The sequence below is a fragment of the Theropithecus gelada genome, chromosome 13 (genome assembly GCF_003255815.1).
Source record: "Theropithecus gelada isolate Dixy chromosome 13, Tgel_1.0, whole genome shotgun sequence".
NCBI classification, from domain to species: Eukaryota; Metazoa; Chordata; class Mammalia; order Primates; family Cercopithecidae; genus Theropithecus; species Theropithecus gelada.
Window position 1 is genome coordinate 60,056,633 of NC_037681.1, and position 72,089 is coordinate 60,128,721.

General features: G+C 40.8%; 1 protein-coding gene across 3 annotated transcripts; it reads left to right on the forward strand.

The window, feature by feature from the left end:
• The first annotated feature begins 7,865 nt into the window (after positions 1-7,865).
• Positions 7,866-59,985, forward strand: TMEM178A (transmembrane protein 178A). 3 transcript variants are annotated; one of them, XM_025355052.1, is made up of 4 exons: positions 7,866-8,449; positions 46,396-46,509; positions 49,335-49,472; positions 59,027-59,985. In XM_025355052.1, the coding sequence occupies exons 1-4, from the start codon at positions 8,050-8,052 to the stop codon at positions 59,266-59,268; spliced, it is 894 nt and encodes a 297-aa protein (XP_025210837.1). In that variant the 5' UTR covers positions 7,866-8,049; the 3' UTR covers positions 59,269-59,985. The 3 variants fall into 3 exon arrangements, with proteins under 3 accessions (XP_025210837.1, XP_025210838.1, XP_025210839.1); XM_025355053.1 differs by lacking the exon at positions 7,866-8,449 and adding an exon at positions 30,320-30,431; XM_025355054.1 differs by lacking the exon at positions 7,866-8,449 and adding an exon at positions 40,120-40,299.
• Positions 59,986-72,089: the final 12,104 nt, after the last annotated feature.

Genomic DNA, 72,089 nt, shown 5'->3' on the forward strand with positions numbered 1-72,089 from the left:
TCAGAGTTGTCCAGAATAGTAACCTTGTTCTCTGAGGTGGGAGCAAATGCCAATGGACTTGTGTTGAATTCACCATTTTCAGGGGTATCTGACTCAATGTTTGTCTCCTGGTCTTGACAATGGAAATCTGGAATACCGACCTAGCTCATGTGGGCAAAGTATGGATTTCTCACCACTTGTAAAAAGCTGCCTTCTGGCTTCTACCAGTTACATCTTTGCTAGTCTTGGGTCCTTTGTGAGTTTTTGCCGTTTTCTCTCTGCCCTTCTTAGAAGGAGGCCGTCTCTTTTTCTCCTTTCAACCAGAGGCTGTCCACAGCTGGCTCAATGTCCCCTTGTGCTGTCAGGTCCCCTCCCCTCCTCCTTGGTTGGGGAGGGGAAGTTTCAGGCACTCCCTTTATTCTCCAAGCATGATTTGTACCCATAAAATGTGGTAGCTATGGGCAGTCTTTTTCTATAGCGGTCTTTCTATCTAGTCCATTTTAAAGACCTTGAGAAATGGAGATACCTTATCGTACTCTGACAGCTTATTTCTGCTATTCACAAAACAGCATTAAACTCCTTTTATGGGCTCATAACAAAATAGCCTATGGAAAGAATATAATGGCCCTCGTGCTTTTGAATGCTCATCATTTCACTATTACTAAGGATGCTTTATGTTTTCAGGGGTCTGATGATAGGTCTTCACGCTTTTCATTAGGGCATAATCCTTGGGAGAGTAATGCTGTATACCACTTCCAGGACTGTGGCCTGCAAATGTGAGCAGTCACCAAATATTATTGTTGGAGCTGATAAATGAGAACAATGACAATAGCTGTCATTCATATATTGAGCTCTTTTTATAGAGCAGATTTTGCATTCTTTGTGTTGATAAGTGCTTTATATCCATTATGTGTTTGGATGCTCCTAACATTCTAAAAAAAGATATTATTATTCTTATCCCCATTTCATGGATGAGGAAATTGAGGCCTGAAGAGGCTATGTACTCCCCCATTGTGAAAATCACACTAGAATTTAAACCCAAGTCTCTCTGATGCCACATCCTAGACTCTATGTTGTACTGTTACTGTGTCATCATAGATTATTAGATTTCCCTGTCTTCCCTATGAGGACACATATTTTCTTAGTTTCCCCCCCTATTTTCCTTCTCATGCTTTCTTGTGGTAACTCCTCTTCTAATGGAAATCTAAATGCTTGTGCCTCAGAGCCTGGATCTAGACCTCTTAGTTTTTCTAGCTATACTTTCCCCTAAGCAATTTCATCAAGTCCCATGAGTTTAATTATCACTATGCATATAGCACCTATGCGTTCATATTGCCAAAATCTAAATCTCTAGTGCAGATGCTTCCCTTACTCTCAGGTTCACACATCCAATTGCCTCTCCAACTGAGACTGGCAGTACCATTCAAGCACTCACACCAGAAATGTAGCATGGCTCTTGATCGCTTCTTTCCCTCATCTGCACTCACAGTAATTTTTTAAAGTTCATTTTTATTTTTAACTTTTATTTTAGGTTTGGGGGTACATGTGCAGGTTTGTCATATAGGTAAACTCATGTCACGGGGTTTATTGTACCAATTAGTTCATTACCCAGGTACTAAGCCTAGTATCCAATAGTTACTTTTTCTGCTCCTCTCCCTCCTTTCATCCTCCCCCATCAAGTAAACCCCAGTGTCTGTTGTTCCTTTCTTTGAGTCCATGACTTCTCATCGTTTGGCTCCCACTTATAAGTGAGAACATGCAGTATTTGGTTTTCTGTTATTGCATTAGTTTGCTAAGGATAATGACCTCCAGCACCATCCATGTAATTCTATGATTTTGACCTTTACCCATTTCTCTCTGTTTCCACTGCTGCCTCCTTAGTCCAAGTTGCTAATATTTCTTGTCTGCATGATTGCAATAGCTTCCAGACTGGCTTCCCTGCCTTCATACTTGCTACCCCCAGCTTCAATCCATTTTTCACATAGCTGTCTGAGTGACGTTGCAAAACATTAATCAATGCCTCTCCCCTTCTTAAAACTCTTCCAAGTTTTTCTTTGGACTGGAGTCCAAACTCCATAGTTTGGCCTTCAAGGCCTGCATAATCTAGCATTGACTGTTTCTGCAATTTCATCTCATACTGCCCCTTCCTCATTCGCTACTCTCTAGGTCTCTTTGCAGTTCCTCAGTGACACAAAACTCTTTTCTGCCTCAGGACCCTTGCACTGGCTGTTCCCTCTGCCTGGAATGCTCCTTCTCTGGCCCATGGGTGCTCAATAATGTTCATGGAATAAATGAGAATAGATTGTTTCTCTTATTTGAATACTATAAATAACTAACATGAGGAAAAGAATGTGTCATTAACATTTTAGCCATTTGTATTTATAACATTTAAATTATATGGTCTTAATATGATAGACCTATGGAATTTCTGAAGCATGTTTATGTGTTTACATGGATGGAGTAGGGAGGATAAGCGAGTGAGAGGAAGGTATTTAGCATGTGGTAACCATGAATCATGCATCCTGTGAGATAGATTGTGATATCCCTATTTTTCAGAGTTCAGGTGGTTTGGGAAGTTAGGTCACTGGCTGAGGGTGAACAGGTAGAAAGAAGTGGGCCTGGAATTTACATGTGGTTTGACCCCAGGACCCATGTGCATTCCCCAGATCCTGGTGCCTTTGAGCAGACACAGCAGAGAGAGAAGTTTGAAGGTAAAAAAGAGGAAGGACACCTGGAAATACTGGCGTTTTTGTTCATCTGGGCAGTATCACAGGTGGTTGTGAATCAGAGACACCGGATATCTTAGTTATATCCAATTCTGCCTTATTTGTCAAACATGGCCCAAATGAGCTGAATTAGACCCCAACTTCAAAACCCAGTATCCATACACAAAGAAAAGGTGGTAAATACAGTTAGGTGTGGCAATTAATGAGCCACCATCTGCTAAAACATCACACTTTAAGTGGGACTTAACATGGTTATGGGTTTCTTTGAACTTTTTTTTTTTTTCCTTTCCCACCATATGTGCTTAAAGGCTCCAAAAAGGAAACAGCTTAATCCAGGAATGTGAAAAAGAATGGTGACATTCTGCGGTGTGTCAGTGAAATGAGAAACTTATCAGGCGCTGTCTATTTTGGGGGTTTTGTGGTATTTTATGGTTCCAGGCTTCTAGTCAGTGACAAAATGGCACTGCCAAGATGACTTACCACATGCGTGGGGTATAGCAGAGCACCATGATAGGTGCTGCTTCTAAAATTTACTTTTGGCTTTGCCCTGGACTGAGTTGACACACATACAGAAAATACTCCTTTTCCTCCAAGGCCTAACTAAGATAGCATCTTGGCTTACCCATATTCTTCCCAATGGAGAAACGAATCTCTCTGTAGTAGGTTTTCCTGTTGCATTGTTTTTGTACCTCGGTGACAGTACTAGTTTCAGGCTGTCCTCTTTGTGGCTTCATGCATTTCTATCTTCCTCTCCAACTACCCTAAAGCTCCCTGAGGGCACAGACCGTGTTTTCTTCATCTTTACAAAATCCAGTGGGGCTTTGCACAATAACTTACATTGGAGGTGCTCAATAGATGCTGTTGAATTAAAATAAAAATGTTTTAGGAGAACAATTTACAGTGATGACTTTAACATAAGACACCTCAAAAATGTGCAAAATGCACATTTTGTATATATTGTATATATTTGTAGGTTAACAATATAATTGACTATGTCCTATTATTGAATGCTGAAAAAAATCTGATATTACCAAGAGGAAACTTTCACACTCTTTATGAAACCTAGTGTGTAGTTTTGGTTAAAATGCATAGTCTAAACTGCAGAATCTAAACGTCTGAAATGAGGAAGGATGTTGCTTTTAGTCTTAGCACTGGTGCAACAGGGTGAAAATCTTTTAGAATATACATGGTTAGGATGGTTAGCTTAGCACAGGTATGTCAACAAAGCATTACCAGAGCTCTGTGTTTGAGATCTCTCTCTCTCTTTCTCACTCTCACTGTGTGTGTGTGTGTGTGTGTGTGTGTGTGTGTGTGTGCGCACAGACTTTTTTTCTTAGGAAATATTTATTTAAAGAACTTCCTGACTATAGAGGGAAATATGATGAATGCCATAGATATCATGGTAAGTGTGTTTTGAGAAGGCAAAAGTATTTTGTTTTCTAAATATTTAAACATGACCTGCACATCAGTTGTGATGTTTAAATGCCATGGGAATACCAGGAGCAACAAAGAAGGACTTTGGAATGGTAGAGTGGATAGTTCTCTATAACCCAGAAAGGAGAGGTGGAAGCCAAAAGATGACATAAAGTAACACTTGAAGAATATGCATTTAGCAACAATATCCAGGATAACTGCAGGAAGGTTGATCCTGGAGTCATGGGGGCCAAGGAGGAAGCTGTAATATAATACAGATGTGAGGGGTAGAGGCATATTAAGAGCAAGTGGTAGAAATGTAGAGGAAGGAGTGGATATAAAAGAAATTTCAAAGGAAAAATCTCTCTAACTTTGTCAATGTGATAGATAATTCTAAAATACTGTGTCTGCATGAATTGAGTGATATAACACCAGCAAAAGAGTTGAGGAGGGCAGTTGGACGACAAGGAAATATGAGACTTTAATTTTTAATATCTTGAGCCCAATAATACAGTAAAATACCCAGGTGAAAATTCTCCAGCTCTCCCTGTCATATGACGGATACTGTTTTTCTCTGAGGGATGCACTGCGGATATTGGATCTGGAGATGGCAAAGAGAAATTTAAGACAAGTAAAGAACAAGCCAAGTTTGAAAACATCGAGGTCATAGCATAGCGGAAGCTAAGATATGCCAGGTGTTCTGGCTGGATATTTGATCTCCCATCATCTTGACTCCATACTGAGCTAAATGGCCTCCTACATTGATTATATTCAGGTATAGACTTTTCCTTCCACACATCTACAGCTGTCCAGCTCATAGTCAGTCATTAGAACATGTTAACTTTACGACTTAAAAATGTACAAAAATACTTATTTTATAGTGGCCTAAGATATTGTAGCCTCCAAATGTATGAAGTAGACACTAGGCCAAAGAGGTATTCTCTGACTGCAATACGAATATCTCTGATATCCTCTTGGCAAAGTTTAACTCATCCTTTAAGAACTAACTCAAAAGTTACTGTCTGTATGTAGCCCGCCTGACTCCCCATGGCAGTAGGCTCTTCATTGTCCATGTTCCCATAACACGGTGTTCTCTTTTTTTTTTAACTACAGCATTTACCTCTCATTCTTTCTATGCATCTGTTTCTTGCCAGTAGGCTGGGAGTATCTTGAAGATGGGCACCACTTGCTCATCTTCATATTTTTCACAGCCCTAACAGAGTAGGGGGATACTGGGTGATAGTTCATTGTTGGAAGTATCCAAAAGGGGAATTTGAAAAACATAGATGGAGCAATGTGCAGGTGCTGTAGCGAAGCCTGTGTACACATCATATGCCACATCCCTGCTGGCACCATTAATGCTGTACCAGCAGAGGCAGTGCTCCCATTACATACGGCTGGCCCATATTTGTAATGTGTGACATTTTTTATGAAATACTGTCAAGGGCAATCCATCATATAGTAACCTTTGGATTATATGCTGAGACTGGTCTTAAACATAGACATAAATGAACTTCAAGAATAATGCTATTTTCTAAAAAGAGTATGATCAAAGAGTTCTAGCTAGGAAAATGATACAGAATGGTAAGTCCTTTTAAATTAAACAGAAGTGCCTTAAAAAGAGGTTTTCTTCTGTCTAGCTCCAGCTGAAGATAGGGTTATTGTGTGAAGATGATTAGGCGACTCTGGAATGTGGCTGAGTATTTATTTCTTGTAATACATGAGGTGAAGACTTGAAAAGGGGATGAGGACTTGCTAAAGGCTTGACAACCCTTGGGGCTTGCAAGGTTTTGATAACTTTATCTCAAGATGCATTTTTTAAAATAAAAGAGCACATGATGAGTGAATTTCAGATGTCAACTGTGGACCCACAGTTAAAGGCATTCTCTCTGCCTATCCATTAAGATCTAGGATTTTATACATATTATAGAGTATAAATTAAAGAAAGCTTCTAAATCTTATCATTTTTGTGTAAATCCAGGTAAGACTCCTTTGATGAGCTTAGTGTTTCCTGTGAAGAAAAAGCTTATAGGTGAGAGGAACACTAAAATTATAATTCTTTGTCTTCCCTAATTAGACTAGAGCTCACCATAGATCTTGCTGAAACTGTGAGAAAGTCCAGGCAATAATTCACGTTGTCAGGTCAGCAGAAATGGGAACGGGGGTCCGATATAACTGAAAGATTTGCTTAAGTGATCTATCTATGAACTGAACAGCTCAGAATAGGCACAGGATCTTCATTGGAAATGTACGCTCTGAAGATGCTAAACACAAACAGCAATGAAAATAAATCCCAGCAAGAGCCTTATACCACCTTTACAGATGTCATTCTAGAGGAAGGATATAAAGCATATTAATACCAATTGATGTAGGGCACTAATTAATAAGTCCAATTAAATCATGGAATAATGACATTTAGTATATAATGAATGCCTCATAATTTCTTCATCATTAATATTTCATAGCATAAGAACACAAGCATTTTCATCCCTGGGCCAATGCAGCATGGTTTTCTGTCTCCGACATGACCACAAGGGCACATTGAGTGGCACGAGTGTATTGCACCTCTGTGGTATAGACTGACTATACCGCGCAAGTGATTAACTCTTAGCACCCCAGGTCCTAGCGTTTCCTCATTTTAGAAAATGTGAATCTGCCTGTCATTCTTGGAAGTAACCTCTGTGACTGGAAGACGGCAGAACTGCCCCAGGCTCAGGTGTTGACTTTGGTGTGTGGCATTGCTTTGTTAATGACCCCGACCCCCCAGCCCAAGAGGGAAACCTACATAGGAGAAAATCATTACTTTGATTTATTACTGGGGGCTTGCTGTATGCAAAGGCAATAATCACCTCATGGAGCAGGTGCCACTGCCAGGGTTCATTGATTCCAGGCTCCTCTAGAAATTCCAGGAGGCCAGTGAGTCTGGCGGGAGATGGAGGTAGTCAATGAGAAAAGAAGTCCATCTCATAGCAGGTTGAAATGAAGTGGGAGAAAAATCTCTGGTCATCGTTCTATCGCTCCACTGACACTCGGTGTCTTTTCTTTCAGAAGAGGGGCTTGAGCAGAGAGAATGCTTAGAGGCTAAGCGACGGGCATGTGAGAGGGAAAGCGGCGACAGATAGAGCTGGCTGCCTAGGGGTCTCAGAGGCTTCATCCTGCAGGCGGCAGGACAAAGGGTCCTTCGAGCTCCAGATCAAGATTCCAAGGAGTTAAACGTTACCACGCAGCCCGACCTGGATGGGATTTGCTCCTGGGTACAAAACGGGACACTGATCAAAATCAACTTGGACAAGTGACAAGAGTGAGTCTGATGTCGGTGGATGTCTTTTAAGGTCGTTGGAGGGAAGAGGACGGGAGGGGTGTGCTGAGGGGTAGGTGGAGAGAGGCACCGAGTCCAGAGCCGGGATATAAAGGCACCAGGAGCCGGGGAGCAGAGGAGCAAATGAGTGGGGGAAAGAGCGAGAGGAAGAGTTGGAGAAAAGTCGAGGGAAAGTAGGGACAGGGTTAAGGGGAGAGAGGAGGATAAGGGCGGCGAGGAGAGATTAAAAGGGGAAGGGGGGTCGCTGGAGAGGAGGGCGGACTGTGGATCGGAGGTAGGGAGAGGGGCGAGGGGAGTGCGCGGGGTGGGGGGCGCCGGGGCGAGGAGAGGGGGCTGGGGAAGAGGAGGGGGACAAGAAAGCGAGAGCGGCGCAGGGGAGGGCTAGGAGCCCGGGGGCCGGGCCGGGGGCGGGCGGGCGGGCGGTGGGAGGCGAGATCAGGCCGGGGGAGAGGGAGCGAGCCGGGCCGGGCGCGCAGGGTGGGGAGGTCGTAGGAGGGAGGTGGGGGGCAGGTGGGGGGAAGAGGGAGGGTGCGGGCGGAGAGCCGGGGCCAAGTGCATTGTGTCTGGCGGCGGCGCGCGAGCCCACCGGCGGCTGCGGCGGGGCGGGAAGCCATGGAGCCGCGGGCTCTCGTCACGGCGCTCAGCCTCGGCCTCAGCCTGTGCTCCCTGGGGCTGCTCGTCACGGCCATCTTCACCGACCACTGGTACGAGACCGACCCCCGGCGCCACAAGGAGAGCTGCGAGCGCAGCCGCGCGGGCGCCGACCCCCCGGACCAGAAGAACCGCCTGATGCCACTGTCGCACCTGCCGCTGCGGGACTCGCCCCCGCTGGGGCGCCGGCTGCTCCCGGGCGGCCCGGGGCGCGCCGACCCCGAGTCTTGGCGCTCGCTGCTGGGGCTCGGCGGGCTGGATGCCGAGTGCGGCCGGCCCCTCTTCGCCACCTACTCGGGCCTCTGGAGGAAGTGCTACTTCCTGGGCATCGACCGGGACATCGACACCCTCATCCTGAAAGGTGAGCGGCGGGCGCTCCCCGCGTCCCCGGCGCCCGCGCGTGGAGCGCAGCCCGCGGCTTCCCAGGGGTGCGCCGGTCCCCGTGGCCCCCTCTCTGCCGCGGCCCCGCGCCCCGGCGCATTCTTGCATCCTTCCCGCCGCCTCCAGCCTTTATCTCGTCCCTTTCTTTCCCCTCTGCCTCCCCTCTTCTCGCTCTCCTTGACTCGCTTCTTTCGTCCTCACCCTGCGCGTCCTTTCAAGTCCGTGCCGCACCTCCCGCCTCTGTCTCCTTTCCTGCCTTCGCCTCCCTTTCCCCGGTTCTCTCTCTCTCCCCGTCTTCTCCGCCTTTGTACACCTGCCTGACATGTGTGTCTTTTCTTGACGCTGCTCCCCGTGAGGGGGACTAACCGTCAAAGACTCGACTTTTCTCAACCGGGCTCCTTCCTTCAAGTTGTGCTTTCCTTTTGGAAATACCGTTTGGAAGAAAAGTGGTGCCAACCTCCGAAGAGGGGGAAGGGGCTTTCCCTGTATTGTAAGGATGCTGGTGTCAGACAGAACTGATGTGGTCATCCCAGCCTGGCGGGGCTGATGGGCAGCGAAGGAGGCCCTGGAACCTTCCTCCACACCCCTGAAGTGCAGAGTGTGTGTAGATTAGACTTCAGAGACCAATCGTTGGCTGGTGGAGGCTGCCCAAGGCAGATAGGACACCTGCTTTCCAACCTTCCTGAGGACCCCATATCTCCACCCTTCTCGCTGTCCAGGCACTGAGGAGAGAAAATGCCCTCACCCTTTAAACTAGAGCTGTCCAGATCTGGGCACTCACTCTCTGCTTATCACTCTGTCTTCTGTTCGTGGTACCTTGTCAGGTTGTTTCTGTTGTTTGTTTTGTTTGGCACTGAGCTGTAGAGCATCAATTTGTTCTTCTGAAATCTGTGCAACACCTGGCTTCTGCGAATGCTATCAGATAGTTTGATTTTTTTTTTTTTTGGTAATTCCATTCATGTAAAAATATTCAGTGTGACAATTTGTGAAGCTTCCTTTAACTTTCAGAACTTGATTCATATTTTTCCCCTCTGAGATGAAAAAAAAAAAAAAATCAACATCTCTTCTCTTGGACTCATGATGTCAAAAAAGAAAAAGTCCAAAATCAGTACATTTTAATATTTAGTAGTCATTCAGGAAAACAAACGGACAAATTTGTGTTGAGTTACAGTCTGCAATGGAATGACATAGAAAAGAGGGGGTTAATAATGTGTTGGCCTTCAGAGTCTTGTTAGTTGGCGGATTCTTCATTTCTCAAACATGTCAACTTCCTCCTTCCCATGGCTAACTCAGCTGGGGACTGCCATCCAAAATCTGTCTGCGTGTGGAAGGACTCCAGCACTTTTGGGGGAATTGGATACAGTAAAATCTTCCTTTGGGAAGTGCACCATTTTCTTTTCTCTCCTAACTTGCATCCAAATCTGATTTCTCCTCATGAAGATGCTGCATAATTAATTCTGATAGTAGCATAGTACATGAACAAACTGTAAAAGCTGAATGTGGAGGCTCAGTTATGGAGTGCTCATTTAGGCAAGGCAATTTTGAAAGCTAAGCAGTGTAGTCTGTCTTTGGAAATGACAGAACTGCATTTCCTTACACTTTCTATGCTTAGAGTATTTGATTGCATGTAAATTGGATATAGAGCAATGCCTGAAACAGCAGGGCAGAGTCCAACCTACAGTAGAAGAGGGACCCCCACAGGATATTGCACCATGCCTCTGGAAATGCCCTGGCTGTTCCTGGGCAGTCCAGGGTCAAATAATCATAGAGGTGGAAGGACTTTAGAGGTCATGGAAGTTGAACATCTACTGGTTGTTCAAACTCCCTTCTACAGTCTTTCTGACAAATGGTTACCTAGCCCAGTACTTCCATAAGACATAACTCATATACTCGTTAAAAGAACTATATTTTCCCAGTCATGAATGCCTATTTTTAGATGAAAACAATCTCAGATTTATAATATTGATGGTGTTTAGCTTATCTTTTGTGTAGAACACTGAAGAGTTCTAGGTTGTGAGCAGAAGATATGGGCCTCATTGCTGGCTCTGTTGCTAAATTGCAGTGTATTCTCCAAGTATCAAGGCCTTCTTCGCCTTCAGTTTCCTTGTCTGTGGTATTATTAGGAGAGATGACTATTCTTTAGAGAATTTTCTAGTTCGCATATCTGTCATTGTTATAATTAATAACAATGTAAATTTAGCTTCTTGCAAAGTTAATGAGCTGACGCTATTAAGGAACGAGGAGTTTGGAGGAAAGAACAGGCATTGGTACGTTATAGGATCATAATTTGTTGTTTGGGAGATGTCCAGAAATGCCTTGCAACATTGCTACTAACCAACCTTGGGCTAGTTACATAATTCTTCTAGATCTCAGTTTCATCATCTGTGAAATGTATGGGTGACATGAACAGCTTTAAAATTCTGAGTCTGTGAATAATTTGAGAAAAGAAAATGTCACCAACATTTTCCTGTCTCAAAGATGATTTTGGCACCCATATTAGGCAAACATTGTCACCTTTGTTTTGGCATCTGACATTAGTGGCTGTGGTATGAATTTCTTAAATGAGCCATTTATAAAACTAGAAATTAACACTATGTCTAATTTTAAAATTTGAGCAACTAGAGTCCCAAGTTCTATTCTTTCTTCTATGCATTACCTTGTTTATGAGTCTTAGCATCGTTTAGAAATTTTAATTGTAGGAAATGAAGAAAAGTTTTTTCAGATTGGAGAGTGGGGAGGGGTGGAAAAAGGGCTCAAGAACTGCCTAGCATACTTAGTGAGCTTCTGAGAGGCAAAGATGTCAGGTCTAGGTCCACAGGACCTAGAGGGCAAAGCTGGGAGTTAAATGAGGAGTGCAGGGAAGAAAATGTAGAGCTGATAATATGGAAAACATTCTCATAATAGGAATTATTTACATTTCCTGTGACTGGAAGCAAGACGAGAGAGATATTTCTGAGAGATGTAAGGAGATAGAAACATGCAATGTGGGCAATAAGAGATTAATTTAGAAATATGCACAGACTCTACAATATTAGTCTACTTAAGATAAATCACTGGAGCTAGAAAAGCATTTCTCTCAACGGGATAAATATTTAGGAGAATCATCAAATTCTTGTTTTCACACTCTCATTATGATGCTAGTTCACTTCTATCTAGCCTAGACCCTGGAATGGTCTAGGCTTGACCTTCAGCCAGAACCTTCAGTAAGAATAGAGGTAAAGTTATTGATAAGCTCATTGAAAACCAAGACTAGAACCCTGTGCTATTCTACCAGACTGACAAATAAAACAATCCAAAATATTTGCCAGCATAGTTTAAACATAGTTGTCTTTCTAGCAGCAAATTCTCTTAACAGTACTATATTGACCAATCCACATTTCACTATCTTGTTCACTGGGATAACATGAGAACTTATCAAATGCTTTAGAGATATTACATTCATACTGTATTTCCATATTTACTATCCAATTCAGTAAATGCCCATTAGAAGCCTATTATGTACAAGGTAATGCTGGAAGATTTTGGCTAAATATGTGGGGGTTCTTTTGTGTTTAAGTTGGTCAGATGATTCTCAATTAGTCTTCCATATATGCCCTTCTTGCAGCACTGGCTAACTTTTGATGCCGAGGAAGCTTTGCTGGTCCAAGTAAGGACTGACTTGGAAAAGTATGCAAATGAAATCAGCCTTCACCCAGCAACTTGAGTGCTGGAATAGTTGAACAAAATGGACTTAAAGCTTAGGGCTTCAGGTACCTCTGTGGCACTGGGAATGTTGTGGGGTGTGGGGATGGGGGTTGAAAGAAGTCTTTAGGTGTAAAAATCTGTAAGGTAAGTGAGTGTGTCATGGATTACAAAAGGATGCCAAGAAATGACAAGTGACCTAAAGATAGTTCTTCATTAATTCATCCATTTATTCACTCAACAAATAGACATTGGAGGTTGGTTATTGTATCAGGTGTAGCAGATACAGGAGTGAATAAAATGGATAAAAATCCCTGCCTTCATAGAGTTTATTTCAAGGAGTGGAGTTTGTATTTCCTAGTGGGTTATATTATAACTACTCTTAGTAGGTCGTAGGACCAGGGTGGGAGAATACTTGGGGATGGCTGATAGCACTGATGGGTAAATGACAGAAAATACAAGGCAGAGTGATTGCATGCAGCATCCTTTGGGGGACTCCTAGCTGTTCTCTCCCAAGTGCAGTATGTTTGTTTCAACTACTGGATGAATAGGAAGACAGGACAGATGGAAGGAGACTCAGTTGGAAACATTATGCAATGCTTCTTTCAGTTCTTGAAAACACTGACTTTAATAAATAAACATTGATGTGACTTGCAAATACATTATGTAGATCTTTGGAGAAATCAATTTTGAATAGAAATCAGAGTCATAGAAATGACATTAGAAGTTCAACTGTTCACACTAGCCTTTAACTTTTAATGAAACATTTTCATTAAAAACAATTAACATTATTTTCTATTATATATACTTTGTGCGTGTCAATGAAATTCTAATATTACATATTATCTGCAATAAAACTGAAAATTAATGTTGTGTTTTGTTTTTATAAAATTAAAAATCATAGGATTTCAGAAATGTGAAGATTCTAAGTCTGTAGGCACAATGTCGACCTGTATAAATCATCTGGGTTTGAATTCTTGAAACTTGGAACAGAACATGTTCTTGTGGTTGGAGAAGCATTTTTCCTCTAATGAGATAAACAGATATCAAAGACAGTGGGACATAAATACTTCGTCATTTTGTTCTCTGTAAGAAAAGGAAAGTGAGAGATTTGGTAGGAATTCACTGGGTCTGCTTTTCACTCTGCTCATGATTTATCTGCTTCTCCTATTGCTTATTTCCTATGAAATTAATAGTCTGTACAGGACCCACCAAGTTCTACCTGACACAGAAATAGATTGATGATTTTCTTCAGCTCGTTTGTAGACCAAAGTATAATTTGTGTTAGAATAATTATCTTCCAAGAGCAAATATATCTAGGGAAGCTGAGAAACCAGCACCGTTTCTCCTCCTTGACCCAGTGGTTCACAGATTGTTCTCAGACCTTCTCTTGGGCTAAAAGATGCTGCTGGTAAAAGGGATTCTTCAGTTTTGGGGGTTCTGGGGATACGATTAAGACTTCACTTTTCTTTCCCTCTTTACTTCTCAAGGCAAGTAGTCTCTGAAATTCTTTTGAGCATCGCTCTGTGATTTATGTTTATTCATTTTTAAATTATGTGCATGGACTGTACTGACACATACATCATAAAACAGGCAAAAGCAAATTTTGAAGGGATGTGGTAATAAATAGATATAAATAGAATTTCAACTATTTTCCTGCTACTGTCCAAAGAATTTCATGTGCACCCCTGGCATGTACACACCCCACTCTCAAGACTGCTTCTCTCACTGCTCAGAGCCACGTCTCTCATCTGAGCAGAGGAGGAGGGATTTTTTCCTATCACAGCTGAAATTCATGGTGGGTATCCCAGTGTGCTGTTATATCACACACATTTATCTTGCACAGGGGAGAGAAGAAGATGCATTTTATTTCTGTATCAATTCTGACATTAGGCACAGTATTAAATGAGCCCTCTTTGATTAAACAACTGCTAGCTCATACTACACAACTCTTAATGACTAGATTTGTGGTTTTAGCTTGTTCCACAGTGTGCTGAGGCTGAACATACCCAAGTGTGATATTCAATGTTTCAACACATTCTATTGCTAACAATCATGAAGGTTATCTTGAATAGAAATTAAATTCTTGCCACTCTGCCATCAAAAGAAGACACTTGCTTCCATTCTTACTATCAGCACACAGGAATTGTCTTTTAAAAGTAACTTATGAACACAAAAGTGGATGGTACTTTAAGTGGTTTGTGATCAGAATTGCCAGAATCAATGACATTTTCATTCACTATGTTTCGTGGATAACATTTAGCAATGGCCTTGAGGGGGAAAAAGGAAGAGTTTGCTATGTCATAGAAAGTTCACATCCAATTATACCCGAGTTGCTGTGGTTTTTTTCCTTAGCTACTGATTTTTCTTCTTCAGATAGCAAAAAGAGCCCTCCAACCCCATCAGGCAGACTGCTCATAATTGTAATTGCAAATGTTCTTTTTTCATTTTTTTTGAGACAAGGTCTTGCTCTGTCTGTTACCCAGGCTAGAGCTCTGTGGCATGATCATAGCTCACTGCAGCTTTCAACTGGGCTCAAATGATCCTTTCACCTCGGGCTCCCGAGTAGCTGGGACTACGGGTGTCTGCCAGCACACCTGGCTGATTTAAACAAACAAACAAATAAACAAACAAACAAAAACTTTGTAGAGATGGGGTCTTGCTATATTTCCCAGGCTGGTCTCAAACTCCTGGCCTCAAGAGATCCTCTTGCCTTGGCCTCCCAAAGTGTTGGGATTACAGGTGTGAGTCACTGGGTTTCCCTCACCTAATAAATGTCCTTGATTGCTATAAAAGATCAGCTTTTGTTGGAGGAGCATCTGGACATTCCATTCCATTGAGAAAATGTCAATGCTAAGTGTGAAACGCTAGGGAATGGGAACATTGAAGGAATTTAGGTGGGTCACAGGGTTTCCCCAACAGTTACCAAGAATGAACTTTGCTTTCAGCTTTGTGTACATCTGTAGTGCTGTGCGTTCCAGATAATCAGATTATAATTACAGATCATATAATTGCAGATTATCATATTATAATCACAGATTATTCATGCCAAGCAAACCATGACCTCCGACTGGCCATCTCTTCATGCCCTGAGCCTTCCTTTCTTATGTTTACCTTATCATTCAGGGATATTCCACTGTCCTTTGATTCTCGATTGTGTGCACATCTGTGGTCCATTTTCTTATATTATTTCCTGGTTAAAAGAATAAAAATAAAATCAGATTTGGTCTGGTCAGCCTCTTCATTTCCCATTCCCTCCCAATAGCAATGATGGGATGGAAGAAAAAAGCTGAAACCAGTGACAGTGGAGGATTGGCAAATAATACAAATAGCAAATGTGTCTTCTTTGGAGTAAAACAGCTCAGTATTTGGGGGTAGTTCAGGTAAGATCATATCTTTAGGTTTAAACAATTTTGTTTTTTCTACAGTTACTATTTTTTTTTTTAAAACCACATCATCGATATTGTCTAAAACTTTGCAAAGCTAATTGTAAAGATTTTTATCAAAATGAATTTGTAAATAGAAAGTGAAATTTATCTTCTTAAACTAGCAAAATTTATGACAGTTTATCTTTTACTCTCTCATAGTGTTTCCCTGTGGTTAAAAGTGATTGCAGTGATTAGTCTGTTTTATTGCAAGTTTTATTCATAACTAAAAGGATGCAACAGAACTTCTTGGAGCATGAAAGAGTCCGCCTCGGCCGTCGTCATGAAGCTGACAGCCTTTGTTTGCTGCAGAGTCACGGGAAACTACATGCTGCACTCCATCTTTCTTGTAACTCCGCCAGATAGCTGATTGCAGACCCAACAGTAATGTCATGGGGACACCCATCAGGGAATGCATTAGCAAGTGAACAAAGAGGGACAATACAAACCATATTTTAGTTTCTGTTATCTTTAATTACTGAGGACACAGTGAATTATTTTCTATAACTTGCTGGATGTCCTCCAGTGTTCAGACTTTTTAATATTTTGTTCATAGGTAAAAATCAATCAACTCATTTTTACCCTAAGAACCTGAAGGATGTAATATATTCCCTTTTGGTTTCACCAAGTGATTTGACATTCTATAGATAGGGAAGAGACTCCAGAAATGTAAGTAGGAAATTCTGAGTGTACAGATAATTCCAGAAGGCTTAATTGTCTCTTTACAACAGGTCACTCAAACGCAAACCCACACCATGCTTCCATCTGCCTTGCAAATAAGTACTAACTTGCATTCTTAAGGTCTGTGACAGCAGAACTAGCAGGGTAGGGGCAGTGGTGGATGGGAGGCTATACTAGGCTTGGATCTCTTTTGTCTACATTTTAAGGGATTTTTATTTGGTGTGGGGGATGTGAACACTTGCTTCACTCAACAAATGTTAAAAATGAATTTTTTTTTTTTTTTTTTTTTTTATAGAAGGCTGCTTAATGAAAAACATGGGTGTTAAGTCCTCCAGGTCCTATGGGAATGTGCTTTCCCTAACTACACCCAGAGTAGTGAGGAAGGGCGTCTGAGTGAGTGGGAGCAGGCTGCTGGTTAACTTGAGTTTCAATGCCTTTTTTTAAGTTCTCACAATTTTGAAAGCTGCTTACAGTAATATTTACAATTAGAATTTTAAGTATGTGCATCCTGTTAAATGTTATTCAATGAGCTATCCTGGAAAAACAACAACATCAATCACGTGTCATATGATTTGAAAATTATGAAACAGATGATCACAGCCACAGTTTGACATAGCAGAAGATAAACTGTAGGGTGGGGGGAACAAAAAACTTACAATGGCCAACTGGAACAACTGAACCTATGGCAATTGGAGCTCAATATCTGTTTTATGCCACTGATACTTAAGAACCATTTATTCCAGGTGATCTAATCCTTAGCATCCAACACATTGTAGGAAAACTTCTCTTGGTGTTCAGACGATGGAAGTTTGGTTGAAGGAAGCTACAACTTACAAGTATTGGAAAAACAAAGAGATAGGCTGAATCAAAGAGTGGCGGGAAAAGCAACAGTGACTGCCAACATGAACAGTTCTTAAAAATATTGTCTTTTTCTAAGATACTTGCACATGCATATTTATGGCAGCACAATTCACAATTGCAAAATCATGGAACCAACCCAAGAGCTCATTAATCAAAGAGTGGATAAAGAAACTGTGGTATATATACATACGATAGAATATTACTCAGCCATGAAAAGGAATGAATTAAGAGCATTTGCAGTGACCTGGATGAGACTGGAGACTATTATTCTAAGTGACGTAACTCAGGAATGGAAAACCAAACATTGTATGTTCTCACTGATCTGTGGGAGCTAAGCTATGAGGACATAAAGGCTTAAGAATGATACAATAGACTTTGGGGACTTGGGAGGAAGAGTGGGAGAGGGGCGAGGGATAAAAGACTACAAATACGGTGCAGTGTTTACTGCTCGGGTGATGGGTACACCAAAATCTCACAAACCACCACTAAAGGACTTACTCATGTAACCACATACCAACTGTACCCCAATAACTTATGGAAAAACAAAATTAAAAAAATTAAAAAAATTTTTCTTTCTCTTCAAGTTTGAAACAAAAAAGACACAAAGAAACTGTTTACTATACAGCAGTAAAAGATAAAATCCAGCCAGAAGCTATCTTCTGAAGAAGCATCAAAGTCTTTGTATTCCTTTCTCTTTTTTGTTTCTCGAGGGTTACCTTTTCCTTCTGAAATTCAAGTTGATAGGAGGAAAATAAGCACGTGTAGAATAAAAAATTCATAGAATTGAAAGGAATTTCAAGCAGTGATTCTTACCTGATTTTTATACTATAATGTGGGTGATAGGTGATTTACACTTGGGCTGCAAAGTCCTGTCAATTACCCACAAAACCTGGCATACCAGCTCTAACTGCCTCCATTTCTCTCTGAAACCATATTATCAGAATGCCTGCGAGCAAGGGGGATGTTATTATCAGCATAATCTCAAATGGGTTTTAATTTGTAAGACAGAATATATTGCTTGGAAGGAGCAGGCCCTTTGATGTTTGTTTAGAAGATGTAGGGGTAGGGGCTTCATCCAGATTGTGCATTTTGAAGTGTTGGGGGTATACGGGGAGCTGCAGATGGGTGCTTCAGTCCCCCAAAGTCATCTCTAGGCACCGCCACTGATTTGGAAAATTGGCAGCTGTATAAATAACTCGTTACCTGCTAGTCCTCTGAACAGGTCCCAACACACCTGATTTGGGAAAGTTAAAAAATAATGACAGGAGAAAGCATAAAAGGGCACAGTTTTGCATGCCATACACATGTGACAGTTACTGAAATAAACAGGTCTGAGAGCCACTGAGAGGCGTGAGACAGAGTAGTTCCCTGTTTACTTAACCACTGATACGGATGATTCTGCAGTAATATTTTGATGATGCCATGGGGGAAAGTGAGTGCTGCTTGCTAATAGGCCCCAGATTGTAATTTTGGAAATTTGTGGCGTGGGTGTTTTTTAGAGCATGTTTTTATTTCTAAGTTATCACACAGTTCTTGTTTTCACGTTCTTCTGGCTGTATTTACAGGTTAAAATGCCAGACTTCTTTTTTTTTTTTTTTCTGGTCAGGTATTCTTCCATACATGTAGTCTTCTGGAGTTGTTATTTATTTCTTAAAAATGATTTTCTTTTTTAGAGACAAGGTTTCATTCTGCTGTCCAGACTGGAGTGCAGTGGTGCAATCATAGTTCACTGCAGCCCCAAACTCCTGGGCTCAAGTGATTGTCCCACCTCAGCTTCTGGAGTAGCTAGGATTACAGGCATGCTCTACCGTGCCTAGCTAATTTTCTTTTTAAATATTTTTTGTAGAAACAGGGTCTTGCTTTGTTGACCAGGTTGGTGTCAAACTCCCGGCCTCAAGCGATCCTCCCACCTCGGCCTCCCAGTGTTGGGATTATAGTTATTTCTAAACCAGGTCAGATACAGCAGTATTTCTCATTAGATATGAAACATTATAATTTGGGTTGTGGGTGTAATTTTAAAATATGTAGTTGATAAAGTGCTTGATAAACATTTATCCACTCAGTTGGGTGGGCCTTTAAGTGCCCAATAACAGAATACCCAAATAAAAATGACTTAGCCTACAAGGAAAATGTATTACCTGGTGTAACAGGAAGTCTGGAGAAAGCCTGCATGTGGCTAGTTAATTAAAGAGATTCAATGCTTTTGGGCTTAACAGACCCAAGGTAGGCAATTTTGTCTTGAGCTGTGTCTCTACCTGGTCATGACAGTTCTGTGAGTTGCTAGTTGTGAATTCTGTGAGTGATCTAGGAAACAGAAGAGGCCAGGCCCCTTTTTCTGATGTCTTCTTTTACAATAAATGTAATTTCCCAGAAGTCGTCCAGCAGTCTTCCCACAGGTCTCATTGGCCAGAATTATGTCATGTGACCATTCTTAAAGCAATCCCTGGCAAGTGGAATGGACCATGATTTTCTTAGACCAATCAAGCTGCAGTGCTGGGGCTGGAGAAGGGCCCAGTCTCCCCAGGAAGCACTTGGCTGGTTGACAGCTGAACAAAATCTGGCTTTGGTTAGCCAAGGAAGAGGGGCTCCAGCGAGGCACACAAGATAGAGCCTGAAGCAGCAGGGGTGTTCAGGTGGCAGCCCCATCCTGCCTATGGTCATTCCAAAGTAGGAGAAGACTGAGAGGAGAACTCAGATTTCCTCCCAGCTTTTCCAGATCTACTGCTTTCTCCACATACTACCCTAATAGACACATGGAAGTGCCCTGAAAGCCCTGTGTTTTTCTTTTTGAAGAGCTGTTTGAGTCTCTTTAATCTCTAGAGACTCAGAAATTGCATGATTAGTTCTAAGGAGGCTTATTTATAATTGCACTTTTAAAATGGAAGGTAAAATGTTCAAAATTGTGCATTTTAGGGAATATTAATGTACTCTAAGATCAGAAGGTGCAGTTGCTATGAATTTAATACACATTGGATTGGTGAGCTTGGTGCTTCAGTGCTTTCTAGATGCACAGCCTTTCTCCTCACTCTCCTCCCCATCCCCCCACCCTGGATGATCAGTGCCTCCCAAGAAGAGCTTCGTGGAGAGCATTTTTCTGAGCATCTCCCTTCACCCCCACTCCTCAAGCCAGGCTCATTTATAGAATCTGTTCAAGCCAGGCTATGACTTGTTTTAACTTCTTGATTTCTTGGAGGAAAACAACAACAACATATTTCATTTCTATTCTTTGACTGGCAACTGAGTGACCATCATTACAACTTCCCAGTGCATCTATAAATATAACAACTTTGAAGAAGAAAATTAGCAAATCACTCCTTGCTATTGCCAGTGTCCTGGTGTGTTGATAGTGGCACGTGTTCAAAATTAGAAAGTAATCAATTCTAATTGGAAGAAAAGCCACTTAACTCATGTCTGTATTGCGCTTTCATTATCTTTGAAATTTCTGTGAAGAATCATCTGCTTTTGAAATGATAAGCTGGAAGACCTGGGGAGGAAGCAGTTGTTTAGCAGTGTATGTTTCTGTGTTTGGAGGAGTGGGATGGAGGGAGAGTATAGGAAGATAGACCCTGGTCATCTCAGCAGGAATGTTCAAATCAAAACCCTTCCAGCAAACCTCAGGTTTCCTGTGCCAGGCTCCTCTTGGACCTCTCATTCAACACCAAGAGACCTATTTATTACAGCTTGATACTTCCTCAGAGCAGGAATTATGAAGCAAGAAAACAATCTGAACTGTTACAGATGGGCTGAGCTAGCAGGATTTTAGCACAGAAGCCTCAGAAGATGGTGTAAAGCCACAAGGTATGTGGGTGGGCATATATTTGGACCACCATATTGCATGCCAACTTGTAGGTTCGACAAGAAAAAAGAAGCAAGCAAGCAAGCAGGCAGGAGAGAAAGGAAAGGAGATAGGAAGCCCAAGAAGGAAGGCAGGAAGGAACAGATGAGCAACTATTTGGTGGATCTTCGGGGAACCGTCTCTATAGATTTTGTTTCCTTAAATATCCATTAGGTACATTTAGCTTTCTAAAATACAATCTTTTGTCTTTCCTTTAACTAAACATATCTGATGGGTTCCTCAGTAAGTTAAACATAGAAGAACCAAATAATCCAGCAATTCCACTAGTAGGTATATATCCCCAAAAGGTGAAAACAGATACTCAAGACAAAAACACTGCACATAAATGTTCACAACAGCACTATTTGCAATAGCCAAAATGTGGAAACAATCTAAATGTCCATCAACTGATGAATAGATAAGAAAATGTGGTATGTCCATACAATGGAACATTATTCAGTCATAAAAAGGAATGAAATACTGACACATGCTACAACGCTGATGGACCTTAAAAACACTATGCTCAGGGAAAGAAGCCAGACACCAAAGGCCATAAGTTGTATGATTTTATTTATGAAATATCCAGACTAGGTAAACCCACAGAGACAGAAAACAGGGAGGGGGATAATAGGAAGTGACTGCTTAATGGGTAAGTGATTTTCTTTTAGGTTTGTGAAAATGTTCTGGAAATAGATATTGGGAATGATTGCACAATGTACTAAATGTCACTAAATCGTACACTTTAGCTAAGATGTAAACAAAAAAACCCCAAATCTCTGATCATTTCCCACTGCCTACAGCTACAAGTCTGAATTTAGCAGGTCATAAAAAAGCTTTTACCATGTGGTTCCAGCTACCTTTCTGGTTATATACCCAGCTACTTCTGCATGAAATCGAGGATCAAGTCACATAAGACCATTGTCTAGTCCTTCAACACACCTGCACTTCCGTATCTCTGTGTCATTGTGAATATTCCTTCCTCTGCCTGAATACTATCCTCTCTTATACATCTGGACAGTGTCTACTCTTCCTTGAAAGCTTAGTGTTATTCTTATTTCCTCTCTGGCTTTCCTTGCCTCTGTCCTCAGCCTCTCTCTCATTCCCTGCAGAATTAATTGCTATATTAACTGGGATGCCATTGTGCTTTATGAATACTTTTATGATAGCTTTTGACATTGTAATGTATGGTTTCCTTGTTAATTTTACATCGTGCCTTAAGGCCAGGGATGGATACCATCCAGGTTAGTATTGGGCACATGGCGATCTGCCATAGAATGGTTGTTGAAATTTGCCTTAGATCGATTCAAATCACGGTCATATCTGACCCACTCTCTTCTCACCCACTTCAGTGTTTTTGCTGTTGTTGTTCAATTCAAGGACAGGAGAAGTGAGAATTATTCTCAGTTTTCAAAGACTAAGACACTAATTATTAATCCAAAGAAGATAAGGTACTTGATGTTAAAAAAAAATAGTAATAGTAGTAGATGGGTAAAATGCCAACATTTATTATATGCTTTTATTTTTGAAGTATTCAAAAAAATCAGTGTATAACTAGCAAAGAGTGTATCTTTCTGGAGATTTTCCTCATAAAATGTTCTTAATCCTTAATAGAAGGATTATATCATTATGTAGGTGTTCTTGTCTCTCTGCTTATCTCCATAGGAAGTCACTACCTTCAAGAAACTCTTCCTTTGTCTCTGTTCTTTCATAGGACCTAGCAGGGCAGTTTTCAGAAGACAGGAACTCAATATATTGGTCATGCTTTGCCAGATTCATTCTATGTATGTCCTTTTTCTGTTTTGGTTCATTAAATGTTCTTTTTCCAGTAAAACGGTTGCAACTCCAGTTACATACTTTCCTTGATCAGAAAGTAGAATAGCCGGAATGAGTTGCTGCAAGAAAGACTCTTGGTTGCTGTCCTTCATCAGGCTCTTCACTGAACCATTCTGCTGCTGTGTCAGACTTGCTACTAGGGAGGTTCCCATATGCTGAAAAAAGCCTGGAGAATCATGTGGGGTGCGAGGGTGCTCTTCAGGCTCCTCAAGCAGAGGTGGCTCTTCAAGAGACCGGTGGTTTTCCTGGCATTCTGAAGCGATCTTCCTCCTAACAAGTTTATTTTGCAGTTTACTGAGGTGACAGGAGACTGGAGATTTGGGGCATGTTCTTCACTCTGCTCTTAACTAGCTATGTGACCTTGGGCAAGTGACCTTACCTCTTCAGATCTTGATTTTCTCATATGTAAATATGGAGGTTGGATGAGTGTAATCTATTTGGTCTCTTGTAGCTTTAACCAGCTGTAATTATAAGATGCCTGGAAAACAGCAGCTTAATTAACTCAGCAAAGTGTCAGGATGGGAAAAGGTCAGTTCTCTCTAGAAGTGGGTAAGCATTAGGACAGCCCAGGTTTAAGGGCCTTTCTCTGTTTTCAAATTGTTCACTCACAGAGCTTTTCTTTGCTCTTTTGAATGTGACATGCTTTCTTAATGCTAGTTTTCTTTTTCATTTCCTGAGGGATTCAAAGGAGAAACTGGAACTTTTCTTTCGCTCCAGGAATTCTGTTCTGTTGGAGCAACATTTACCATTTGGTTAGAAGGACTCAACTGTGTAATTTATAATTTTTTTCTTAGATGATTTCATAGGGAATTGATAAGTTATACCTGGTGTCAGAAACTGGAATTAGAGTTCATAGTAGAAAATGCAAAAGGTGCATACCCTTTAGAAAATTGCTTAGTATAATTTAAATTTTGCCTTAATTGCCCATTTTAAATTTCTTCAAAGAAGTTTTGAAAAGATTTTGATGAAAGAAAAAAAAAACATGTTTTTGTTGTTGTTGTTGTTGTTGTTGCAATAGGAAAAACATTCTAGGTTTATTCCTTCTTTGTTTCATGAGAGTATTTAATACTCATAATTCATGTGAAGGCAAAAAGAAGTCTATAATTGTGCTTCATTTTATTCAAAAGTTTTAAGTAGTGCTTTTTGAATTTAATAATTCTGTGTTAAATACCTGGAAGTTGTATTTAATCGCTTTAATTTAATTTATATTATGAATCTTGATTATTCATTTCAATTTCTTCCTTTTTTCCTTGAATATTATTTCTAGGTAGCTTGCCACATATTGCAATTGGGATAATAGTTAATTTTATCCAAAGCCCTATTCAAGAAATGTGAACACGACATGACTTTCTGTGACCCCCAGTTTCCTCCTTTATACTGAGGAAAGGACATATCTAGGTAAACCTCTGCAGTGATACATGGCAATGATTATAATGGTAGACCTGCTACTCAACCTCTGATGCTTAATAGGACCTGTTTTTGCTTAAATCCTTCCACACAAAGCAGACACTGGGTAGACACGCCAAGAGATCTGTGGCATCTCCATCGGGGTCATGCTGGTCCTTATTGAGAGAGCCACAGTGTGAATTCCAGAAGACAGAATGTATATGATCTAAGGTATTGAGCATACTGCCCCATGTCTGCCCTGTCATAAGCATTCTGGTCATTTGGAAGACTTAAAAGATTAAGAGGAGAAAAATGAAAATGTGTGATATAGCTTTATAGAACTGTACTGGACAGTGATGGGAAAGAGGGGGAGAGAGACACCTCCATGAACGAGGGCCATTACATATTGGTCTTCGATTTGGTGTCTGATTTGAAAATATATTTCTTAGAATTGCTTTTTATTCTGTTGGGATTTTTGCTTGTTTGTTTCATTCTACTAACAGTCACACTAGGAAAGAGTGTTACAAAATCCCTGGGAGATTATGAACTAGAAAACTGAAATTACTCTGTAGCAGCCATATGATAAGTGCATTAGTCAAGGAATGAAAGAAAAAGCACCTTAAATTTACACAGCAACTTTCTCTCACATAACTCAGAGCAGTTTTTACAAAGAGAGAAAGGAGCTATGTTTCCTAACTAAGCGTATATGATAGGGAGAATAACATTGGAACTGCTGGTAGTTATCACTTGTCTGCAGTGGAGATGGTGTTCCTGTGCTCCAGTGGGGGAGGATTAGGAACCCTGAGAACCAGGAGCTGTAGGCCTGGCCTTGGCTCTTCCTGCTCCCTGTGGGACGTGGGCAAGTCATTTCAACTTCTGTGGACCTCAGTTTCTCATTTTAAAAGCAAAGGGTCAGACTTCATGCTTTCTAACAGTTTACCTTATTATTACATTTTATGACTTATTTGGAGCATCAGGATGTACAGAATGAGTTTTCCAAATAGCTAAAACCTACCTCTCTGTGCATCAAAACTTGTGTTTATCTAGCTGGATAAATATATTCATTCAGTGCATTATACACATGTCTGCCTTCTAAAATGGAAAGCGCTAATTTTAACTTTTGCTTAATGACTCAAGGTTATCAGTGTGAACTATGATGTAATGCTTAGGTTCCCTTAGGGAATGCAGAGGTTTGTAGAACTATTTACCTTAAAACTAAAAGATGCAGTTTACTACTTTTTTTTTTTTTTTTTAAAGATTGTGGTTGTTTTGATTTTTTAAAATGCTGATTGTCTTGCTAAATATCATATCCTTCTGCTTCTGTTGTCTGCCTCTGGCTGTCCCTTTGAATATTCCACTTTGCTGCTTCTGCTGGGCCAGGAACAGGGGGCCATAGATGAAGCAAGTAGATATTAGGTCTGAAATTAGGGCAAATATTTCCCAGGTGAGGTTTCAGGAGGTACTCCTGCTGGCGAAGACTTGGGACTTTATTGCCACTGCCTGGGGCCTTTGAGATATTTTTCTGTGTTCTAATCAGTGACCCTTAGTAAGTAGAGTATCAAGGTATATGGCATTTCCTATTTAGAGAATGATGTAAATTTTGTAACTCTCCTTCCTAGAGGAGAAAATGAGGATGAAAGCAGGGCAAGAATTACATAGCCAAGGGATCTCAAGAGGGCTCAGAAATATAAAGGGGTCACAGGGTCTGTGAAAGTGTCCAGATGACTGACAGGTGTGAGCACATCTCATCTGTGGGGCATCCCACACAATTCTCCTGTTCACAGCCTGGGCTTGCCAGCCAGTCTCTAACATGACAGCCCGTTACCACCTCCTCAAGATAAAGCAGATAGAGGGGGGATGGTAGTGGCAAAGGCTGAATTAGGACCCATGGATGCAGAACTTCTAGTTAATTGTTATTCTATTGATCTTCAGGACTACTTGCAGTAGATTAAGAAAATTTAAATTGGTTATTCATTTTCTCTGTATTTACAGGCAAATGCCGCTTTATTAGCTTGCAAAATACGGTCTCGTCCATTTCAGCATAAATCTGGACACTGACTAATTTGCACTTGTTTAATCTGCAAGGCTGGCAATTTTGGGAAGCCTCCTACCTCCTCCATCGCCCCTCCCCATAGTCTCACCTCACCCATCCAGCAAAGCTAAGAATGTTATTTTAGGCTATGGAAGCCATGTTAAAAATACCACTGGGTTTCTCTAAGCTTTTCTGAAGTTTTAAAAGAAATAAATAAAAATAAGGCCAGTCTCACATGGGGCTCTCCTTTGCTGCATTTTCTGGGCACCCACGGAAGAGAAGTAACATGCCCTGCAATCGGATCTGGTGCTGTTCTGGGATACACTTCCCTGTCCAGGATGTGGACGGGAGCTTATGCCAGGCAGGATGGAGCCTGGAGAGTCTAATATATGCAGCTGTAATTTCACCTGAGATTGGGTTTTTGTGGTTCCTAAGAGTGAGAGGGAAGTGTGGGAAAAGCCACGAACGAGGTGATTAGCAATTAGGGAAATAGGGCTGTATGCCACCTATTTTGTCACGGGAGTTAAGTATGCCACAATCGTGTACCACAAGCATTAGGTTTTCCCTTCCTTTTAACACAGTCAGTATGGATGAGGATGGGCACAGTGTGAAAGCGACTTCTGTGTTCTTCCCTTCTAATACCAGCCCCCTCCTGACTTCTAGAAAAATACTGACGTACTTGAGATCAGGCTTCTGGAATTACAGTTCCGGTAGCAGTGGATGCTGCCTTATTTATTGAAGGCTTTGGATTGACTTCTTTATTGATTTGGGCTGATAATCATGCAGTCTGTTGGGCTGTTCCTAATTATTTTGGTTATCTTAATTATTGAATTGTGTATGATCTGTTCTGTTCAAGTAACTTTTCAGCAAAAATAATTGAACCAGCTGAAGAGTGCATGCATCTACCTAGTTCTGATCTGCTTCTGCCTCTAGCCTTTTGTGTCACGTTAAATGAATCATTTTGCTTCCATGTTTTTTATTTCCTCCTCTGTGAACACAGAATGATATTTATCTTGTGGTTTAAGATTTAGGGTCGCTAAATATCAGGTGCTATCAAACTGTAAATTATTGCTATCAGTTTGATAGGGCCATTCATGCTGACTTCATGTAGTTTAAATCTCTTTTTCTGATTATGAACTTTTATATATACATGCTTATTGTGGTAAATGCAGAAAACTGTAAAGAAGGAAAAAAATCATCTGTTATCCTGCCAGTTAGTTATATAAACCTGTTAAAAGATTTGTTTTCATTCAGTCTTTATGCTGATGTGTACACAAACGTATTATTTGAGATACTGTGAAATATACTGCTTTGTATCCAGCATTAAGCCAGATAGTTTTCCAGTTTTGATCATTTTTAATATCTGCATAGTAGTTTAATGTGTGGATGCATAGCCACCTATTCCCGTATCTCCTCATATCCCTTTTTTACCCAACTGACAGAACCATCTATCTAAAATAAACTCGATCATATCACCTGCTTGCTTAAATCCTTCTGCAGCTCCCGATAACTTACTGGATGGAGCCTCGTCGCGTGGGGGAGGGAACTCTTCTCGCCTGGTCCCTGCCGACCTTTCCTCTTAGCTCTTCATTTCTCATCAGTCTCCCTCTCATGCTTTTTGCTCCAGCAATACTGAACCTTCTGTCAGTTCCTATGAACAATCCTGTCCCCTACACCTTTGCTTTTGCTCTTCCTCTGTCTAGAACAGTGCCACCCACACGTGCCCCTGGACCCGGCTGACTCTGACACAGGAAGGATTCTCCAACCTCCTCTCACTGGAGCCTTTTTCTCTTGGCAGTTTTGTACTGGCCTGTTTATATTTCCATCCCTTATATTACTACCAGACCCTCTAATCTGTTCTTCATGCAGGGGCCAGAGTAAAATGTTTTTTGCTTGTTTAAAAAAATCAATTCTGATCATGCCTTTTCCTAGTTTATAATCTCTTGTGACTTCCATTGGGGTTCCCAATAGAGAGCAAGTCTCGGCCCAGCCTTCATTCTCTCCATGGTCTAGCCGCCTCCTTCCTTTCTAGCAACTTCTTCCATGATGCCCCCTTACTCTCCGCAGCCCAGGCCTGCAGGTCTTCCTGTTCAGGAGTGAGCTGCTCTCTCACCACAAAGCCCTGTGCATGCTCTTCCTTCTGCCCTAAAGGATCATCTTGCTTATCCTGGGGATGTCAACCCTCTTTCTGTTACAGCTCAGGCACCCTGTTGTATGATTTCGGAACACTCAGTACTTCTCCTTTATGTCACAGTTGTCATTTGACGTCTCTTTGTGCTAGTCTTTCAATACTGCCCCCGTCCTTCTCTCGACTCTAAGCTCTGTGAGGGTAGGGCTTTTGTTTGTTTTCATTCATTTCATAGATAGGATTGAACTGAGGGAAAATTATAGGGTCTAATAGGTGAGGCTCTTCAGTAAATTGGGCTAGATAAGACTAATTAAGTTAGATGTGACCAAGTAAGGTAAAGGCAGGACGCATAGATTAAAGGTGATCATGCATAAGAAGTGCCTGACCTCTTGTACTACTTGGAATTCCGATGAGATAAATATTATCAGCCCCATTTTACACATTAAGACTCAGAGACTTACTTTGCTGCAGGTAGAAAGCTAGCTAATGGGTAGTAGGACCATGATTATTAAGCCAAACTCTAGGATGGGGAGGCTGTGCAGACTGAAGAACATGCCAGGCCATGTGTGAGGAAGTGACAGCCTCCTGGTCTGCAGTCTGAAGAGCTTGTGTTTGTTTGTGTGTCTCAGGAAATGGTTGGCTCACTGTCGGTCTGAAACCAGTCAGGCTGTGAAGTGGGGCATCCAGAAGCAGGGAGAGCTGAAGCTGATTTCACCCCTGCACATTCGTGCCTTGGTGATTAGTGGTCTTCTCTGAGACCTTTTGCATTGCCCTACACACGTGGGGGCAGCTACTAGCCAGGGTGCCAGTCCTCAGAGAGCACTCTACTGAGCCCAGAGCAGGAAGTCACCAGGTGCTCAGACTTTGGAAAATTCATGTACTTCTGAGCCCTGCAGGGAAACAGAGGTGGGCTTGCTACTCCTAGCCCAGGGCTCTGTAGTTACCCCTGAGGAGTGGGGAGGACTTGGGGATGCCCTAGAATAGTGGCTTTCCAGCCCCAGGCTTGGAAGACCAAACAAAGGCACAACAGAAGTGTTCTGGTAAAAGGGAATAATCCATAAAGGATATTGCTAGACAGTTTTTAAAAATGTCTTCAGAATTCTCTTAAATTAGGTTTTTCTTTTAATTACCTACTTATCCTTCAGAAACTTGGAACAGTCCCATTTCTTATCAACATATTCCTTGTCAATTATGCACAGGCACCGGCTTATGGTGCTGAGGGTGATGCTTAAGTACAAGGCAGCTGGAATGTTTTCCCCTTGGGTTGAGGGGAGTGATAGGAATGCTGATGTGCTGCAGCTCTGGGCTGCGGATGGTGGCTGGTGGCAGAGGGGAGAGTCTGAGTGCGGTAGGCAGTAACGCCTGGGGGCAGGATGGGGAGCAGGTGAGCGGGCAGAGCTGTGAATGACAGAGTGAGTGGGGGCTGGGTGCTAACCTCTGATTTTTGTGTTCCTCTAAACTCCTCCTATCCACTGGTTCTTAGCAGTGAATTCCCAAATAGCTGATTGAAGGGATGCTTAGCAAAACTGCCTAATGGCACTTTTTCTCCTCCTGCCTGGTTGGCTATGTCATCATGCTGCTTGACATAAAATTAAGGCTGGAAACGTTTTGGGGGCCTGAGATGTAAGCCTAAAATATGGCAGAGTATATTTGCACGCATGCGTGTGTGTGTGTGGGTATGTGTGTGTTTGTATTATGAGATGCAGTGAGAAGGGTAGTAAGGTACAGGTCTGGACTGTTTGCAAGTTATCTCACCCTCTCCTTGTCCTGCAGCCAGGAAGTCTGTGTGTCCTTGTCGGGATTAGATGTGATAAGGATGGGTGGTAAACAGAAAGAGGATCATACCTCCCCTTCATGCTGTCATCGGAACTGGACCAGATGTCTATTTGTATTTTAGGGTCAAGCGCCTGATAGTTATTCGGAGTGTTTGAACTATGTGGGGTGGGTGGGTACATTCAGGTAGGAGGAAGTATAAAGAATTCAGTTTAGAAGGCGCAACTGTGGGGATGGGCCCCCTTTCCCCACTCAGAGAGAGATTTCTGTCTGGAGATGTCAGTTCCACTTGGTCAAGAGGAGGTTTTCCCTTCCCATCCTCATCAGGTATTGAACCCCTAACTCCCATCCCTGATCTGGGGCTCATACATGTCTAGGGTTCTGAGGTTACAGAGAGCTGGAGTCCCTTCCCTTCATGCCCCCACTTTCCTGCACCTTTTTCTTGCTTCCTGGTCACTCCTGTGCCCCTTTTTGGGGTTTTCCTCAGCTCCAGTCAGGTGTTCAGGCACCTGAAAACCAAGCAGGGAAAGGAGCTTTTCTATGCAGAGCTTGATACAGGAGTTTCCTTGAGTCTGTTTCTGCTTCAGTGTGGGTAGAAGGCAGCCTCAAGGTATCAGTGTGAAAGCAAAGGGGATGGAAATATACAGATTGATATGAGAAAGCAATGCCATGTGTCAACACAGGCCTGCCTGCTCTATCCCTGTTCACTTGAAAGGGTTAACTGGGCATATCAGATGTAGTCATAGTAATTCTTATCTGACAAAGTCTGTTTAGATATCTAAGAACTGATTTTGGAGGCAGGTGCAAATTCAGTCCCATCTATGTCACTTGTTAGCTGTGGGACTGTAGGCAGATTATTTAACTTCTCTCAGCCTCAATTTCCTCTGTAAAACAGAGGTAACAATAGAACCTATTAGATGAGGGAAATGTGAGTAAGGCTCTCAGCACAGAACCTGACATATAGTACAGTTTTAGTAAGTTAGTATCAGTCCCGTTTAATTATGTGGCCTTTGGCAGGCCATTTAAGCGCTCTATGCCTTGTTTTCCTTATTTGTAAAAGAGAAGAATGTCTGCCTTAGGTAACTAACAAGGATGTATGAGAAGGCACTTTGAACAAAGCATAACATGCTATATAATCAATAAAAGCAAGATTATCATTTTCCTAGAACTACACTAAAGCAATTCTGGTGGTCTCAAAAGTGTGCTTATCTGGCTACAGACTTAGGTCGTGATTTAGAGATGCCTGTGGAGCTGTTGGAGGAACCAGACACATGGGAAATAGTGATAAAAGCTGCTAAAGACAGAGGGTCCTGCCCTGGCTGTCACTTCCTGCTGCTGCCACTAATGGCTTTGGGATTTGGCTTCTTCCTATCATGAGGTTCTTGCCACTGGAAGGTGGTGAGTGCCATCCTCAGCTCTTGTTGGAGCATCTAATTGAAAACACATCTAATTTGTACACTTTATTGCCCTTTTCCTTCTTTGACTCTGGTACTTACCATGCTATCTAACTGTAAGAGGGTGTGCTGAAAAAGTAAAAGGAAATGCAATTCAGACTTTTCAGTTTTGCTTTATCATTGCTTAACCTTGATTATTGCTTAGACAAAGCTAAAAATATTGTTCATGATCAGTTCAATATTGTTTTTTTGAAATTGATTTCAATAATCTATAAAAATTCAGAAATACAACTCTATCAATTAACAAGCCAGCTATAGAACAGATTCTCTCTGTAGATCCTGAGTCCAGCTTGAAAGGGGCTCCTAGTTTCCATTTATCTTGATATGTATCTATAACATATCCCATCATAAATCCCGCAGCCCATCTGGTGAAGGGGACATGAAAACATTCTTCATGGTAGCAAATATGTTTAATTTTTTTCACACTCTGAGCAGAGCTATTGCCCTTGTCTATATTTTTATAAATTAGCTGTACCAAATGCCACTTTCCTATTCACCGTATACAGTAGTGATTAGTCAATTCAGCTTGATCCAGAGTTCATTTTCATAAAGGAAATAAACTTTTCAAAGTGTAGCTCAATATGAAGGATTCTATCAAGACACCTGGAAGGGACCAACAGTGTATTGTTTTTAAGGATAATTTGCTCTGGAACACTGCCAACCCATGCTAAAATGTGCAGCCTTTCTCCAGTAAGTTGCTCTTTTCTGAGTATTTGGGAAATTGCTAAAGCCGTTAATGTTTATGGATCATCATGTGGCAAGTAGGAGATCTCTTCCTCCCCTTCTCCCTCCCCATTTCAGAGTTCTAGTTTAGTTTCATTTTGTTAGTTTTTAGTTTTTATGGCACCATACTCTAGACTCAGAAAGTAGATCTTCTGTCTAAAAGGCCTGTGCTAAATAAATGTTTGTTGAATGAATGAGTGAAAGAAAGAGTAAATAAAAGGATTGACTTTTGAATGCAAAAGGTAATGATTGACATGGAAACAGAATGGTGGTTGCTAGGAGCTGGAGAGGAGCCAATAAGGAGTTTTTGTTTAATGGGTACAGAGTTTTTGTTTTCAAGATGAAAAGAGCTCTGGAGCTGGATGGTGGTGATGGGTGCACCACAATATGAATGTATTTAATTCACAGAACTGTGCACTTAAAATTGGTTAAGAAACAGTGATGTCAGCAAATGAAAGTATAGGAGGTTCCAACCCTCAAAGTCACACAAAAACATTGATTTTGACAATTATCCATGGTAAGAATACCCCTGTGGTAACTAAGGAGTCCAATGGAGAGATTCTAGAACCCCATTTGAGAAAAAAATCTGAGAATAGATACCTTGAAGAGGATAATAAGAACAGTCTCACTTTACCTATGTCACGCCTTTCTCAAGGTGGCACAGCTCAATGCCAAGAGAGTCCACCTTGGCCTATGATTTATCCAGTGGAGTAAAGAGAGTGTAGTGACTATCTGATTTCCACAGCCTCACAGGACGTTGTCCAAGATGCTCATTTCTGCCTTGCCCCACCCCTAGATCACTAAGGGGATTGGCATGTTTGAATAGTCCAGGGGAGCTAGGAGCAGGGAAAAGAGGCAGGAGCTCACAAAAACCATTGCATAGATCTCAACATATGGCCATAGAGCCTATTAACTGCCTGTGAACTCCACCAAGGGGCCCACCCATGAACCCCATGGGATGCCTCACCTGCAGTCATGTGCCCCCGCAACTGGCTGTCATGTGCCCCCGCAAAAGATGGTGTACACAAGCTTCTGAAATGGTGTGTACATGCTGTTTCAGACAGCATGTGAATATCAGCACCTAGCTCAACCCTGGGATGCAGAGAAGGTGTACAAATGTGAACACTACAGGACACTGCCCTGGGGAAAATAAAGGGCAGTGACCTGAAGTGTTGATTAAGCAAAGGCCAGTGCCCTAAAGCGGAATTGAGAGAAGGCCAACAATACTAAGATGCCCCCCACTGCCTGCAAGAGGGGACGAAAGAAGTGGGGCAAGTGTGTCCATAGATATGAACATCATTCTCTCCCTATACCAGTCAGTAAAGACAGGAGGAGGAGACTGCTTCTTCAAATGTGAAAACAGCAACACAAGCTTTCAAGGAAAATGAAGCATCAAGGAAACTTAACACTAATAAAGGAAAAAAATAAAGTCCCAGTAGCTGGCCCCAAAGAGGTGAATATCTATGAATTGCCTGATAGAGAATTCAAAATAGTTGTCTTAAAGAAGCTCAGTAAACTGCAAGAGAACAGAGACAACTAAATGAAATCAGTAATACAATACTGAACAAAATGGTAAGTTCAGTAGAGATAAAAATCATACAAAGAACCAAACAGAAATTCTGAAGCTGAAGATACAGTGGCTAAACTGAAAATTCTATAGAGAGCCTCAATAGCAGACTCAAACAGAAGAAAGAATCGGTGAACTTGAAAACAGATCAATTGAAGTGATTCAGTAAGAGGGAGAAACAAACAAAAGAATGAAGAAATGAAGAATGTATCTGTGACATATGGGACAGTATCAGACAAAATTCCAGAAGGAGCAAAGAAAGAAGAAAGGGACAGAAATCTTATTTAAAGAAATAGTGACAGAAAACTTCCCAAATCTGAGGAGGGCAGTGAACATCCAGATCCACAATGCTCAAAGAACCCTTAATAGGCTGAACATCAATAGATCTTCACTGAGACGTATCATAATCTAACTGTTGAAAGTCAAAGACAAAGAGAATTTTGAAAGCAGCAAAAGGGAATCAACTCATTACGTACAAGGGAATCCTTGTAAGACTACCCATGGATTTCTTAGCGGACTCCTGCAGACCAGGAAAGCATGGGGCAATATATTCAAAGTGCTGAAAGAAAAAGAAATCTGGCAACTAAGAATACTTTTTAGAGTGCCTGTTGTTAAAACAAAACAAAATGAAACGAAACAAAACAAAACAAAACAAAACAAAACAAAAGTGTTGGCAAGCATATGGAGAAAAGAGAACTCTGGTACACTGTTAGTGGGAATATAAATTGGTACAACCATTATAGAAAACAATATGGAGGTTCCTTAAAAAATTAAAAATAAAACTAACATATGACCTGGAAATCCCACTTCTGGGTATTTATCCAAGGGGATTAAAATCAGGATCTCGAATAAATGTCTACACTCCCATATTCTTTACAGCATTATTCACAGTAGCCAAATATTCACAATAGCCAAGAAGCAACCTAAAGGTCCATCTACAGATGAAAGGATAAAGAAAATATTTAATATATCTATATAAATGTTTTATATATGTGTACATAAAAAATTTCCTTTATCCATTCTTCTGTAGATAGACCTTTAGGTTGCTTCTTGGCTAAAGCATATATACATATATAATGGAATATTATTTATGTTGCTTCTTGGCTAAAAAATACATATATATGTATATAATAGAATATTATTCAGCCTTAAAAAGAAGGAAATGCCGTCATATGTGACATGAATGAACCTGGAAGACATGCTAAGTGAAATTAGCCAGTTACAGAAAGACAAATACTGCATGATCTCACTTATATGTGGAATCTAAAATATTCAGACTTATAAAAGCAGAGAATAGAATGGTGGTTACCAGAGTGTAGAATGGTGATAACCAGGGGCAGGGGGAATGGGAAGATAGATGTTGGTCAAGGAGTACAAAGTTTCGGCTATGCAAGATGCATAGATTCTGGAGATTTATTTACAGCATGGTGGATAGATAACAATATTGTATTATAGACTTGAAATTTGCTAAGAGGGTGCAACTTAAGGGTTCTCACTACACATACCCACAAAGGGTAACTATGTGGTGTGATGGATATATTAATTAGCTTGATTGTGGTGATTATTTCATAGTATATACAGGTATTAAATCATCAAGTTTTATACCTTAAATATATACAATAAATATGGTTAAGATGGTAGATTTTATGTTATATGTATTTTACCACAATAAGAAAAATTGGAGAAAGAAAGTGATTGATAGTTGGCCACTTTTTTTTTCTCCTAAATGCTGGAGATGAGGATGAAATTACAAGTACTATAGTCCCTAGGTCACACTTTACTGGTCCTGCCTGTAAAGGGGGAGGGGAGAGGGACTAGATGGACACTAACAGTTATTAAGCATCAATTATGGGCTAGGCACTGTGTTAGGACAGTTTATATGTATTATCTCATTTGATCCTCGTGACAATAATATGAGATTGTGTGACCACTCTATTACTTTTATTACTACTATGTTACTTTTTATTATAGATACAATATAATAACTACATTAAAGGAGATTTAAAAATTAATTCAGCAAGCCCGTGGTCAGTCTAACCCAATGACAGATTCCACTTTTGCACAAGATCATGCCTTTTTGAACACTATTATTTCTGGTTTACTCCTCAGCCACCTTTTTTTTTTAACTTCTGTGATGATGTTTACTGTCTCTGAAATGGGTTGAATCTGTCTGACTTGTTGTTGGACTCTTCCTCTTTGGCCCCTACAGATCATGTGTTTGCAGTTCAAGGAACTCACCTGAGTCTTGCCTTTAAGTCTTGCCTGGATTTGTTCAGATAAATAAAGTAGCAATAGTAATAATAATAATAATTAAAGCTAACACTAATAATATTATATTATTATTTCATTTAATCCTCCTTTGAGACAGATGAACTGTCATTGTCTACGTATTGGTGCTCAGAGAGGTTAAATAGCTTGCCAGGGGCTCACAGATAGTGAATAGTGAAGCCAAAATGCAAATCCAGCCTGTCTTACTCCAGAGAGAATATAGAATGAACACAGATAAAATTTCTTAGTTACCAAGAAGTTGAGTCTCCATTAATAATAAGAAACAATTATGGCAGAACCAGATATAGTATATAGTAGACAGAGGATCTAAACAAAGAATAACCTCTCACCTTTCAGGCCCTTTCTGTATCAAACATGCTTGCTCCCAGTTGCTTTTACTTTGGTTGGAGTCTTACTCATTTTCATCTGGTAACCTCCCCTCTCTAGGATGGAAGCCACATGAGACTATTGAGCATTTGAAATGATGCTTGTCTGAAAAGAGATGTGCTATAAGTAGAAAATATCAGATTTAGATTTGGAAGACTTAGTATGAAAAAGTATATAAAATATCTCATTAGCAACTTTCAAAGTATTGATTGCATGTTAAATTTAAAAATATTAAAATTAATCTCACCAATTTTTAAATATGACCATTAGAACATTTAAAATTCTTACGACTTGCATTATATTTCTACCAGACAGAGCTGCTTAGATTTACTAATTAGTATCTTTCTCCTTTCAGTTCTGTAGACGTGATGAAAGGTTTGCCCTCAAGAACTTTGCCTTTGGGACTGGGTTAGCCATTTGAGGCTCTAAAAGTCAGTGTTAAGCTCCTAAACTTACTGTATTTAGTTTATTTATTTTAACAAGTTTAACTGTTTATACCCAATACAGGAGGTGATAAGGAAAGCATTTTCTTTTGTCTGCTTTAGCCCCTGCTTTGCTCTGAAATTAAATCTCTGACCAGAACATGGTTGCTACCCTGTCTTATGACCCCACCATTGATTTTTCTTTTCAAACTGAGATGTGTGCTGGGGAAATAATTCTTTATTTTTCTGCTCAAGGGCCAGCTGAAGAATTCCAAGTTGCCTTTGAAATGTTTAGGAAATGGTATAGCCTGTTATTAACTCTCTCTGCTAGAGAACCTTAAGCATTAGTTATGCTGCTATTGTCATCAACTGTTTCAGACATCTCTCTTAAATGATGTATATCCAGAAAAAGTCACAGCCTCCCTGCTTAAGAAACTTGGGACATTAATGAAGAGGCAGACTTTCTGATCTATGTGGCAGTGACAAAGACTGAGTAATCAAGAGTGAGATGGTGAGGCTCAGTCTCTAACGTCAACATAGAGCCAGCAAAGAGAGTGAGCTATGTGGTCTGCAGTATTTGGGGAAGGCTTTTCGAAGGCAGTGAGCCTGGAGGGATGAGTGGTTTTTGGACTGCTCTAAAGTTAGTGATATAGGCTAGGATGGTCACAGAGACGGGCATGATATTGCCAGGGGACAATTTGGGGAGGGAGGGAAGTAGCCCCTGGGAACAGTCACAGGTAAGTGTAAGTGAAGTTGGAGCTGGGGATAGATGATAGGGGTCTAGAGTCTGAATTTGACTCAGGAGGAACCTACTTGTATGTTCCTGGACAGAGTCAGACAATGAAAACCCCAGTCTTATGTTCTGAGGGATTGTGTGTGATTTTCGCATCTTCTGTTTGTCAGTATGGAAGTTGACACAATGGCAAAGCATTAAAACATTTAAATAAACAATTATATAGTACTTATGTGTATCAGACACTTTATTTTAAAATAAATAGATAATTTTAAAACAAATACATAATTATATCATAGCAAGTGAAACTGTTTCTTGCTTATAGTAATCAATTTAAAGCCACATATTAAGTTAATGATACTGTAAAAGGCAGGTAGATGTAACAAACATCTTAAAGGTTTTCTTTTTTCTTTTTTCTTTTTTGAGACGGAGTCTCGCTTTGTCGTCGCCCAGGCTGGAGTGCAGTGGCGCGATCTCGGCTCATTGCAAGCTCCGCCTCCCGGGTTCACGCCATTCTCCTGCCTCAGCCTCCGAGGAGCTGGGACTACAGGCGCGCACCACCACACATGGCTAATGTTTTGTATTTTCAGTAGAGACGGGGTTTCACCGTGTTAGCCAGGATGGTCTCGATCTCCTGACCTCGTGATCCGCCCGCCTCGGCCTCCCAAAGTGCTGGGATTACAGGCGTGAGCCACCGCGCCTGGCTAAAGGTTTTCATATTGCATTTTACTGATGGACAACTGAGACTCCAGAGGCCCCAAAACTTCATACAGCAGATTTATCTAGCAGTGGCATGCAGGGTAGGTTGAGGGTTGAGCAAGGAGTTCAGTTAGCAAATTCTTCAGGAGTGAGGTGATGGGAGTCTTGTTCTGAAGCGGCGAGAATGGAGAGGAAACACGAGAGCTATTGGTCGGGCCATTGTTCAGGAAGCTGTTGCTGCCTGTCTGGTTATTTCTCTGTACATTTGGGTTAATCTCTGATGACCATTTAAGGTGCAGACTCCTGGTGTGTGGCAGTGGTTCTGTATGTCAAATTGGGCGGGTGCCATGAGAGAACTCATAATCCAAGGCTGACATTATCCAGTGCTTACAGTGGGCCACACGTCCTATGCTAAGTCCTGAATTACCTCTTTCATTCCTCACCATAACTCAGTGAGGTGTCTGCCATTATTTCCCCTCTTTTACAGACGAGGGAACCAAGGCTCAGCGAGCTTCAGTAATTTGCCACAAGTCACACAACTAGGACTCAAACCCAAGTCTGTCTGACTGCAAGGTCTTTAACCATCATGTATACTGCCCGCCTCATTATTGATTGATAGTAATGACTGTTTATAGCATCTTTCATGTTTCTCCCTCATTTAACCTTGAGTAGGGGTTTCTCTGACTTAGCTTGGAACTCAGTATTGGAAACAACAGAAATTCACCAGGCAAAAGCTCCATTTCTAACCCCCTGTGCAACATACTTATATATCTTATTCTATGGTTTCTATCATCATTAAAGTGGCTCTACTTGGCCCTTTAAGAAGCTAATTAATCACTAAATATAAACCACAACTTGTTCTTTTCAATCCTCTGCATGTTTCTTCCCCCCATTGTGTGATGCCATCTGGTGCTATGAGCTCATGCTTTTTGTGTTCCTTTTCAGAGAGCCAGATTCATTGCTCTCTAAACCCAGAGAGCCAGTTAATTTCAAAGTTTGCATGTATGACTTTGAAAAAATTGGAATCTAATGCCTCCTTGTGGATTTTAACAGTATAAATTATTCCTTAACACTGCATGGAACTTCCATCTTTACCACCATCTATGTATATGTGTATGCTTGTCTTTTTATCAAAAAGACCTAATTTGTTTTTGGTTGCTTGATTTGTTCTGTCAAGCAACTACAGGTCTTTTCCTGTAAGATTTTTGTGGTTTCATTTTGTCAAATTAATGTGTGTGCTGTAGGGAGGCAAACCTTAATAATATTGCTTTCCTCTTCAAATCTATCTGACTTTCTGCTACGACAGTGGAACAAGTGTTTAAGAACAAGGACATAAAACAGCTAATGGCAGGTCTCTGACACTGGTGCTGAGCTGTCTTTCATTCCCACTTTCTCTTCTAATTCTGCCTGAAGTCTCTAATCATCTTCCAAGGGAGTGGAACACCTGGACCATAGAACATTTTCTTGCAAACTCAGCTGTGGAGCTCTGGGCTTGCTACCAGACCCCCACTCTTTGGAGTCCTTGAGTACTGCTTGTTACTGTCAGCCCAGACCTCATCATTTTCCCTACCCTCTTTCTCTTCTCATTTCAGAATTCTTGGCACTTTAAATTTAGCCTGAGAGCCCCATGGAGAAGGAAAGGCGATTTGGTGATGTGTGCACTACTTACCTCATTCCTGGCACATGCAGAGGAAGCAGGAGAACCCTGGGCCAGCTGCCACCTCCTTCCTGTTACTCTTCTTGCCCACTGGGATCCTGCCCATTACAAGCAAGGAGCAGAGGAGGAGATGGGTCTTGAGTATATTTGCAGTGATTTAAAAGGGACCACACGTTTCCCTGGCACAGAAGCTGTTCTAAGGCCAGCTCCTGTGAGTCTGAGAAAATAGTTTCTCCCCAGTTCACACCCTCTCTCCAGCATTTAAGCAGCTTCTGTGAGAGGCAGGTAGGATGAAGCCACTGAGTCAGCTATGTAGCCAATCCAATCTCCTTCAATTAAGAATCAACTTTGTTTCCAAAAGAGCATATGTTGGTGCTAAATTGGAAAGATTGTTTTTTATTTCAAATTGACAGTACATCTAGTAACTCGAGCTTAACTGTCCACAAAATTAGGATGCATGTCTAGAAAACTAAGGACTGCTAACTTTTCTGAGTAGTAGTCGTTAATATATAAAGTTTGGGTAACAGCATTTATGTTAAAGCTTGTTTACAACTGAGTAATAGCCTCAGGCTAGTTACTTAACTCTGAGCTTCAGATTTTTTTACTCATTTAGTGTGGTTAATAATACCTTTTATATTTAGCTCAGAGGGTTGTTGATGAGTAGCAAATGCATTGTGTCAAATACTTTTTCTGCGTCTTTGAGATGATCAGGTGGTTTCTGACCTTTATTCTGTTGATATGGTATGTTGTATTAATTGATTTTAACATGTTGAAACAATCTTGCATTCCTGAGATAAATCCCACTGGATCATGACGTACAACCCTTTTCAAATGTTGCTGAATTCGGTTTGCTAATATTTTGCTGAGGAATTTTGCATATCTATTCATAAGGAATAGTATGTATTTTCCTTTTCTTGTGGTATCTTTGGTTTTTCGTATCAGGGTAATTACTGGCCTCATAGAAAGAAGTACGAAGGTCCCTTCATTTTCTGTTGTTTGTTGTTGTTGTTGTTGTTGTTTTGAAGAGTCTATGAAGGATTGTTAATTCTTCCTTAAACATTTGGTTAAATTTACCAGTGAAGCCATCTGGTCATGGACTTTTCTTTGTGGCAAGTTTTTACTAAGTTAATTACTAAATCAGTTTCTTTACTTGTTATAGATGTGTTCAGATTTTCTGTTTCTTCTTGACTCAGTTGTCTTGGAGTTTTATATTTCTGGGTATATGCCATTTTATCTGTTTTATGTAATTTGTTGGCATGTAATTTTTCACTGTGTTCTCTTAGGCTTCTCTATATTTCTCTAAGATTGTTAGTAATAGCCTCTGTTTCATTTCTGATTTTTGTTGTTGTTGTTGTTGTTGTTTTGTTTTGTTTTTTTGGAGACAAAATCTTGCTGCATTGCCCATGCTGGAGTGCAGTGGCACCATCTTGGCTCACTGCAACCTCCGCCTCCCAGGTTCCAACAGTCTTTGTGCCTCAGCCTCCTGATTAGCTGGGATTACAGACATGTGCCACCATGCCTGGCTAATTTTTTGCACTTTTAGTAGAGATTAGAGATGGGGTTTCCCTCTGTTGGCCTGGCTGGTCTTGAACTGCTGGCCTCAAGTGATCCATCTGCTTCAGACTCCCAAAGTGCTGGGATTACGGGCATAGCCAAATTTTGGTTTTGTTTACGTTCTCAATTTTTAATTCTTCATTTTATGTATTTCCACCCTAGTTTTATAATCTCTTTCCTTAGTGTGCTCTTCTTTTTCTAGTTTTTTTAGGGTGGAGAGTTAGGATACTGATTTGAGATCTTTTTGGTTTTATTTTTGTTTTGAGATAGTCTCACTCTGTCCCCCAGGCTGGAGTGCAATGGTGCAATTTCAGCTCACTGCAGCCTACATCTCCTGGGCTTAAGCAATCCTCCTACCTCAGCCTCCTGAGTAGTTAGGACTACAGGTGCATGCCATCATGCCTGGCTAATTTTGTTTATTTTTTGTAGAGACAGGATCTCACTGTGTTGCCCAGGCTGATCCTGAACTCCTGGGTTCAAGTGACGCTTCCACCTCAGTTTCTCTAGTGTTGGGATTACAGGCATGAGCTACTGTGCCAGGTGAGATCTTTTTTTAATGTAGGCATTTACAGCTATAAATTTCCCTCAAAACATTGCTTTAGCTGCATCACATAAATTTTGGTATGTTGTAATTTTGTTTTTATTAATTTCAAAATGTTTTCTAATTTGCTCTAGTGATTTCTTCTTTACCTTATCAGTTATTTAGGAGTGTATTACTTAATTTCCACAAATTTGTGAATTTCCAGAATTTTATTTTATTATTTATTTCTAATTTCATTGCATTGTGGTGAGAGAACTTACTTTGTATGACTTTAATGTTTTTAAATTTATTGAGATTTATTTTATTGCCTACATATGGTCTATCCTAGAGAATATTCTATGTGCACTTGAGAAGAATGTGTATTTTGCTGTTGTTGGATGGAGTGTTCATAGATGTCACTTGTATCTAGTTGGTTTATAATGTTGTTCAAGTCTTCCGTTTTTTGTTGTTCTTCTATCTAGTTGTTTTACTATTATTGAAAGAGAAGTATTGGTGCCTCCAAATATTATTATTGAATTGTCTATTTCTCCCTTCAATTCTGTCAGTTTTTGGTACTGCATGTATTTTGGGGCTCTACTGGTTAGTATATGTTTATGATTACTATATCTTCTTGATGGATAAACCCAGTTATCATTATAAAATATCTTTCTTTCTCTCTAGTAACAATTTTTGTCTTAAATTCTGTTTTGTCTGATATTAGTATAGCCATTTCATCTGTCTTTCAGTTACAGTTTTCATGGTATATCTTTTTCCATCCTTTAAAATTTCAACCTATTTGTGTCTTTGAATTTAAACTGTGTCTCTTGTAGACATTGTATAGTTGGATTATGTTGTTTTATCTACAATGCCAATCTCTGCCTTTTTATTGGAGTATATATGTATATTTAGTATAATTTTTGGTAAGATAGGATTTATATATGCCATTTGTCTATTTGTTTTCTATATGACATATGCATTTTTTTCCTGTTTCTTCATTAATGTTTTCTTTTGTGTCAAATACATGTTTTCTAACATAGCTTTTAAATTCTTTTTGTTGTCATTGTTTCATTTACTACATTTTTTTTGTTATTTTCTTAGTTGTTGCCCTGTGGATTACAAGTGACATCTTAATTTATATTAATTTGGATTAATACCAATTGAATTTCAATAGTATATAAAAACTTTGCTTCTATATAGTTTTATCCCCACTCTCCTCCTCTGTACTATTATTGTCATACAAATTACATGTTTATACATTGTATGCTGATCAACAGAGATTTATAATTATTGCTTTATGTCTTTTAAATCAGATAGGAGAAAAAAAGCTGCAAACAAAAATACATTTATACTGTCTTTTATGGTAACCTATGTTGTAAACTTTATATGTGCTCTTTATTTTTTAAATATGAGTTCAGTTATTATCCTTCATTTCACCCTGAAAGACTCCCTTTAGTATTTATTTTTAGGCCAGGTCTGATTATTTTTAGGCCAGGTCTCTCAGTTTTTGTTTAGCTGGGAATATTTTATTATTTTTTCTTTATTTCTGAAGGATAACTTTGATGCCTATAGGATTCTTGGTTGACAGTTTTCTTATTTCTGTATTTTGAATATGTCATCCTATTCCCTTCTGGCCTCCATGATTTCTGATGAGAAATCAGCTGATTGTGTTTCAAAGATTTTTTTTGTGTGTATATGATAATTTGCTTTTTTCTTGCTGCTTTCAAGATTCTCTGTCTTTGGCTTTCAACAGTTTGATTATGCTCTATCTGGGTGTGGGTCTCTGAATTTATCTTATTTGTAGTTCCTTGAACTTCTTAGAAATGCAGATTCATGTTTTTAATCAAATTTGGGAAGTTTTTGGCAGTTATTTCTTCAAATATTCTTTTTTGATCTTCCTTCTCTCCTCCTTTCTGCAGCTCTCATTATGCTTGTGATGGTGCCTCACAGGTCTCTGAGGCCCTGACCATTTTTAAAATCATCCTTTTTTCTTTATTTTTCTCAGATTGGATAATTTCAATAGACCTGTCTTCAAGTTTGTTGCTTTTTTCTACCTCCTCAAAACTTCTTTTAAGTCTATTTGATGCATTTTTCTTTTCAGTTATTATACTTTTCAACTCCAGAATTTCTATTTTTTTCTTTTCAAGAATATTTCTGTCATGTTGCTAATGTTCTCTATTTAGTGAAACAGCACTCTTGTCCTTTCCTTTAGTTATTTGGATAGGTTTTCTTTACTTCTTTGAACATATTTAACATAGCTGATTTAAAATCTTTGTAAGGTAAGTCCAATATTTGGGATCCCTCAGTGACAGCTCCTATTGACTGCTTCTTTTTTCTTGTTCTTTGCATGTCTTGTACTTTTTTTGTTGAAAACTGGGAATTTGAAATAACGTACTATGGCAGCTCTGAAATGAGATTCTTGTCCCTCTCCAGGGTTGATTATTGTTTTTATTGTTGTTGCTGTTGTTTCTTTAGTGGCTTTCCTGAATGAATCCTATGAAGTCTGTATTCTTTGTCATAGGAGGGCCCTTAAGTCTCTGCTTGATTAGCTTAGTGGTAAACTAATTGTACAGAAATGTTCTTAGCCTGCTAAAACCAATAAACCTTCCAGTCTTTGCCAATGGGGTTTGTTGTGTGCGTGTTGAGTATGCCTTCAACTCTGCCGTAGCTTTCACTTCCTGCTTACAGAGCCTCAAGGTCAGTCTCAAATGGAATGATAGTTCTGAAGAATACAAATGTAAGCTATTACTACGTTTGTGGTCCTTTATCTGTCATTGTTCTCATACTATATTGTTTTCCCTTTGGAAGCACAGGCATTTCCTGACTTATAAACAGCTAACTTATAAGTAAACACCTACCTTTAATGTCTTAGACCTCACAGCCACTGCCATTGGGCTCATGTTGACAAAACAAATTAAAAAAAAAAAAAAAGAACTTTGAATTTTGAGAAAATGTGTGGTTTCATTAAAAAAAAAAAAGCTTCCAAAAATCAGAGATAGTTTGGGTAGTTTTTCTCAAAGGGAGATTCAAAGACTGCCTGCATCAGAATTACTTGGGATGCTTGTTAAAATTCAGCTTCCTGGCTCCATCTCAAAACTTTTGATTCAGTATATCTGGGGTAGAGTCCAGGAGTTTACATTTTTGACGAGTCATCTAGGTGATTCTTATGTACACTAATATTTGAGAAACTCCTTAGGGAAGATGATCCTGTAGGTACATTCACAGGAGGGACTGAGGTTCATGATGCAAATTGTGCACAAATATTAATCTCTTCCCTTCACTGTATAATCTTTTTAAAATTTCACTTTTATACACACTAAGATTCCACCAATCAGAAATTTATTTGCATCTATGAATATTTTTTAAACAGCTGGCAGTGTTAAAGGACTAACAGTCACTCATGCTTTTTAAAAAATTAGTTTAATCAGATTGCATTTATCCAAACAACTGGCCAAGATGATTTAAAGTGAGAGAAGAACATTTTATAAGTTTTATAAATTTTAAGACAGAGTAGATACTTTTCATGAAATTCAGAAGCCTTTAGGAGAAGAGAATAATGGACCCATGTTGATTTATGCAGTAAAACATGGGTGTGTGAGGTGGGTGTGAGGAGGTAGAGAGTTACTAGATTAACCAATGTGTACACCTGCCCATGTCAAAATATTGTGCCTGGAGCTGGCCATACAACCAGATAGGGGAGGAAAATTATTTTCTTTCTTGTTTCTACTTTCAGTATTACCCTTTTTCTCAAGATCTAGAATTCAGGTCAGTATAATTTTATTAAGGAATTATATCAGCCGCACTAGGGTTAAATAGGCTTTTGAGGGTTATCTGGAGATATAATCACCACCTAAACCATGTGGAAGGTTATCTTTATGGAAAAATGTCTTCTGGTTTCCAAATAACACACTTCGTAATGAACTTCATGAGGCTACCCATTTGAGAGTTTGAGACTGGATCAGATTCAGATATGTGATTTATCTGTGCTAATTTAAAATTCTAAGCTGATTTTCCCAACCATCTGTGTACTTTTAGGCCATTTCTCCTTGAGGAGTTTTGTGTTTAGGTAAAACAAACTCCGTATCGGAAAACAATTAGGGGAGTACAGATCCTTATACAATTTAATACATTAAAAAATGAAACCTGATTTTAAACATTATTTTCTGTTTTAGGTTTTCATTGCTCTGAATCAAGAGATTCTTATCTCATCTCCCATTCAACCCAGGTTAGGTTACAGTATTCTGCCTCAGGTCTCAGAATTCTGTTACAAATAAGCAGACTCGTAAATCGCGTTTCTTATTTCCTTCAAGGTATTGCGCAGCGATGCACGGCCATCAAGTACCACTTTTCTCAGCCCATCCGCTTACGAAACATTCCTTTTAATTTAACCAAGACCATACAGCAAGATGAGTGGCACCTGCTTCGTAAGTATTTCCAGGACAGGTTCAGAGAGGAAATGGTGTCTTTCTGAACAAAATTCCGACCACCCCTCTCACATCTAGACAGCAGGATGTTGTTCTTATCCTCTGTAAGCCTCTGGGCCCAATCAGATGTAGTCAGAGACTCAGAGGATCATTTCCCTATGCTGTGGACACAGTTTGCTTAAAAATAAAATGTGTGGAAACCTGGTATGAGGTCTTGTGAGATAGTCTGCCCTGGTGGCATCTGTCCACAGCTGCCTACTGAATCTTTTGTTTGCCGAGTCGTTGGGTGTAAGGACCTGCTGTATCCCTTGTCTTAGTAAACCAAGGAGATTATATGTTAGGGCTCTTATTTTTGTTTTGTATATACAATATTTATTTTAGCTACTGTGTTTATCTGCAACCTTTGTATTTCTGCTAAAATACCTTTATGAGTGTATGTCATAATTTTCTCAGAGGGTGTCTACATCTCAATGAAAGGAGCTACTCTTTTTCACTGTCAGGAAAATGTGAAACTCTAGAAAGGATCACGCAGTGTGAAACTAAAGAGGGCTGATATTTACCTAAAAACTGTTGCTTTAAGCTGCCTGATGATAGATAGCTCCCCAAAACAAAAAACTAAAGTGATTTTTTTGGTCTTTGCCCCCATCAGAGATTGACATTGTCATTTTCCAATGAAATAAGTAATGAGGACTTCAGGATCTTGTGTGGTGGCCAAAGCCACTGTAGAGAACTAATCAGAGTCTTATTCTGTAAGTCAATCTCTCTGAGGATTAAAAGGCTCTGTTCTGAATCTCAAACATATAAATGGAAGCTCTTCTGATATTGCCAGAGCAGTGGTCTAATATTATACATATTATGATGGGCAACTTTAAGACTTAATCATCTTTCCAGAGAGCTATGTAGTTACTGGCTGAGGTCAGGGAAGAAAAGATCATCATAGGAGCCTGAAAAAGAACCTTAGCTCTTTAATAGTTTGTAGCCTGTGATTGCCCAGCAAGCAATATTTGAAGATTCTTCTTTTAATCCTTCTTGGAGTTCTCATGGAAAGATGCTTTCAGCAGTCACATGCATGTCTATTTCTAAGAAAGTCACACTTGGTGATTTGTAGCACATTTACTGTGTAAGCTTAACATGACTGGTAGTAATGCAAATCCCATGTGGATTATATCTGAACCTTGTGCCTTTTCAGAGTCACAGAAAATAGACTATTACTCAAACCGCAGGAAATTTGGTAGGCTGTAAGATAATAGTGACTGAACCATTACTACATTTCCCCTGCTCAGATGTGGATGTCTCAAAAACTACTTATACTCTTAACATTAAACTCAGCATCTTCATATTATCACTGCCCCTGGCCCCTTGTTCATTGGTGTCCACATTTCTTCTTCTAGGCAGAAATACTGTCTTTTAATTTGGATGCTCTGAACTGGAAATGAGAAATCCCCCTTTAAAAAAGGGATGGTCTCTCTGTGGCTAAGATGCTAAGAGCAAGACTGGAAGCTACTGTAATCCATCCTCGATGAAGCCACCCCTAATGCCCAGGAGCCACACAATAAAGTGATGGCTGCATGGGCACTTTCACTTTAGCAGAGCAGCCCACACTTCAAACAGTGTGATGTGCACCTTGTCTTGGCCCCATGTGTACACAGGTGTGCATGATCCACGTGCATTTGCCCACACCTGTTACCTGGCCTTGGGGGCAGCAGATGTATGCTTGGGATGTGTTGTTTTAAGAAGGATGATTGAAATTTAGCTAACAATTTTTAAAGTTAGATTTGTTAAAAAAATCCTTTGAGATGGAGCTGTAAGGTAAATAAAAAAGATTAAAAAGTATTTTTTTAAAAGCAAGGAAGAAAATAGAAAAAGTAAAATAGCTGGAAGGTAGGCAAGGTAAGTGCCGGTTTAGTAGTTGGAGGCAATGTGTGTCCAGGTACATGTAGTCAGCCTGCCTCTTGGTTTTGCCAGGGAGGTGGGGAAAGAGCTAGATTTCTGGCTCAGTAATCACAATTGTGTTTTTGCAATAGGCCAGACTTGACAGTTGGGCCACTGTATGGTGGAGACTCATCCTATTGGAATAGTACCTCCTTCACCTGGGTAAATGGATGCCCAGGTTGTGGGATCTATGCTTTAGGGGTGAAGGCATTTATGAGCAGATGTTTCAGAGGAAAGGGTGTTTATGAGCACATGTATCCTGTGTGCACTTTGCACCACTGTTCCAGTCACCACAATTACCTTCACTTTCTCAAATCATTTTTGAAAATAGGCAGGAGTAGATGTAAATGAAGAAGTAAATAATTGGTATCTGTGGTGATCAGATAAAACCCTATTTCACAATAGCTTTTTTAGGCTCTTTCTCCAAAGCTAGGTTAAGTACAGTCACTACCATGGGGGTAACCTATGTTTCTTTTTTTTTTTCCTTTTTAAAATTTCAATAGTTTTTGGGGTACAGGTGGTTTTTGGTTAACCTACATTTCTGTTGCTCTGTTAAGGCTAACAGATATTTCTCAAACCCACCTCACTCTTGGTTTAAGTCATTTGACGTCTGTTACTCAGGTCTATCCTGGGCTTGTCCTCTATTCTCCACTTGGTGTGGACTTCTCCATGGACTCAGAGAGGGTAGAGTCTGACCCTCCATTGGTTACACCCCATTAGTCCTCTTATGGAATGCCTGGGAAGAGTATTCCCTAAGCCTCCTTGCCCCGTAGGCTCTAAGCCTGTCCATGTAACTTACTAATTTTCACAAGGTATACAAAGCCCTAATTCTCTAATTCTTAATGACTTTCCTGAATTCTGATTGTGAATGTCTGTGTCTGTTTTGAGATTAGATTTAAGAAGAATCACTGCTGGCTTCCTGGGCATGGCTGTAGCCGTCCTTCTCTGCGGCTGCATTGTGGCCACGGTCAGTTTCTTCTGGGAGGAGAGCTTGACCCAGCACGTGGCTGGACTCCTGTTCCTCATGACAGGTAGGCTGCACGTCTCAGGCCGTCTGCCCCGGCCAAGGTGAAGGCTGCTCTGCATGCGGCTAGCTAGTGTCGCTTTGTTATCTCCCTGTTAATTTTGTTTTCACCGTTAGAAAAGCAACCAGAAGGTCATTTTGGCTTTGCTGGAAAATACAGAATTTAAGGAAAACAATGGTGTGAAAAATGCATCCTCCATATCCCCATTGTGGCCTGTTAGTAGGTTAGATGGAAGTGTCTTGGGTTTAATCTCTAAAATGAGCCCAGTCTGTTTTTTTGCTCTTCTTTCTTTTTTTGAGATGGAGTCTCACTCTGTCACCCAGGCTGGAGTGTAGTGGTGCGATCTTGATCCACCGCAATCTCTGTCTCCTGGGTTCAAGTGATTCTCCTGCCTCAGCCTCCTGCATAGCTGGGACTACAGGCATGTGCCACCACACCTGGCTAATTTTTGTAGTTTTGGTAGTGTTTCACCATGCTGGCCAGGCTGGTCTTGAACTCCTGACCTCAGGTGATCCCCCCTCCTCAGCCTCCCAAAGTGCTGGGATTACAGGCATGAGCCACCACGCCCCGTTTTCTGTTCCTTATTTCATACTGTGCCCCAAACCCTGACCTGGACTCTTGGCAAACATGGGCCATTGCTTATGAGGTGCCCTCAAAGACAGAGGGGGATAGATCATCGCAACCCATCCCCTGGCTGGATGTCAATTCAAAGGTCATGCTTTAGTGATGTTGTCATTTTTACATACACAACACTCATTCATTTCACTCCACAGATATCCTTTGAGGACTTACTATGTACGAGGCACTGCTGTGAGTGCTAAAGACACACAATGAATAAGGCAGGCAAAATCCTTGTTCATTTTTATTGTGGAGAGACATAAACAATGATTTGTGGTGGTGATAAAAGCTGTGAAGAAAAGAAACAGGGTGAAATAGGGACTCAGGGAAGATCTTGCTGAGGTGGCGATGTCTGAGCTAATTCCTGAGAAGCAGCCGATGGTGGGAAGAGCGCAGCAGACTGAGGAAACCACTAGTGCCAAACCGGAGAGAAACGGCCAGTGGGACTGGAGGGAGTGAGGGACAGGATAGTATCACATGAGGTGGGGGAAGTGGGCAGTGGCCAAAGCTTCAGGGCTTTGTCGGTCATGGTGGAGAGCTTGGATTTGAAGCTAAGGGTGACAGATGCCCCTAGAAGGTTTGAAGCAAAGGAGTGACTTGATTTTTAAACAAGGGATTGGAAAGGGTGGGGGTGTGGAGACAGGGCTAGGATGTTTTTGACTAACAGCTAAAGGGTAGTTTTGTCCAAAAAAGGTGCCAGGTGCTGAGTCGGCGGCTAAGACTGACCGACGGTAGCTTCAGGGAAGAAATCTTTCCTTTCTTCTCCTCCTTCACAGAAAACTCCTGTATTAATGATTAGTGAATGCCAAATTAACTGGGCATTAACAGTTTCACGAAGTATACTCAGCAACAGAATGAATATTCCCCTAGATAGAGAGCCATTTTAAATAGGCTTATTTCCACTTGCCTGGAATTCTGTTATTCAAGTGACCACGCCTAGATTTTCTAGCACTTCTCACTGTAATGGGTCACCTAATTACGCCTGTGTTAACAGGAGGCGGCCACACCCCACCAGGGTTACCACTGTTTGCTGGCTGACTGTCTCTGAGGGCTGACAGATCAGGGGTGCTTTGCCCTCTGGCACGGTCAACCACCCTGCAGCCTTAAGGAACCCACTTCACAGGCAGGGATCCTTCCTTCTAACTCCCACTCGTCCCTGTCCCACTCCACGAAATGGTGCTACCATTGGCAGTGATCTGGAATGTGGGGCATCATCACCAGCGTCCTGGAACATTCAGAAGTCACATGGATCTTGCCTAGTTCTGAGCAGAAAACCAATTTAGGTTTTCTGGATTTTGGTGAATACACAGTGGCCACCAGGACTGTAGCACAGGGAGGCTAAAATGTTAGTTTCTGAGGTTTTAGAGGCGGATTTGGACCCTCAAGACCAGCCACTGGGTTCTTGCCCAAGGGATGCATTTAAAATCCAAATTATAGAGTAAGGCAGACAAGGGCAGCAAAGAATCATAGAAGACCGCACTGCACGGAGGATTCCTTTATGCTTCTGCTGGGGCTTAATGATAATTTAAAAATCTCACCTGTTTTCTTCTCCCTCTTTATTTAAGCCCCCATTTCTCTGACTCTTGTCTCCATAAATATCGAAGAGGTACAGATGTGTTGCCTCCCAACCCTAGAAAGGCCCCATACCACTCCTCTTGTCAGGGGATTTGTTAGAACTTTTGTTAGAACTAAAGATTCTAACAATTGCTAGAACTAAAATAAATTGCAAGGCCATGAAAGCCTACTGAGTGCTCCTTGGGAGACTGAGGGGCCAGTCTGGTTTTAAATGAAAGGAAGTTGAAGGTTCAATGGCAGGTGGGCACAGAGGAGAGGCAGGAGTTTCCTGGGCCAGCTCCACCTCTTCCTGTTCTCAACCCTTATTTTGGGTCCATGTGTGGATTGTACCTCTGGACCAGAGGAGCTCAGGAGTCCTCAGGATCGAGCATGGGAAGCTCCTATGTAATTGTTAGGCAACATCAAAACAAGCAAAGCAATACCCACAACAGAAACCACCACCACCACCACCACCAACAACAACATCAAAAACCCAAATAATAAACTTGAAGTTTGATGACCAGTTCTGAAGGACTGATAGATACAACCTAACACTGTTAACATTGTTCTGTTGTTTTGTTTAGTTTCGGTTGCCCAAACAGCATTATTGAAATTAAGGGGGAATCCACTTACAGACCTCATCACCTGAAAACAAAACAACCTTTTTTCAATATTTCCCTTATTCTGGACCAAATCTTGTCATGTATTTGCTTCATTGTAAGCAAAGAAGAAAGGAAAAGGAAGGAGAAGAAAAGGGGAGGGGATGGAAGAGGGGGAGAGGAGAAACATGTTTTTCCATGGAGTGGATATGCTATGCTGGATTCACCTGTTCTGTTGCTATGGGATTCAGGGGGGTTTGTTTTGTTTTTGTTACTACAAATAATGCCTTGAAATTTCCTTTGCAAACACTGAGACCACCACGTCAATCTATTGCATGAGATAAATTAGCTGTAGAGCGTTCATATGCAGGAGATGAGAGCAAAAAAAGAGTTAAAAGAATCTATTTTAATTAAGCAGAGTGTCTTTAGCCACTCAACTCAGCATCCTTCCCACAGAGTTTTGATGCTAAACTTAGCCCCTTCTAATGCTCTGCCATCTTCATTCTCTGCCTGAACTTATTAGCTAAACTTTCAAATGAAGAACATCAACCATGTGACAGGTTGGGCGGTTAAAATGGAAACGTTGGAACAATCTTTCTCCTTCTGCCTTATTGATTGCACAGACAGGTCTTGATTACCACATGTGACACAGCAGCCCTGCTGACTGTCGATGCACATCTGGAGCCAGGTCTCGCCCCCTTTCCTCTTCCCTGGGGCCATGCAAGGGTCCTCCCAGAGGGCCAGGGCCAGCCTGCACATCCCCCATGGGCCTTCAATTTAGACTTTGGATGTCACACCCTCTGAGGTTACACACACACAGGCACAGAAGCATACACAGGCGATTGAGGGGATAAGACTCTCATCTTCCAGCTTTAGGCTTCTGCCCATTACTAGACTATACTGCTTTCAGTGTACTGTGAATGAATATTTCCACCTATATTATTAAGTGATGCATTCTATTTGATGGATATAATAAATATACTTATTATAATTTAAGTTACAAATGTTTTAAAAGGTTATTCAGTGCAAACATTTTTAAACACTTTTTTAGGTCTCTGTTGTAGGATTTTTAGTATTTTTTTAATTCACTAGGAGTCTTAAAAAATGGATAAAGCTTGGGCCTCCCTTGGTGGGGGTCTCACTGCTCACCAAATTCATTCACCTTCACAGGCTGCGCCTTGAGTGGCCAACTGGAAGATCACACACAGCATGAAACACTCCCTTCCTGACAGCAGAGACAGAGAAGACAGAGTCCAGGCAGCCCTAGCAGAGCTCCAGGGACAGTTAACACCCACCCACACTGGTTATTCATTCTTTTGTTTCAATGAATCCAAAAAAAAAAAAAAAAAAAAAAAAAGACTCCGCCATGGTAGGTGTATTGAATTATCTAGATTATCCGTTGATTATGACCTGAAACTACAGGTCCATGATACTTTTTCTATAACCTTGGGGGCCAGGTATGTTTTGTAATTCAGGATTAAAAAAAATTTATTTTAGAAGATAACACGGTGCGTATATCCTGTGTTATTTAACACCCTCAGCAAGATCTGGGGTGGCATCTTGAAATCAAATACATTAACATTCCTGCAGCTAAACACATGAATATTCACACTAAATGGGATCAGTAAGAACTAGAATAGCCTATGTCAGACCAGGCCAGGATTTGCCACTAAAGAAATTGCTTCAGTCTTTCAGATTGGATGCTTTCAGATTGGATGCTTTTGGGATTTAGGAATTGCATTATGTGTGTGTGTGTGTGTGTGTGTGTGTGTGTGTGTGTGTGTGTAAGAGTTTGTTTCTCTCTGTTAGTTCTGCCAGTCAGTTAGGACAATATAGGAATGGCTTTTTGAGTAATCTGTGTGAAAACTAGCATGAAGCATTTGAAGGAAGACCAAAGAGATCAGAAGGATGGGCAGGCCACCTTTTGAAGGAGTAGGGGAAAAAAAATCAATGTTCATGCCTTTGGGTGTTGTAGTTACATTATTTATCAAGCAGGCTAAACAGGGTGAAGCAACTTCCACTCCTTTCAGTCTTTTAAGGACGTTAAAAAATGGTGATCAAAAGAATGGGCCCCATTACCCTAATTGCATCTTACCAGCTGGCACCATGAAGATTTTAGGGTAGGAAATTAGGTTGATGATTGTGGGGATGGTAGCATAAATTTACTTCTGTCCTGATGTGAAAATATCCCTTCTAGCCCTATAATTCTGTGATATCGTGGTATCTTCTAATTATGAATATTGGCAGAAAACCTTTTAATATTTTATAAGGAAAGTAGTTGCATGCAGGGCTTGTCAGGAAACCAGTAATTTATTCACTTTTTTGAAGATGCTGCCGGCAGTAGTAAGGACCGAGCTCAGGACTCAGGAACCTCTCTCTCTCTCTCTCTCTCTCTCTCTGGGGGCCACCAGCTGGCTGAAGAGTATCAGCTAGGCAGGGGAGAAGTGGAAAGGAAGGGAGAGCCTCAGAGAAGAATGGAGGAGAGACCACCTTTCTCCCCATGGATCTTCAGGAAGGACCATTAGATTTTGAACTTTCAGAATGCAGAGGTGATGCCTTATTAATCCTTCCATACTCCTTTCACATACCTTGCATTAATTAGATTGCTGCCAATGAAAATGCAGCATTATCAGAAATAACTTGCTACATAGGTAATCGCTACTTGGGGTAATTTGCGATGAACTGACTCTTAAGTTGGTAGAACTCAACGTATGGCAGAATTCAGTTTCATTCAGGTTTTCTTGACTCCGTGTGCCCAGCTCTGTTGGACTCCACGCAGAACTTATGGGAAGTGTAAGAGATCTCTATGACCTCTTCCTGAGATGCATACAGGAAAGTGGAGTGGAGAGACTGCTTGAAGTTCCTGACCACATCAGTGTTGAACTGCGTCCAGCTGTGACCAAAAAGAGCTCATGAAACTTGACTATCTCTAATATACCAGAACTAGGTTTGGGACATGGTAGATACTTGATAATTATTGAATAACTTATTGAGTAACACCTAGAATAGTACAATCTTGCTAAAACCTATAAAAAAGCTAAAAATATATTTCGTGCACGAGTACACACACACACATACACATACGTGTGCAGAACGTTATGGGCTTTGTGTCCCCTCAAATACATTTGTTGATGTCTTTGCCCCCACCTCAGAATGTGACAGTATTTGGAAAAAGGGTCTTTAAAGAGAAAATTAAGTAAAAATTAAGTGATATGGATGGGCCCTAACTCAGTATGACTGCTGTCCTTATGAGAAGAGGAGATTTGGTCGTGGTGATAGAGGAGAGACTGTGTGAAGACACAGGGAAAAGATGGCCATTGACAAGCCAAGGAAAGAGTCCTCAGTTTAAAAAGCCAACCCTGCTGACACCTTGATCTTAGACTGTAGCCTCTAGAATTGTGAGAAAACAAAGTTCTGTTGCTTAAGCCACCTAGTCTGTGGTAGTTGGTGATGGCAGCTCTGGCAAACTCATGCATATGAGTACTATAAGACATGTATGTGGAACCTAACGTAGAATTCCACACTCTCAACATTGACCTAAAACTATTAATTCAGCTGCAGTAAGAATGCTTTTGTCACTTCAAACAATGCTTTTTCTTGATGTCTTTGAATTTAGGATTTTTTGTTTTGTTTTTAAAAATATCTTGAATGGGTTAGGCTTCTTTTACAAAAGCTTGTTGGAAAAGTTGGAAACAATGCTTTTCTCCTCTTAGTACATTTCGTTGTAATTATCACACATTCCTGCCCATCTCACAAATCATAGTGGTGGCAGCTATGCATGTGCAAACATTCTTAGAAATGTGAGGGTCTGAAAAGGAAGAGCTCCTAAATATGGTTTTCTTGTCACTCTTTCCTGCCCTGCTTTCCTCTTACTAAGAACAACTTCGAGAGCACTTTGAAAGGAGAAGAGATGTGACGGAAGGGCAAGCTATAGGGGCATTTGTGGGAAGGGGGATGGATAGAGAGGGGACATACTTGTGGGCTGATAGGCCTCTCCACCACGCTCAGCTGAGTGAATAAAGGCAACAATAAATAAAACAAGTCTGCATCAAAGTTTGATGCATGCCCTGTTCCGAAAAAACTTAACTGGCATAGAGATGCCACTTAAATTAATACAAATAAATAAAGTAAGACAAAGGGATAATCAGGTTTCCAAGGCAAGATGGATCCAAGAGTGAGATTAGAAGCCAAAAGCATGCCATGAAATCCCATACTTTTGCTCATGGTGGGCTATAGATTTAGCTTTAGGGAGCGTCAGTGCTCTGGCAACTTGGACAAAGAAAAATTCTATTAGTGACATCATTCACAGTGTCCATGAGGTAAGCACAAATCAATTCCCCAGGAAAAGCACAACCATCTATGACATTGAGGGCAGAGAGAAATCATTCTGGTTAAATCCTCAGATTAGATTGTTTCTTGTAATTCTTTTCTATTTAGTATGAACCGGTGGTGTAATGATAGAATTCATGTCATCAAAAGCAATTTTATGGGGTTGGCAGGTGAGAGGAACTAATAAAATAAATGTTAAGTGTAAAATCAAAGGGAGTATATACAGAAAGATAAGTATATAGGACATTCCATTTTCATTTAATTGCATAAGCCGAGTACTAGATTCACTAGGAAGTTTTAATGAATGTTCTTGTTTCATGTTTCATTTTGGAATAACAGAATCACAGAAATTTGACACTTTTAGGGACTTCAGTAATCAAGTTTCCCACTCTTTTTTTCCTAGATGAAGAAACCAAGGCTCAGAGAGGTTAGGTAATTTCAAGTTTACACAGTGTTTAGTAGAGCTGGAAACCAGAATACTTACTTCTCACATCCCAACCCAACGCACTTAGACATCAAAGGATGCTTAAAAGTTTAGGTTTGAACTCAAGCTTTCATAGGTCATTAAAACTATGTTACTTGTAAACATGCTTGCTTTTAGGCGTTCAGCTGTGTGCAAACAGCTAAATGCAGAATACAGTTGTTTTTCCTGTGAAGATGTCATTGTTCTATTATTCTGTTTTACTTGTTGATGCTCCAAAGATTATTTTTTTCTAACTGCCTATTGTTCTACTACCAGCATTTATTAAAAGGGCTTTGTTATAAATAAAAACTGCCTTTGTTTTGGTGCCAGTGAAAACATTTGTGTAGATCTAAGAACATTTGCTTTTCACAAGGTTTTAGAAAAGTGGGGTATTCTTTTTTGAATGGTCCATTACTTTATGAGAGAATTATTTCCATCTCAATTTTTCTCTTTTGAGAACTCAAAGTGATATGTTTGCTATAATAAATTGGAGCAAGAAGTCAGAAGAAAAGATTTTATCCTTTTTAGTAAAATAGAATCACTTTAGAGTTTAAATGCAGAATTAAGCAAAGAGTAGGAAATATCAAATTATCTCAGATCAAGTGTCCTTTTAATTTAGGACATTTATTTTCTAAATGCACATTTGGAAAAGGAGTCAGGCAGTGTGCTCTTACATGATTTGAATGGAGGCAGAATTCTAACATTTTAAAGATGGCATTAAGGTGGTCTTTATTTCCTCCAAATTGCTGCCTGCTCTGAATTTGTTTTTCTGCTAGCGTTTCTAATCTCCAAAGCTATAGGTTAAAAAAGGGTGGTGGGTAGGGGGTGGGGAGCTTTGAGGGGGTTGGAGAGGTAATCTGCTACTTTTAGCTCTCTCTTTTCAGTTTCAAAATCTGTGTCTGTTTCCAGTGGAGATGCTACATGTATCTGTAAGGATGCCAAAGGAATTTTCCAGCCAATAAATGTTATCTCTGTTGTATGCAGGATAAACCAGACATGAAGAAGAGATGTGTAGGATTCAGAACAGAACTGGACATTCTGATACTTGATTGGGTGCCAGTTTCTGTTTTTATTATTCACCACATTCTGATCCTCTACCTATCCAAAAGGAGCATCTTGAGGGTCCATTGTGGTACAATAGAAGCACCTATATCCACATGACTTGAGTAGTAAAAATCCTGTGTTTGGGGCTTATGAAGCGTTTTTAAAATCAGTTCTGATTTTCGTGTTGCAGAGGGAAAATTACATACACACGCATTGGTCTAAAAAGCAATGCTTTGGGTCTGTCCCTATTCCTTATGTCACTCCAGTTGCCTCCATTTTGAATGGTGAAAGTAGATGATCTCCTTAGTCAGCTATTTTACACCAATTCCATATTGCTGGACTTAATTTATACTATTTAGAAGCATTCATTCATTGAAAAAACCCATTTGTTGAGGCCCTGGTATATGTAAGACTATGCCTTAACAAAAAAGATTTAGCTACTTGTGTGAATTCATCTAAAATATTATTTAAGGCAACATGATAAATATTTATGATAATGTTAATTGAAAAAGAAAGCATACTTTGTATAATGATTATAACAGAATAAGTGTATGAAAATAGGTGGAGAGTGAAGGAAAATGAAAACTATTTTGTGCTTGATTTGATGATAAAAGTTTTTCTTTTAAAAATACAACTTTTGCTTTTAATAATAAACAAATGAATTCCAATATATATAACCATTCAAATTAGACAATTCTGAATAATGCAGGTTATCAGAATTTTCCTATCTTTTTCACTCCTGCGTCTCCACTCCCTAGTGTAGGGTCTGGCACACAGAAGTGTTGCCAGTGTTTGTCAAATGAATTAATTCAAGTAAAAGAATTACAGATCATTTGTGAATTTGGAGTGACCGCCTCAATGGTTGATCTGATTTTCATAAAGGCCTGTCTGGCATTTGTCTTGTAACAGGCAAACTGTAACTAATCATTCTGTTCTCTTTGTATTATTTATAGGAATATTTTGCACCATTTCCCTCTGTACTTATGCCGCCAGTATCTCTTATGATTTGAACCGGCTCCCGAAGCTAATTTATAGCCTGCCTGCCGATGTGGAACATGGTTACAGCTGGTCCATCTTTTGCGCCTGGTGCAGTTTAGGCTTTATTGTGGCAGCTGGAGGTCTCTGCATCGCTTATCCGTTTATTAGCCGGACCAAGATTGCACAGCTAAAGTCTGGCAGAGACTCCACGGTATGACTGTACGCACTGGGCCTGTCCACAGTGCGAGCGACTCCCTGAGGGGAACGGCGCGGAGTTCAGGATTCCAAGCACAAAGCGGTCTTTTACATTCCAACCTGTTGCCTGCCAGCCCTTTCTGGATTACTGATAGAAAATCATGCAAAACCTCCCAACCTTTCTAAGGACAAGACTACTGTGGATTCAAGTGCTTTAATGACTATTTATGCTTTGACTGTGAGAATAGGGAGCAGTGCCATGGGACATTTCTAGGTGTAGAGAAAGAAGAAACTGCAATGGAAAAATTTGTATGATTTCCATTTATTTCAGAAAGTTTGTATATAACAATTACCTGAGAGTCATTTCTATTTGCAAAAGGATTCGTAACAAAGCGAGTATAATTTTCTTGTCATTGTATCATGCTTGTTAAATTTTAATGCAGCATCTTCAGAACTTGTCCTGATGGTGTCTTATTGTGTCAGCACCAAATATTTGTGCATTATTTGTGGATGTTCCTTGTCACAGGAAGATTCTTCTTCTGTTGCCTTATTGTTTTTTTTTTTTAATTGAAGTCTCTTCTCCGTCTTTGTACTGGAATCGAAATCATAAGATAAACAGATCAAACGTGCTTAAGAGCTAACTCGTGACACTATGCAGTATTGTTTGAAGACCTGTTGTTCAACCTCCGTCTCTTTATGTTAACTGGATTTCTGCATTAAATGACTGCCCCCTTGTTAATCTGGGTGTGTTTTCCTATGTCTTTTAGCTGTATCAACAGGTCTCCCTAGCTACAAGGACAGATGAAAACTCCGTTGTTTTAATAAGACTCTTATTAAGACTTAGTAATTGCTTCATTTCAATTAGGTTGGGCATTATTACCTTTTGTAGCAACCACACACTTGCTGTTGACAAAAGATGTCATTTTCAAACTTATTTTTAAACCTTACTATACTATTTAAAATTTTCTTCTCTCATTCTGTTGTTCTCCCTTTTTCCCCCTTTCTCTCCCTCTTCCTCCCCTGTTTACCATCTGCCTGGTATGTATCCAGTCATAAGGGTACATGATCTTTGTTTTTGTTCTTGGACCTCTTACAGAAGCGATTTTCAACCTCGGCTGCCCAGAATCACCTGGTGAGGTCAGCTGTACCTAAACTGGGCCTCACCCCAGAGCAATTAACTCAGAATGTCCACAGCTGGGCCTAGGCTTGAGCATTTTTGAAAAAACATCCCAGATGATTCTGATCCACAGCTGCGATTGAGAGCCACTCGTTTGGGCCAGAGCGGTGGTTATCTCCTTAGCTACTAACCAAGTGAACTCGCTTATTTAGCAGTTACTATGTGCCAGTAACTGGGCTGTGGTGTCATTTCCCTTAATCCTCTCCAAAGCTCTATGAGGTAAGTGCTGTTATTTTACATTACTCATAAGCTGAGGATCAGACTCAATACATTCGCTTATTTTTTTCTCAATCCTTTTTCCTCTGTGTGGGTTTTGGGACAACAGTTAAAATTCTTCCGTTCTCTTATCTTTCAGTGGAGGGGTGGGCACTCGCCGACTTCTAAGTTTTTCCTTTTAACTCCAACCCTTATCCCCGATTCTATACACAATGTAGGATAAACATGGCCTGTAAAATAGAAGACGCCATGTCCAGAAGTAAGATGCTGTTTCAGATTTTAATTTCATAAAAGATTTTTGTTTCTTCTTTATAAAAACTGATTTCGTCCTCATAAAAGGAAAATGATCATCTACTCCCAAAGAATAGAGTCTGATTTCCAAGTGGCAGTGTCCACATATTGTCACATAAGGGCCGAAAGGGGCTGGAGGATGCCGGCGACCACACCATCTCTGGCTCCGTGGCTCCAAGGCACAGCACAGGCTTGTGAGTATATTCACTGGCACTCTCTCAGGCCTTTTAATATACCAGTCCCTCTGGATGAGAAAAGAGACGTATAGAAAGGGGCAATTATTTTCACTTATTATGTGGGAAATTCTCAAAGCAGGAGAGCTCTTTCTTTGAAGTCTTCTTTAAAGATCCCCATAGAAGATGTCAAGACTCTTGGACATTTATATTCCAACCAACAAAGCAGTGTCTGAGTGAGTAACTTTTGAAGTTTCAGAGAAGTTTCCTAGGGGTTTGAGGTGAGAGTAGAAGAAAGCCTTGCGGTGGCAGGAGGTTGAAGGGTTCACACACCAGAAAGATTTGCCCCGAAGCCAGGGGAGTTCACTTAGGATTCAAACCAGTGCTGGCAAGGACTGAGGCTCCCTGCCTTCCAGCCAAAGTGAGCTTGGAGCAACCAACGTGCCAGGCCAAGGTTCCTTGCTTTCTACGTACTGTCACGGAAGTGTGGGCAAATGTTGCCAGTGCTGGGCATTTGGCCCTGAGTCCTTGGGCTTCTCTTAGTTTTTCTTAACTGGCTTGTGAATGAAGAATGATTGAAATGATTGCACAGTACTGTGCGGGACAGAATAATGTATTGAAATCCTTTGTTCTATGTTCTCTCTGTCCACACACTGCTCTTTTTTAACAGCCTTGTCCTTGGTTTATTTGCTGTATTAGAACCGCTGTTGTCCATTCTGGGGAAACCCTCCCTCATCTTTCAAGGACCACCATGGTCCTTGATAATCAAGATTTCCCAGGATATGGGAAACCTCCATAGAACATAATAGTCCCCATAACGTTTCTTATGTAGTCAACAAATATTTACTGAATGACTATTATGTGCTTACATTCTAGCACTTGGGAAACATTAGTGAGGCAAAACAAAGGTTCTTGCCCTGGTAAAGCTTATGTTCTAGAAAAATGCAGTGAAGGACAAGTGAAAAAAATTAAGGTTACTCTTTTTGGCCCTAAATTGTTTTATAAGTCCAGGGTTATTCAGTTATTAAAATAAGTTTCTTTTAAATTACATTCCCATTGGCTGTGCATTTCATACTTCACAACATTCTCATTATTTGAATCTAGCCCTGGCAAGATAAAAAATACTTTTTTTGTGGAGGTTGGGGGTGGGGGCTGGGGGATGCCTCTTAAAGATTTCTTATTTGAAATTGAAGTCTGAGAATGACAAAAGTGTGCCCCACAGGTGAGCTAGGGGAATAAAAATCTGGGAACCTGCGACTCAGGTGAATGGGGGTCCACGAGCTCAAAATATAACACCTGATGGAGGCTGGCGCAGCTGGGATGCTCACGCTGCCTGGGCACCCACCCCCTCCGGGTCTTTGCTCAGGCTCTTTCTTGTGCTGGGGACACCCACTCCTCTGCCTGGCTTATTCTGACTTTTCCTTGTGTCTCAGCTTCTACACAACACTCCTGGACACCTCCTCAAACATGCTGCACTGCTTCAACTCCTTTCCTGATCAGTTACGCTCTGCATGTGAATTGCCTGGTAACCCCTAACCAGATCATAGACTCTTATAAGGAGGAATCTGTGCCTTGTCGTGGTGCTCAGCCCGCCCAGTACCTGGTACACCATAGGTGCTCTTCAGTCTTTGTGGAATCAATACATGGATTCAGAGTCACAGATAAACTCTTTTCTTTCCTGGACAGAGCTGACTCCCTTAGCACCAATTTTAGGGAACCCATAAAAATATACAGTAGTGTGATGAGGCTAAATGGAAAGAGAATATAGCTTGGCAAGCAAGGAAGCCTCATTAGAATAATTAAAGGGACTATTAACCCAAACCAACCTAGACATAACTTAAAATGTGTTATGAACTACTATGGAACATTTATTTGATGGCTCAAACATTATTAAGTTAGTAACCTCAATATGGTTCTACACCTCGTTTTAAAGCGTTCTCATTTACGTGCGTGTGTTTTAAATCTCTAATTGGAATTCTGAAAGGAATGCTTCAGAAATGACTTCCTTTGAATGCAAATAGCTATCCTGACCAAGAACACACTTAAATTGCATATGAATTTCTCTGGGGCCTTGCCCTTTGACTGGAAGAAGAGGAAGTTTTCTGTGCTGCATGCAGGACAAACACAAATGCTTGAAGATGCTCAGGGCAACCAAATGCATACTGGCAACTTGGCCATGCAATACATGCTCCTCTTAATGTGCAACCTGTATTTTGCCAGGCATCAAAGCAAGATTTCTAATTGTCCTAAAACATTAGAATATGTCTGCCTGGAGCCCCTGTAAGAGGAAAACAGATTGGCTGGCTATAAAATAAGATAGCATTTTTTCTGTTTTTATTTCCCATTTTTTTCTCCCCTTCAGCCTTCACTGTAAAATATCGCCTGCTACTATAAGGTCTGGCTATGCTTGGTTTCTCTCAGGTCTCTAAGTGAATGTTTTGCAGAGAGGAAGGAGACAGGACCATGAGTCTAGAGCAGAAAGAACAACGGAACAGTGGTGCAGGTGAAGTTGCCGAGATAGGCAGAGGCTTGCTGGCCGCAGCAAAGAGTCTAGGTTTTACTCTGGTAATAGAAAACAAATGGCCTAAAAAAGGATAATGATGTGATATGATTTCCACTTTAGGACTATCAGTTGGCCAGGTGTGGTGGATCACACCTGTAATTCTAGTGTTTTGGAAGGCTAAGGCTGGAGGATCTCTTGAGTCCAGGTGTTCAAGACTAGGCTGGGCAAATAGATCCTGTCTCTCTAAAAACATTTTTAAAATCAGTCGAGTGTGGTGATACATGCCTGTAGGCTTAGCTACTCGGCAGGCTGGGGCAGGAGGATTGCTTGAGTCTAGAAGCTATTGAGCTATTATCACACCACTGCACTGCACTCCAGCCTGGGTAACAGAGTGACACTAGTCCCAAAAAAAAAAAAAAAAAAAAAAAATTCAGTGTTGCCACTGCTGCTGGATGGAGAATGGATTTAAAGAGGCACAACTAGAGGTGAAAAACCCAGTTAGGAAGGAGGATGTTGCACAGGAACCCCGGAAACAAAATTGCGCCTGGATGGAGAGGGTGGTGATGAAAATGCAGAGGAGTAGGTGGACGTATTTTAGAGATGGAATTGATTTGCTGGTAAGTTACATGGAGGTGGGGAAAGAAGGGAAGTTAACTAGGATGACACCTAAAGAATTTGTAGAGTTAGGTTAATTACTAAGGAAACTGCTTCTTGTATCAAAAAGGAGATAAAATAATTTGGGAAAAAGGGAAAAATTGCTAAGTTTTATGGTTAACTCAGTGTCATATAGGATAGCATTTATTTAATGGAGACTGGAATTGGCAATTATAGTTGAGAAAATAGTTCAATGGCCCAAATGCGCCTGCTTGCTATTTGACACAGCTGCCAGCCGATTCCTCTCTGATTTCCAGTTGTTTTCCAGAAGTAGTGCATCTCAGACCTGAAAATAGGATTCAGTTTAAGTGTGAGCTTGATCAATTAGTAGTGGTTGGGAAGATTTCAGTCCAGGCACAAGGGGGAAAGATGTAGCATTTGTGAATGAAAGGGAAAGGCAGATGTCACATATTGGCCATCCCCAGTTTCAATCACACCAGATAGACTATTGGTCTGCTTCAGGTAAGCATTTCCCTTTTTTGGAACTCATAAGAAATTCTGAGAATAAACTCCCACATCTTAGGGCTGATCTTCCTAAAGCACAGACCATTGTCCTAGTGAAGTGCCATCTTGGTTGGCCCAGAGTCTGACCAGGCCACTGCCTTGAGTGTGGGTATGAGGATGGATGAACTGTACCTTTATGCTCATCAGGAAGTGTTCTAAATCAAGACCTTAGGGGCAAATTCCCTCAATATCTGGCTAACTATGAAGCGGCATCCTCTGGGGATCCTGGAAAGGGCATGGAAACCTTGCTATAGCAAGGGTGCACGGAGGCTCCGCTGGATCCTACACAGAGGGTCTGGGCTCCCTTGACTTGCTCCCAGAACACAATCACAGCTCAGGGCATTTCACTCTTGAATCATGAAACACCTTTTATATCCATCCTCATAGCTTTGCCTGTCAGTCAGGTTGATTGTGATGAACACATAAATACTTGCTTTAGAAACTTGGCCAGGCCTGAACTGAACTTCACCCAGCTGTGGCTTCAGTGGGCTTCAAATTCATTCCCCACAGGTAAAACACATTGCACTTATCATATTGGTTGAATCTGTTAATCACAAGAGTTTAAAATCAACCTAAAGACCCGAATAAATTGTTGAAGTTTTCTCATTTCTCCTCTAAGCCCTGATTTGCCATTTGTTCTGGACTCGGTTGGTTTCTCAAAGAATAAATAGATACGTAAGTCAATAAATAAAGCACCTAATTAATTCTAAGAGGATGGCAGTGGAGCCATATTATTGTCAACTTTTAGGTCTCCTTCATTCTTGTAAATATTAGACATAAATAAGAAGTGGCAAAGAAGGCTCGGATTCTCATAAGCTATTCCAGCGCTGTTTCTTGTCACTGATGAGACCGAGTCCTTGAGTGAGGGACTGCCTCAGTATGTCCTCAGTGACAGGGCTGTGTCCTTTATATACCATATCTTGTTATTATTTTCCCCTACTTTGTGGGTAGAGAAGCCAAGGCTCACAGAGGTTAAGTAACCTTCCCTAAGATACTAGCCAAGATTTGGTTTCCAGCTTGCTCACTCCAAAGTCCTTCCACCTTCCTGCACAGCATCCACGTCAACTACCCAAGACCCAGCAGTATTTCCATAGTGCGTTTCTAACCCTATCTGAGCCTACTGTCAACATCTCATACATCTAGCTAGGTTCACATTCCCCTGTATTTTCCTAGCGTCTCTTTGGAAGTTACTGCTCTATAGTTTTTAATCAAGCTTCTATATTTCTCAGCCAGAGTGCACACTGCACTTTGTAATTCTGTAAAGAATGCCAGACCTATTTTTGTAAGCACAGAACCTCTCCTTACATGACTGACCTTCAAGAGACCCGGCAGTTTGCAGTAGCCTAAAGGTATGATAGCAATTTTAATTACCTTCTTGGCACTTCCCCCGCAGAACATTATGAGAAATTCCCATGTCAGTAGGGCTGCTCAAAGATTTATATTTAAGTGGGTATGTCCTCCTTGCTTTGTCCTGTGACAGCATCCCTGATGGCAATTTTTAAATTATTAGATGAAAGTAATTAAAAAAAAAAAAAAAAGAGGCTATCTAGCCTTACGGTTAGAGGTAGGATAGCAACTCAAAGACTCATGAATTTCCATCCTTGCTCCCTGACTGTCTTGATGTGTGGCCCTGCAAGTCAATCATCTCTCTCAATCTCTCTGGAGACATCCATGAACTAATGTGATTTCCAAGAATGGTGGTAATAACCACACATTTAAGAAGCCTGAAAAATACTTTGAACACCTCTACAAACTTTTATTTCCTTTATCCAAGTTGAATGTGAACTAATTAAAAAGACGTAACATATTAAGTTACACTAACAATAAAATAAAGCCATCTGATGTTGAATCAAAACAAGGAAACCTTCCAAGTTTTTAAATTATATCTCAAGGAAAGTACAGTACTTCATTTCGTATTTTCCCTTTGAGAGACTGGTCACCGTGCAGTGACTTAGAAAACACCCCATAACCAAACCAAAACAAACCTCAAGACAGCCTTGGAGGCATATGGAAACTATGATGGTCATCCCTCTTTTGACAGCAGAGGAACGGAGACTCGGAGCACTAACCCGAGATCTCTCAGCCAGTCTGTGGCAGAAGGTTCACCTTCCCAGCAAAAAAGTCAGGTAGATTTTGAGGTCAGCCTGTCCAAGTAAGTATCTGTATTTCTACAAACACGTCAAGGAGCTTCTACTTTACAGGCCTCTGTGGTGACGACGGTAAATCGCTATTATGCCAACATGTCTCTCAAATAAAATGGACTTGGGAATTGAAACTGAACCAACTGTGAAAGGTAATCTGGGGGAGATAATGCATGTGATTAGTGCAGTATTGACTCAAGAGATGAACCAGTTCTTAAAGAATTCTCCAAATAAAGTAACGGTTTAAAGAGTGTTCACAGGAGTAAGGGAATGGTTTTCAAGAGAAGTGAAATGAAGATGAGGAAAGACCGAGGGCGAGCTAGAGGGAGAGCCTTGTTGGAGCCATGCGGGGTGGGATGGGTGAGTGGCCCTCAGAACCCTATCCAACCCCCCAGCCCCGCCAAAACCAGTTCCTTTGAGGAGCCAGATGAGTAAGAATACAATGAGTTAAGAGGAAATTCAGTACAATTTCATTATTTTTTAAAGCAATCAGCCTGTGGGTCTGTAGGCCCTGTGATACGCCTACACAATCAAGAAAGGTGTCAGAAAATGTCAATCTTTTACCTAGTAACGATTGAGGAGCTGCTTCTGTGTTGCACGATTCCATACGTTCCAATATCACACAGGAAAAAGAAAATCTTCCCTCAGGGAAAGACAATTTGTTCTTGTTTCCTTTGTGACACTGGAATGCATGGATTTGGCCAATGCGAGGGAAACTTGGTTCAGCATTCTGAACCTTTCTGGCTCTGTTCACTTGGTTGGCAGATGACCACGAAAAGTAACTTGTTTGGGATGTCAGTGGGTGTGGAGGAAATGCCAGTAAATGTGTGCTGAAGGAATGAGGGAATAAATGAATGACACATCACCAAGACGGTGATCCCTGGTCCATGAAGCCGACTTGCTGCCTCACAGCCTCTATTTCTCAACGTTACTTTTCTTTTGATGTTCTCAGGCTTTGCTTACTATTGTAGACTCAAACTCTTTGTGGTCTCTTTAGGAGCAGGTCCACAGTGGCAAAATGGTTCTGGGACCTCAGCGAAAACAGGGACATCTCAATACTGTGGAACAAAGACACATGTGGTCAAATGAATGACCAGTTGTGTTCACTTGCTCATTCACATGTTCTTTCATTTGTCACATCTCTATAGAGGCCCAGTATGTGCCAGAGACTGATTCAAGTGCAGGGAATACATAGTGAATAAATCAAAGCTGCTGCCTTCAAGAAGCTGCCATTGTAAGGTGACAAAAGAAAAAAGAAAAAAAACTTCCTTCCAGGAAAGACCATTTGTTCTTTTTTCCTTTGTATCTGTCTCAGAGAGACAGACAGTAATAAAACATGGCTTGCGCAGTAGGTGGTGGTGATATGTGCTATGAATGAAAAATGAGGTGGCTAGGAGAATAGAGTGCTAAGGGTGAGGGGATGGCCAGTTTAGGGAAGCCAGCGTTGGCTTCTCTGATAAGAAAACACTTGCGCAGAGAGCCTGAGCAATGCAGCTGACTTGAGGAATGTCCAGGAAGAGTAGACAGCAGGTACAGAGGCCTGGGATGGGAACAAGCTTTGCATGTGGCAGGGTCAGTGAAAGGTAGAATGAAAGGGAGAGTTGAGATGAAGTAAGAGGGAGACAAGGCTATCCGGCACCCTTTGAACACCTTTCCAATAAAACCCAAGACTTCGGGTTTCATTCTGAGTAAAATGAAAAGTCATTGGAGGATTCCAAACATAAGAGTGGTATAATCTGACGTACAGAAAAACAGACAAAAAACCTTTGGCCCAGTGAACAAATTGTCCCCTGTTAACTGGTTCGCATGTTAATACCCAGAGGCCAGTACTGGGCATTTGGGTCTCTCTGGCAAAATACACGGTTAATGTGTCCACTCGTCCAAGGTGAAGTCAATCTTACATAGTGTAGAGATACCAAGGGCAAGAGTCACAAAAAGGCAGCTAGCAGGGTGACCAAAAAATGGTAGAAATAATGTGTAAGGGTTGGGGGTGGGTACGGAAGGGCCCTGGAGTAATTGCTGTCATTTGTTTCATCTTGAGCAGGCAGTAACTCACTGAAGAAACTTAATGAAAACTGACAATATTAAATGATTGTGGCATTCAGATGGCAAAATTACACTTCAAATCTCCTGACTCTCTGGAACATAATAAATTCATGGAATTTAAGATAAAAAGCTGAGCTCTTCAAGCACGTTTTAAGTTGTTTCTTTACATTTCCAACAATCCATAAATTTCTCTCAAATGTTTTCCTGGACTCAGCTCATTTTTCTCTCTCTGCCGAGGTGTTCCAGAGAGTGGCTTCATCCCTCCATTTCCAAAGGTCAAGGATATTCCTGTATCTCATAAGCCTGGACTTCCGGCTGGCATCCTCTCGCTCCTGCTCACATCCCTTTCAGAGAGCTGTCACAGCAGCCATTCAGGCAGGGCCAGTTTACCAAGGAGCATTTCTAGAACCTGACATGTAGCGAGTACTCACTGCCTGGTAGCTAAGTAAAGAAAGAAGCAAATGAATAAATGAATAAATAAAAGATTTGAGAAGGCTACAAACACTATGGGAAAATATGAGCATGCGTTAAAAAAAACTCACCTGGATTTCTTAATTAACAAGATTTTGCTAAGACTGCATCTCACTAATTTTAGTCCAAGGGCTTTCTTGCATAGCTCTCTGAACAGACATATTTACTTAATATCTAAGTGAGCATTTCTTCTCAAACTTCAGTATATTTTGAATCCCTAATGAGACTTAGCTTTTTGATTTTTTAATGATACTTTAAGTTCCAGGGTACATGTGTACAACGTGCAGGTTTGATACATAGGTATACATGTGCCATGTTGGTGTGCTGCACCCATCAACTCCTCATTTACATTAGGTATTTCTCCTAATGCTACCCCTCCCCCAGCCCCCTACCCCTCGACAGGCCCCGGTGTGTGATGTTCCCCGCCCTGTGTCCAAGTGATCTAATTGTTCATTTCCCACCTATGAGTGAGAACATGCGGTGTTTGGTTTTCTGGCCTTGTGATAGTTTGCTGAGAAAGATGGTTTCCAGCTTCTTCCATGTCCCTGCAAAAGACATGAACTCATCCTTTTTTATAGCTGCATAGTATTCCATGGTATATATGTGCCACATTTTCTTAATCCAGTCTATCATTGATGGACATGTGGGTTGGTTCTAAGTATTTGCTATTGTGAACAGTGCCGCAATAAACATACATGTGCATGTGCTTTCATACTAGCACGATTTGTAATCTTTGGGTATATACCCAGTAATGGAATTGCTGGGTAAAATCGTAATTCTAGTTCTAGATCTTCGAGGAATCGCCACACTGTCTTCCACAGTGGTTGAACCAATTTACACTCCCACCAACAGTGTAAAAGCATTCCTATTTCTCCACATCTTCTCCAGCATCTGTCATTTCCTGACTTTAATGATTGCCATTCTAACTGGCGTGAGATGGTATCTCATTGTGGTTTTGATTTGCATTTCTCTGAGACTTAGCTTTCTAGGTTATATAGGAAGTTGGTGTCTCCCTGGAGAGCTGTCTGCCTCTTGGATGGTTTCCAAGTGTCCCTTTGATTCACTGTTCTCAGATCTACAGGCATTTATTTATTTCCTCCTACCAGGAGCTAGTTCAATTTAGTTCAAAAAATATTAATTGCTCTTGTCTGGGCCACACCCTGTACCCTATTCTGGAGGAGGAAAAAATGCTATAAAATAGTACTGCATTTATTTGATTTCCTCAAATTTTCATAAATTTTCAAAAAGCTTTATAGTTGTGTGCATTTATTAAAGATATTTTAGCAGAAACTAAAATCATGATTTAATTCTGCAGAGTACACCGAGATCATTAATACCACTACCCCTTATGATCTACATCACTGTCACTCCAAATCAAGAAATGAATTTTTTTTAATCCATCATTTGTTGCATTTCAGACACACAGTCCACGCCTACATGTTTCTTCTTTTCTCCTAAAGATGTATGTAAGGCTTAGGCAGACGATGACAAAGACTGTATTATTCAAAATCTTTGGGAGGCCAAAACATTAAAAATGATTTTGGGGAGGGAGTGCCAAATACTGATAAAATAGACACCTAGAAAATATGGCAAAAGAAAAAATGCAAAACATTTGGAGGGACTCCACTGAGAATGAGATGTGCAGAGCCTGCAGGGCAGGAGAGTGCTTCAGTAACCTTGGTGTGTGGCACAGGGCCCCCAGTTGCAATCAACAGAATAACTCTAGGTTGTTCAGCAGAAAAGGAATTCATTAAAAAAAAAATTAGAATGCTCAAGGGGGCCAGAAAATTAATCTAGGGGACTACACAACCAGGAACACCATCCAAACCATACAACAAGATGGTAGTTTCAAAGATCCACTGCCACCCCTGCCGGGGAGCCACACGATAGCTTGCACCATGGATACTGAACCCTGAATGCTGTCCTCTACCCCAGCTAGCCCCCGAGGCCAGATGCTTCTGCTGCCTGTCCCCCAGAAAGTGGACTCCATGGTGCCTGGTTCCTCCGCATAGCTCACATCTGAATCCAATGATCATATGTCAGTGTCTGGCCTCCACTCTACCTATAACATAGGTTGGAAAAGCTGTTCTGGTTCCTGCCCTGGAGAGGTGGGACTCAAACATTGGAAAATATGATAATTTACCACTTTGATGCACCCTCTAGATGCCCAACATCAGTATCTGTTCTTAATTTGATATTTAAACTTCCTCCAAATAACGAATATTTGCATGTAAAATATGCAATTATACTTGACACAAAAATCTGCTCATCTTCTCGCCTTCTGACAAGGGTAACACATCCATGTCAAGAACATGATTTCTGGGTGGCTTCCATTCCTCCTCTAGTTCCATCTGACATTCTGTAAGTTAGGGTTTACACTGTGGGATGGAACTCTTAAATTGGGAGGGAGTTTAAAGTCATCCTACTCTTGACCAGTGGGAGACAGGAGCTGGTGGATATTCTCTCCTTTTGCTCCTTAAGCAGACGATTCTGGGTTGCATCCTACGCAGCTCTTCAGAGGGGTCCTACAGGATCAGATCCCAGCTTCTCACAGTGGTGATCTGCTCAACAGTGCATCCTTGGATTACCTTTTTCCTTATTTCTCTTTTACTCCTTCCAGTCGCCAGCTCCCAGAATAAATTATCTCCAAGAAAACCTTTGTCTCAT

Coding starts and splice junctions, on each gene's coding strand:
- TMEM178A (XM_025355052.1), top strand. CDS start 8,050: ATGGAGCCGCGGGCTCTCGTCACGGCGCTCAGCCTCGGCCTCAGCCTG. Junction 8,450..46,395: donor CGACACCCTCATCCTGAAAG/GTGAGCGGCGGG, acceptor ATTTCCTTCAAG/GTATTGCGCAGCGATGCACG. Junction 49,473..59,026: donor ACTCCTGTTCCTCATGACAG/GTAGGCTGCACG, acceptor TATTATTTATAG/GAATATTTTGCACCATTTCC.